A 72,089-nucleotide genomic window follows, 5' to 3' on the forward strand; every position below is an offset into this window, starting at 1 on the left:
AGTGTTTGATAATGCTAAAACAAAGTGCAAGTAAATCAATTCTTCTGAAGAAGTGGATTCATAGTAAAACAGTTCAAAATCATTGATGGCAGCCATATATTTTGCACGGTTTGTAACAAACCGGTAAGTAATATGTTTAATTTAATTATTGTTTTAATTTTTAAATATTTGTCTAAAAATATAAGCTGAATATAATTTTACGTTAAAATGTAATAGGCATGGATCCCGCGTACCAAAAAAAAGTTTATTAATATCAAGCTGAAAATTTGTTATTAGCTTATAGTAGGGGAGGAAAGTACCTATGTAATAGATATTTCAATAAATAAATAAATATTTGTGACTAGCATAAAATAAATTAAACACCTTCAATACAAGGATTACTGCGTTTTTTATTTATATGCATTAATGCATAAAAGCATATTTTAGTGTATATTTCAACTGTTCTTTTGTGCATATTGCATGCATATTTTAGGGTTTTTTAAGTGCGTATTTCCCGAGCTCTACTTATAACTTTTATATGCTTATATGTATAATCTTATAAAGATTGAATATGGCTGAATGCTTCTTTGAAAGTCGACAAATACTTACTAGTTCTGTATTGTTTAAAAACTACTTTTGAAAATATAGGGAAATCCCCGGAGATTCGGAATAAATCGCAATTCAATATTTGTTAAAATTATTTTTGAGTCATCATTACTTACTTCCATAATATTGCCACGAATGCCACATGATATAAACAGTGTAATCATAACAGACATTTACTCACTCTCAAGAATTTCAAGTTCATGCACTTAAGTGTAAAATATTATAACAGCTGATGCTTGGGTTACAGATCACTTATACTTGTATGTAATAAATAATTATGATCTAAATACCTATTCCACAAAATATAATCAAATAACTGGGGCGTTTTATTTTTTTCTTGATATTGATATTTTCAATAATATCGAGGCAAGCGTATCGACAATACAAGAGTATTGTATTGGTTTCAGACAATGAATATCGTATCGACATTAATATTGCTAAGGTATGTATTGTATCGGTATCGTATTAGCTTTCGGTACGATATCAATACAATATCCAGTTGCGTAGCGTAGTGGGTGTGGCTGGGACGGCCCGCCCCGGGCGGCACTTTTTAGGGGGCGGCAAAATTTAACAATAAATAATAATAAAAATATGTATTTTATAAATATTTGAAACATTTTTAAATTTATTGCCATTTTGGGAAATAATGTTCGCTAACATATCATCGGACAAATAAAAAAGACTAGGTATTATTCAATTATATTCGACAGCACTCCAGATCTTTCTCATAAAGATCAAACAAGTCAGGTATTACAGTAAAACCTGTCAGTAACGGCCACTAAAAATGAAAGAACTATTGGCCGATATAGAAAGGTGGCCGTTATTGCCAGTTTTTGTAGTCTACATATAATTGGTTTGGGGAATTTTTAAACTGGCCGTTAGTACAGGTCTCCGGTTTTGACAGGTGGCCGTTAACACAGGTTTTACTGTAATATACGTAGTAATTGAAAATCAGGAAGTAAAATTAATGGAATCCGTTATACATTTCATTGAAACTAAAGACAAAACTGCTGAGGGAATTTCAAAGATGATTTTGGACAAGATTCAAACTGATGGCCTAGATATAAGCAACTGTAGAGGCCAAGCATATGATAATGCTGCTGTTATGGCTAGAAAGTATCCAGGAGTTTAGCAAAGAATTCAAGAAATACACCCTAGAGCTGAATTAGAACCTTGCTCAAATCATTCATTAAACATAGTTTGTTGACACGCTGCCTCAGCTGAGGTGGATTCAGTAAATTTTTTCGGCACTTTAGAACGTTGCTATTATTTATTTTTTTTTTTCCTCATCGACACATCGTTGGGAAGTTCCGATAGCAGCTATAGGCAAAAGAGTTCAAGGCACGCGGTGGAGTGCAAGAGGCGTTGCCGCAAATGTGACATGGCATCATTACAAAGACATTCTCGTCACTTTGGAAAAACTGACACAGGTAGGTGAAAGTTTAAACACTAGGACAAATGCAGGTGCTTTACTAGTTTCGATGCAGTCATTTTCCTTTCTTTGTTTTTTGGGACTGTGGCAACCGGTGCTACATGAAGTGAATAATGCACAAAAATATTTACAAACAAGGGGTCTTGATATAAGATTGTGCGCTCAGAAAGTAAATGCTTTGCAGATGATATTGACAGAGAAAAGAGAGGAGTGGGCAAATGGCGCTGTAGGTTATGCAAAAAATATGTGTGAAGAACTTGGAGTTTCAAGCATAGAGACATAGGGAACAACAAAGCATATTTTTGATGGCGCAATTAGAGATGCTAACTTATCTTGTGAAAATGAGTTGAGAAGAAAGCTGTTTTCTTCATTAGATAGAGTTATTGTAGAAATTCGTGAGCGTTTTTAACAGCTACAGAATTTAACGGATAAGTTTCCTTATCTAAGGCCGGCTATATATTACTACATCCAGATAACACTGAATGTAATCTAGACGAATCTAGACTAATCTACGCATCTGACGAAATTGACGAACAGGATTTCAAGCTGGAAAGACTTCGACTGCGGACTTTCGTTGCTGCTACAGGCTAACGAAAATAGATTGATTAATGCAGACTCACTTGAATTATTTAAATTTATTGTTAAATACAAGCTGGAAGTTACTCTACCCAATATTTTAATAATTTTCCGAATATTTTTCACAGTTGTTATAAGCAATGCCAGCAGTGAGAGAAGTTTTTCAAAATTGAAATTGATTAAAAAATATTTAAGATCGATAATGAGTACTCTAAGATTAGACAATTTGGCTATTTTGTCTATTGAGCAAGTGGTGTGTGATGCGATAGACATTGACGGTGCAATATAGGACCTTAAATTAAAAAAAGTGTGCCGTTAAAAAAAGTAGACGCATAAATTTTTAATTGAAGACGGAAGTTTTGTTTTTAATTCTAACAAATACTCATATATTACTTGTCAATAAAAATAAAAATATAACATTATAATATAGTTCTAAATAGTTCTAATTAAAAATTGATTTTATCTTTTAATTTTGTCGATCGTCAAGGTGTATCTAATCTTAAGTGATAGGTACCTAAGTTATATTAATGTATCTAATTGGTTAAAGTAAGAGAATTTTTGTATTAATAAACGTAATTGTAAAACTTAGATCAACTTTTTTATTTAAAATCTAACCTGTATAATGCAAAGTAATGGTGACTGATCTCGCCGAACAGTTCTCTATAATTAATGTGTGTAATGATAAGAGGGCGCCAAAATTGTCTTCCGCCCGGGCAGCCAACACTCACGCTACGCCACTGACAATATCGATATTTTTATCGAATATCGTGAAACTCTACTTATACCAATAATACCGGAGTAAAGGAAGTCGAAGAACAAGTCACTTACACTCTCAATAAAATCCATATGCAAAACTCAATACACAAACACAAATCCATGTTTCATAACTGCAGTGACACAATCACAGGTATAAGACTATAGGGCAGTCAATGAGGGTATTTGGCTCCGAATTCCATCCTACTACATCGATTTACTTGATATTTTCACAAGTAGGGAATAGTTCAAGAAAAATGTCTACCTATGACGATGTGCGCTTTTATCTTGGGGGGTTGTTCCCACCCCTTCTCGGTGGTGAAAATGTTTTGGTTAAAATAGCCACGGAAAAGGCTAGAGAACCTAATTTTAAGCAAAAACTGTTCTATGATTATATTTTGAAAACTTAATACTTTTTGAGTTATTCGTGGTTAAAAATTGGCCATTTTCATTGAAAAATTACACCTTTCGGGCAGATTTTTGCGAATACCTTAAAAACTATGCATCTAACAAAAAAACTATAAAAGATATTTCTGTAGGTTATAAAAAACAAAGAGATTCGTTCCTTCATAAATCTTCTAGTTAAAATACAAAGGGGGATATGGTAGGTGAGAAAAGTTTGTTCTTTGCTGCACGCTCAAATAGGTGTATTCAACTTGAAATAACAGAGAAACTGTCGATTTTAGGTGTATAATGAGACTACTAACTTTTGTAGTGCTTGGAAAGACCTTTAAAATGAGCAATACTAAATGTCGTTTACATTCAAACTAAGCGAGAAATTCTGCAAAAAAATTAATGACTAATTTATTTTAAGAAGAAATGAGAAGTTTATTTCAAAATCATCCCTCATCCATCAGAATTTAAATACATCGTTTTTCTTCTACAATACTTTTTATTACAGTGTTATTTCTATGTTCAAAAAATGATTTTTGAAAAAAATAAGATCAAATTATAGAGCGCGTTTTTAAATTTCCTTAAAAATCTTCCTTTTCCTCCATGTAACTCGAAAAAAATAAGAGCTACGAAAAAAGATACCACACAAAAATGTAGGGCTTTTTCAGATAAAAATTTCCTTTTTATTTTTCATTACTGTATCTCTTATCATTTTTAAGTTACATGGAGAAAAAGGGGGATTTTTAAGAAAATTTAAAAATGCGCTCTATAATTTGACATTTTTTTTTCAAAAACCATTCATTTTAAACCCATCCAACTTTTTGAAAATATAAATAACACTAATAAAAGGTATTGTAGAAGGAAAACCATGCATTTACATTTTGGTGGATGGGGGTTAAAATTACTTCTAATTTTTTCTTAAAATACATTAGTTATCAGTTTTGTTTGCAGATTAACTCGCTTAGTATGAAACCGTTCGAAAAGGTATTATTTTTCAATGAAAATGGAAAATTTTTAACCACGAATATCTCAAAATGTATTGAGTTTTCAAAAAAAAATTATAGAACAGTTTTTTCTTAGAATTAAGTTCTCTAGCGAATTCCGTGGTAATTTTAACCAAAAAAATTTCCACCACTAATAAGAGGAGGGGGAACCACCCCCAAGATAAAAGCACACATCGGCATAAGGTAGACTTTGAATTAGGAGATAAGTAGAGGCTAGGACCAAAATTTCATTAAGATCCATGCAGTAGGACAGAATTTGGAGGTAATATCCTATACTTGCTCCCATTGGCTGGCGTAATAATAAAAGGTCGTTATTACTAAAATAAGAAGTCAACAAAACGAACAAACCAACTTACTACAGAAACAGGGCTTTTTTAAAAGATTTTCTTTGTATTTTGATGCTTTTGCTTAATAATGGTCTACTTACGCTATATCTACAGTAGGTTAATACGTATGAAGCAATAATCTTCAATGACATAAATGTTAGCAGGTTTATTCCCAGATCCAAATATATTAGCATACCAAAGAAATATTTTGCAAAACATGTGAAGATAAGTTTTCCAGTAGTTCGTTCCAACTGACCAGACATCAAGTGAAGCTGCATGAAACGGCGTTTACAATTGAATACATATAAAACAAAAGATTCATAATTGTTGAATCTTTTAGAGAATCTGTATTTGGTAACTTGTTTAAGAGAAGCATAATTTTCACTAACAACTTCACAAACTGCCCACCACAATAAAGTTATATAAAGGATTTCAAGGTTTTCCACAACTTTTAAAGCAAGTTTAAGGGAAGATTTGAAACCACTATGAAACACCAAAAAATTATCTATGTCCATATATAGAGAAAAAGCATTAATGATCAACAACACACTGGTATAGTAAACTGTATTTGTGCTACTGTTAACTCCACCAAACTTGATAATATTCTTAATCAGAAGCATCCAGGTCTTCTCATCTAGTTTCCCTAGCAAATAAAGAAGATGATTCATGTGAACAATGAAGGAGAAGCAGACAAGAGGTATCTCTATAAAGCCTCTATCGTACAGTACAACGTAGTTTATAAGTTCTTCATCTAGATATAAATATAATGAAAGGATGAAGAATATTAGTACCGCTATAACATAACAAGCGTTTCCAAATTTGCTGGTCTTTATCGGAATCGGTCCAAAAACTTTTCCAATTTTCAAAAGAAATTTTATAAGCTGCATATTTTATGATACACACAAAGATAGCAACTAATGATGGTAGATAAAGTATGTTGAAACCCAGCAGATTATAATCAACGATCATTAAATTTAGATACGGATAGCATATTAGTAAAAAATATTGAATTTAATATAAAACCACAACTAAGCAAATTAAACTTTTATATGCTGCATTTACAATATTTTATAAACTATTTTTAATTTACATTATACTTATTTAAGTACTATAGGTTCGTCACATTTTCTAGATATTATAGGGTAAGAGCCGGTATAGGTGAAATTTGTTAATCATTTTAGGCAAGATACGAGTCTGATGGACGGGATAAATAAATTAAAAGGTACCCACCCTCAATCCCAGAATTAAATTTTTCATTTTTTTAAGTTCTATGTGATTAAAAAATAACACCCAGTGTAATTTTAAACCACCACCGCCTTCCTCCACTATCAAAAACTTCATTTTCCGTTTTTATTTTTTTTTTAGGTGAGATGCAGTCAATTTTAAAATTTCAAAAAATTTTCACATAACCTCAAAAAAATTTTGTATTTTTTTGGAAACAAGTGTAGGTATAATCTTTTTTGAGGGATGGTGGCAGGTATAATATTTTTTAGTCTTGTATATTTTATCAAACACTACATTTCTAATTTTTTTCAGATTTTGCGTAAGGTTCGCCACGTTTAAAAATCCAAAGTAACTGTCTTTTTACGGGATTTTCGGGGGTTTGAACATGTTTCTTCCATTTTTAATTGTTATAAAGAACTCAGTTACTTCAACTTACATAAATATTACCTATGAAAAAACATTGATATGATCTATTTTAAAGTCTATAAAATGGAGAAATCGCCAAAACCCGCTAAAAAACAATTTTTCGGATTTTTGAAGGTGGTGAACCTTACGGAAAAAATCTAAAAAAAAAAATTAGAAATATAGTGTGTGATAATATACACAAAACGCAAAAAAATATACCTGAAGCCTTCTTCAAAAATAGGTTATAGGCTCTTTTCAAACAAAAAATAAATAAAAATGTTTGAGGTTATGTACACTTAACCTACGGGTCTATAAAATATGTTTTGTAAAAGCCTCAACTTCTTCTTCTACGGCACTACAGCCCAAATTGAGCCTTGGCCGCATTTATTTTTTGTCTTTACCCTTGCTTGTCTGTGGCTGCTCTTCTCCATACACGGACTCCTAAAAGGGCTTGTGCGTCGCTGTTTACTTATGTTTTCCCAGCGCTTTCTTGGCTTTCCAACCGGTCCCTTTCCCTGCATTCTAGCATTTAGTGCTCTTTTTGGTAGCCTATCCTCTCCCATTCTTATCACATGTCCGGCCCATTGCAATCTTTGTATTCTAATGAAGTCTGACAGGGGTGCTTCCTTATAAAGTTGATAAAGTTCGTTGTTGTATCGACTTCTGAAAATTCCGTTTTCCCTCACAGGTACTAGTATTCTCCTCAGTACTTTCGTTTCGAATGTGTCGACTTTGTTTTTGGATGTTTCTTTCAGGACCCAGGCTTCACAGCCATAGCATGTTATTGGTCGAATTAAAATTCTCATCTTTGTATTTCGGTGGACACTTTTAGACCGAAATATATGGGAGAGGGCAAAATAAGCTCTGTTTGCCTGCGTTATTCTCTTCCGTATTTCTCCATCTTCTGATCCGTCGGCATATATTTCTACTCCCAGGTATGTAAACTTTCCAACCGTTTCAATGTCATCTTCATGTATAATGTTTTGTGGAACTATATTTCTTCTCGTGTGAGTCATTATTTTTGTTTTTTCTGTGTTAATATCCAGACCTAGCATTTTTGTTATTGTTTTTAACTCTGCGTATGTTTGTTGTGCTCCTGTTGATGTTCTACTCATAATATTAATATCATCGGCATAATCAGCCAGTTGAACCGTTCAGTTGGTAAGTAGGTTTCCTCGTCCAGTTTGCATTTGCCCAACCGCATACTCCAGTGCCAGGTTAAACAATATTGGGGCCAGCCCATCTCCCTGCTTTAGTCCCTGCGAAATTTTGAAAAATCTGTCCGGTGGTTTTGTATTCGTACACATGCCTGAGTTTAATCCATTGTGGCTTTAATGAGTCTTATTAGCTTGTATGGTATTACCAATTCAGCCAATATATAGTTGGTTCCTTTTGACTAAGTCGTATGCCTGTTTGAAGTCTACAAACACGTTGTGAACATCAATATCGTCTTCCCATGATTTGCTTAAGATCTGTTTGACTGTAAATATTTGATCCAGTGTCGATCTTCCCCGTCTGATAATCTCAAATAATATTTTCTGCTAGTGGTTGGAGCCGCTGGTTTATAATATACAATTATAAACAGAAAACATATATTAATAAATATTGTGAATATATTTTTTATTAAAAAGAAAGAGATAAAGTAAAATTCATACAAACAACAATAAAAATTGGCCTAGTTTTATTATTCGCTCACGCTTGCTTAATATTTTTCACTAAAGTGCACTTTCTTCAGAATATTTTTGTCGTGCTCAATTTTGTCATAAAATTCACTGCATAATATGTTCAAGTTGAATTTGCACGTAAGCAAGGCTTCCACAACGCATTGTTCCATCCTACCCTGATCGTCAGACCACATTTTGTTCATCTGAAAAAATGTTTCCACTGGCGCTGAAATACCGGTTAGATACATAGCAAACTCCACATTTTTTTTTAATTTGGCACCTCAATACACTGCTTGTGAAAATGAGTAAATAGTTGGACCCATTTCTCGGAGCAACTAGCTTTATTAGAATTTTGGAAAAGCCTGTTTCCAATAACACCTCATCAAATAGCTTAATGTTAGCCATCAAGGCAGACGTCATGTCTCATTATTTTAGTAAACGTTGTAGCTCACTGAATGTAACGAAATTGTTGGGGTATTTGATGTAGATAATATAATCCCCTACACTTGTATGGGAACAGCTAGATTTTAGACGGTAGTTTTGAGGTCGGTGTCGACTATCTATAAAAATTTTCTCTAATCTCACAGAAAATGTGTTGGAAATCCTCGTCTCTCTAAATAATGATTCCTTCGAAAAAGGTAAATTTCCAGAGTGCCTAAAGACAGCCATTATTATTCCTCTTCCTAAGGGTGGTGAAAAATCTGATGCCTGCAACTATAGACCTATTGCCTTACTACCTAAAATTATTGAGAGACTCATTAAAACTCGAATTATGTCCTTTATCGTTGATAACAACATTTTATCACAAAATCAGTTCGGCTTTTTAACAAATAATTGTACCACTAATGCCATGTTTTCTGTACTACATGAGGTTTACCAAGCACTAAACAATAATCTTTATACTGCCACTGTTTTCTGCGACTATGCCAAAGCTTTTGATTGTGTAAATCACGACATCTTGATTATGGAATTCGAGGTATTTTTTAAATTGGTTCCAATCCTACTTGAATAATAGGAAACAACTAGTTAGAGCAAATGATACTGACTCTAGTCCCAAATCATTGTATGTGGACTACCACAAGATTCAGTATTGGGTCCTCTTCTGTTCCTTATCTTTATAAATGACATCACTAATTTAAAAATCGATGGGAAAATTCTTCTTTTTGCTGATGATACCAGTATCACTTGGAGCAACTCAACTATTGCATCTCTTCATGAAACTATAACTTCGGATCTACTGACGGTAAAGACCTAGTCTGACTCTAATTTACTCTCTCTTAATGTAAATAAAACAGTAGCATTATCCTATAAAGGAGCTCTTCAACCTTTGCCTCTTAATAACAGCCAGATCAGTACCGTTGATTCTGTAAAATTTCTTGGTATTTTTGTACACAGCAACCTCAAATGGTCCCTTCATATCGATTCGTTAAGTAGAAACTCGCCTCAGCTTGCTATGCAATAAGATCTGTCTCAAGGGAACTCATTTTAGCATCTTCTAAAATAACATATTTTTCGTTGTTCGAGTCTCATCTTCGATATGGTCTTCCTTTTTGGGGTTCTAGTACAGCTGCTCAATTTGATGTTATTTTTAAATTGCAAAAAAGAGCAATAAGATATCTGTTTGGTTTCAGAAGATCTACACATTGCAGAAGTTACTTCAGAGATCACGGAATTTTAACACTTCCATCTTTATATATCCTAGAAACGGTTTGTTTAATTCGTAAACACCTTCATGTCTTTCCAGCAAGACCCAATCATCTTTACTCCACCAGAAATTCAATCTTTGACATTTATTTACCGATTCCATTCACTGAATTAATAAAGAAATATATATTATATTCCGCAAAGAAACTGTACAACCATCTCCCGTTACAACTTAAATCTGCAACATATTTCCCAAAGTTCCGTAACATGACAAAAGCCTATCTATCTAAAAGACCATACTATTCAATAGAAGAATTTCTTAATCAATAACTAAGAAAATTGGTTTTCATTCGCATAAACTTGTCAGTTCCTTATAGGTCTGGATCCCGCGTATGAAAAAAAAGTTGATTAATAGCAAGCTGAAAATTCGTTAATAGCTTAAAGATGTCTAGTCGGATAAACTTTGATATATGCGAACACTGGAACAGGGGCAGTTTTAATTGTGGAACAGGTTAACAATTTGGAACGGTCACGGAAAACAGACTTAAACTCTCCGAACAGAGATTAAACTCTCATGCAAAAATCAGACTGCTATTTATCACCTGTCATAATAAATAAATAAATAAATAAATAGTTTATTTACGGCCAAAATACCATTTACAAAAATACCACATATCACAATAGATATAGGTAGTATCACAATCATAAATACATATTAAAATATAGAACAATATCACTATATAAAGACTGAAAAATCAAAAACATATACATATATATACATACATACATATATACACATATACACACATATATACACACATATATACACACATATATACACACATATATTAAATACAATTTAGCATTTTTTTTTCAATTTTTTCTTAAAACTAGGCAATGAACAGTCAAAAAAGTCAATATCGATATTATTGGCCCCCTTAGACATTCTTCCAATTGCTTTGTTCTGTGCATAATTGGTGCAATGGAAGTCTACAAAAAATAGTTCTTTACTACGAGTATTACATTGAGGAACTCTATATTTTATCTTCTCAAGAAGTGTTGAGCAATCATAGGCGTAACCAGGGGGGGGGTTTTGGGAGTTGTAACCCCCCCCCCATTGGGATGTACTTTGAGCTCTATACGCTTAACACCATAGCCCTCAGAGACCTTCCCGTAGTTGTAACCCCCCCCCTTTCAGGTAGTTGTAACCCCCCCCTTAGGATCATCCTGGTTACGCCTATGTGAGCAATCAACCAATCCATTAGCAACCTTATATAAGAAAACTAAATCAAGAAATGATCTTCTATTTTCCAGTGATGATAAATCTAATAAGTTGAGAATTTCACTATAATTGATGTTTTCAGATGGTATATTTAGTTTATATGCAATGAATCTTAGAATTTTTTTTGGACTTTCTCTATATTATCGATGTGGCATCTGTAGTAGGGTGTCCATATGCAGCTTGAATATTCTAATATTGATCTAACTAATGCACAATAGACAGATTTAAGACAATTTATAATATTAAAATCAGAAAGACTACGTTTTACAAAACCAAGCATCTTCAAAGCTCTATTAACAACAAACTCAAAGTGCTTAGTAAAACTCAAAGATGAGTCAAAAATAATGCCTAAATCTTTAATGGATGCTAAAATTTTTAAGTTTCTGTTGTCAATCGAATAGTTAAAGAGTGTAGGTTGTAAGATTCTGTGATATCTCATTATTTTACATTTATCAATATTTAAATTCAGTTTATTGTCACAACACCACCTGAAAAAATTATCAAGTTTCTCTTGTATTAGAAGACAGTCATTTATATCTTTAACTATCCTAAATATCTTTAAATCATCAGCATACACTAATATTTTACAATCGGAAAAACAGTTTAAAACACCGTTGACAAAACAATTAAAAAGCATTGGAGAGAGATGACTTCCTTGAGGAACTCCTAATAAGAATTTAATTTCTGATGATAAGCAATCATGAATTTTGACAAATTGTCTTCTATTTGTTAAGTAACTTTCAAGCCATGATAATAATGATCCATGAATTCCTAATGCAGATAATTTTTTAACTAATATATCCTTATTCACTCTGTCAAATGCCTTGGAGAAATCGGTGTAGATCACATCAACCTGCCACCGGCTCTCCAAGGCCTCTAAAATGAATTCCTCCAATACAAGTAGGTTTGTAGATGTAGATCTACCTGACATAAAACCATGTTGTTCATTTATTAGTATGGATTTTATTTTTGGATATAATTTTTCAGTTATTAACATTTCAAAGATTTTAGCAAAAATAGAGATTTTTGAAACTGCTCTGTAGTTCTCAATAGATTTCTTTTCGTTATTTTTGTGTATCGGGGTAACATAACTATCTTTCCATTTATCAGGAAAAACACCTTGAGACAGCGACAAATTAAAAACTTTACATAAAACCTGAGAAAGGATGAATCTACAATTATAAACAAATATGGGTGAAATATTATCAGGGCCGCATTTTAGATTAAGGTTTATTTTTTCTATGCTATTATATACACCTACTTCACTAATATCACAACTATTAATATCGACATAATTATTATATAGAAATGATTTTGCTGTATCTAAACTAGAATTCGAAATTGTATATGCAGAGGCAAAAAAACTTCCAAAATAGTTACAAATTTGTTGAGGATCATCCGTTGAAATATCGCCATAATTCATAGTACTAGGTAATTCATAATGATTCCGTTTACTATTTACAAATTTCCAAAATTCCTTTTTATTTGACACAATCCCTTCTAGATCCCTAACATATACATTATAGCTATTTACTGATTGAGTTTTACATTCTTTTCTAAGATTTGAAAAAATTTTATAATCTTCAGGTAATTTTGTTAACTTATATTTTTTGTGAGCTTGTTTTTTAGAAAAAATAAGTTCTTTCACTTCGGGCGAGTACCATTTTGGAAATTTGCGGTTTTTACATCTATGTTTTGGTATAAAAACGTCTATAGCATAATGTAATATTTCATATAACATGTGTATAGCTTGATTAATATTATTACTCATAAAAATATCATCCCAATTAAAAGAACCTAAAAATTCATTCACTTGGATATAATTAGCATTTCTAAAATCAGTATAAACATAGTCAAATTTTAGCAAAGATATCTTATCAAGATTTAGATCAAAAATTAAGGCTGGATGATGTCTGTCACATTTAACAATTGGTACGGTCTTGGCTCGTGTTTTTATATTTTCAACTTTTGTGAAAATCAAATCAAGGTAGTTACCGAGATAATTAGGTATAGTATTTACTTGAAAAAAATTTAAGTAAGCAAAAAGGTCAGATATGCATTCAACTTTATCCGTTAACATACCAATAGCTCTAGAACCAAATTCATCACTTTCCCATCTTATCTTTGATAGATTAAAGTCACCAGATAAAAATACTGACGAAAAATTCTGACTTGCCAATATTTCTTCCACTGATCTTGCATAGTCTTCATAAATTTCCAATGACGCATGTGGAGGAATGTAGACACACCCAAAAAGAATTTTCTCAGTAGCACATATGATTTGTACAAAAACATTTTCTATATTTGATATAGTAGATTTTAAAACTGAAGATTGTAGTGTTTTCTTAACTGCAATTAGTGATCCACCCAATCGTTGAGCATTGCTTGTTTCTTTTGAACGATCACATCGATAAATAACGTAATCCTCAATGTTTAGTTCCTTATCATGGATTTCAGAATGTAAAGATGTTTCTGTTAGGAGTATAACATCAAGTTCATCTGATATTATTGATGATGAGAATTCTCTTAGTTAATAATCCCTGTCATTTGACATATTCTACCCGTTCCACTCATTAAAACGCCCATTTGGTGATAAATAGCACTCTGATTTTTGCATAAGAGTTTAATCTCTGTTCTGAGAGTTTAAGTCTGTTCTGTCGGACAAAATACATGTGCCGTTTTCGTGGTCGCACCGTTCCAAATTTTTAACCTGTTCCACAATTAAAACTTCCCCTGTTCCAGTGTTCCCATATATCAAAGTTTTTCCGACTAGACACCCTTAAGCTATTAACAAATTTTCAGCTTGCTATTAATCAACTTTTTTTCCATACGCGGGATCCAGACCTATTATGTATTTTATTTTATTTGTTGTAAGTATGTTCAATTTGCAATTTATATAAATTTTGCAATAAATTGTTTTTGTCTTGGCTTTTATATCTTATATTATAAGATTATACTGTACATACATATATTGACGATTGATCTAATTTTAGTAAATTGTAGTTGTTATTTGTTATTGATATTATGTTTTCTTTTGACTGTATGTAAGCTTTGTCCATAAAATTGTAAAAAATTTCAGTGACAATAAAGCATATTTCTATTCTATTTTCTATTCTATTCTATTCTATAGAATAGCCAGGGACAAGTCACCGTTAGGCAGAAGTATAGGACGCCCAAGGAAAAGATGGAATGACAATTTAGGGATAGAATGAAAGGCACCGTTGAAGAAAAACGGGCAATACTGCCAATATAAAAGAAAAAGAAGAAGAAGAAGAAGAAGAAGAAGGTTTCAGGATGACTATGAGGGTGAGGATTGAGGGACGGGGCATGGTGTGTTTTTTTTGTGTTTAGTGATGATAGTTATTTTAGTGTCGCCTAGATAGTCCCATTTATGAATGGATATGGGGTTGTTAAGTAGGTAATTTGGGTGGGGAGGACCTTTATAGACTATAGCTGTCCCAATATTTCTTTGGTATTGATTTTTTAACTAGCTTGGGTGGCAGTTGGATATGTTTGTAAAGCCCATGTTAAGGTTGGATTCAGGGCCGCCGCCAGAAAAAAATTTAGGGAGGGTCAAAATCTTTAAGTCGCTTTTCTATTCTAGAAATGAATGAAAAAACAAGAAAAATTTATATTTTAATAATCATTATATAATACAAAAAAAGATTAATCGGTAAATAAAAACTGTAATCTCATTCGATCTTGACCAAATTTATTGAGACGGATTTGTTTTATCTTAAGCTGTAATTTTCTGGGGGTCGGCGGACCCTCCCTGACCCCCTTGCCGGCGGGCCTGGTTGGATTTAAGAGAAATAGAAAGCTGACTTTTAGAGTGGGTGTGTTGGTTGAGACCTAGAGGATTGACCTGAGGTAACGGTAGTGTTAGACCTGAACAAAGTTTGGGATGAAGGGTCGCTTATAAAGAAATTAGTGTATTGCCATACAAATGTTTTCGTTGCGTGTACCTTTTGTACCCTACAACATTTTGTGATGTACGTTTGTTCTAATCTGTTTCCACTACAGCTTCTTACACATGGTTTGTGGATATTTTCTGGTTTAATTACTTTCTAAACAAGCGATATTATATTCAAAATATTTAAATAATTTACAGATCATTTCACCTTAAAAAACATATATTAAAAAATCTAAAAAGGTAGACACTTACCATTGTTTTACAATTAAGAACTATCATCGCAAAATTTTTGGTTAACTTCTCATCTGTGTGCTGGAAAAGAGATAATCCTACGTTAAAGCAAGACAAGATGGTCAAAAAGGCTACAGTTAACATCAGCAGTATCGGTTTTGACGTAGCCCTGTTCAACAAACGTGTTTTTCTGTGAAGAAAAAGAGTAAACAAAAAGATTACTTTAAGGTTTCTCCGAAACTTGGGATCCTTTTTGTCCAACACGAACGTCTCGGTCGCGAGGACACCCAGGGATTTGTATCTTCTGGAAAATATATTAAACACTTCCCATATGATAATAGTTAAACTGATTTGTTCAATTTCTGTAATGGCTTGCAGTGTATAAAATGTACCATTGTCAAAGTTTTCCTGCGCTGCCATGGAAAAGAAATAAACAATTTGAAAGACGGCAGCAAGAAAAACAAAGAATACTAAATTAAACAGATGTTTGAATGGATGTATCTTACATCAAAATTGTCGAAGATCACTAATGTTGTGGAAAAAATTGTTCCAGGTGTAAGTGGATGTAAGTTTTCCAGCAATATAAAACAAGTGGAACAGCACATTTACTACAAAAGTTGCACCCAATAAGTAGGTTTCTAATAGATCAAAGTCAAAATATTCTTTTATTTTTGTAAATTCGAAATAAGCTATATACAATACAAATACTGTAAAGAAGAATATCCCGATAATATATACTTTTCGCAAGTTTCTGTTCTCCAGTAATAAAAATGGGCCTGTGAAGTTTCCATACTTAAATATGAAGTTTGGAAAATACATGTCATTTTGTCGACCCAGATATTCTTTTAGGGGTGCCATATTATTATGTGCTTAAAGTTCTACGTTCACTACAGAACTATTTCTAGATATACAAAGCTCTTTAAGCATAAGTGTCATGGAAAATGATTCTAATAAGGTTGAAGTATTTCTATTGAAAGACAATCAATATGTACATTACACTAATAGAACTACAGTCGGAAAAATTAAAGAATACCCATGAACGAACATATAAAACACGCTGTATTTTCCTGTCACCGTGTCACAAAGAATATTGCCCAGAGCTAGTACATGTAAGAATAATTATTACATGTACTTGCGCTGGCAAATTTTTTGTGTGACACGGTGACAGGAAAATACAGCGTGTTTTATATGTTCGTTCATGGGTATTCTTTCATTTTTCCTACTGTAAATGGTATTTAATAAAAAAACAATGTCTTAAACATTTATTGATAAAACAAAATTTAGTATGAAGTAAAAATGTTTTGTATAAAGTGGTAATAACTTTTTAAAAATTTTAAAATATATCCACAATGGATTTATAAAGTTTCAGAACGTTTTCAGCCATATCGGACCATCCTCAGTAAAAAAATCTGTACATCTAGTAATAATTGAAACTAGCATGATGTCAAATGATCCTTTAATTACATAATTAAAGCAATACATTTTATAGTTATTGTAACACTGGGTCGATGTTAAATAATAGTTATTTATGAAACAGTTCGTGAAGTATGCTTTTTGCGAACTCACGCGATATTTATAGCACGAGCGACAGCGGATCGAGTGCTATACTTCGCGTAAGTTCGCAAAAAGTACTTCACGCACAGTTTGATACAATATTTTATCTACGATAAACAAATAAAAAAACTGCAACCCTTCGTCACTGGAATACATAACTCTTCTACAATTTTTAGAATTTTGACATTTAAAAATTAAAACTTCTTTCAAACCAAAAAACTGTCAAAACGTTTGTCGTAATTTATTGCTGACAATGTCATCACCAAGACAACGCGAAAGTTAAGGATATTTGATTATATGAAAGTGTGTTAAAAACAGTGCGAAAAAGTAAATCCCATTTAAAATACATTGTTACTTCACGCACACTTTAAATTCTTCACGCACTTCTATCTATAATGACAGTTTTCACAAACTAAAAACTTATACATAATATGAGATAGAGTAGATAAATGATTTTATCTACTCTATGTATAAGAAACACATGACAACTTTTTCAATGGAAGAAGACCATGAAGTTTTTACCATGGTTATCGGCAACTTCAGACAACTTCGGCAACTAGAAAAGAAGGAGAATGTTCAGGACCTCGACTAACAGCTTGAGATGTGTTTTTATCAATCATTTCGAATTAGCTCAATTTGTAACACTTTTCCATTTTTTTACAATCCAATTATTGTTCGTTTGGAGTATTTATTTTACTTTCTTCCATTTTTAAAAAATGTGAAAACCTTAAATAATCCATGTCTATCTGTTCCAAAGAATTTTTACACTACTGCTCTATCATTAGACCAGCTAGAATGGTAAATTAGGTATCGAATGAAGGCTTAAAACCCAAGAATGGTGTTAAATGTTAGATTTGACCTAGAACTTCCTGTTTTAGAGTTGCAACCAGAAGTTTTGTATTAAAGTCACAGAAATAGTTTAAGCGATGTATTATTCGACGCGCCTTAGCAAGACATGAATCAATGATGGGAAGCGCTACATTATAGTCGCAGAAAAAGTGCATGTTATATGTCAATCATCGCATATTGAAAACTCGAACTCGAATATTTAGTTCCGGTTTCGTTATTTTCATTTAAAAACTTATGACCGGAAGTTTGGCAAAAATGACTCAAAATTAGTGAAGTCGTATTAGACCAGGGCCTCGATTTTTGACCCTTCGCTTCGATATCGCACGTATTCGCTTCGTATACTAAACAGATACGAAGCGAATACGTTCGATAACGAAGCGAAGAGTCAAAAATCGAGGCCCTGGGCGGATCTGTTTTGAGGTGGATGTGAGAGGCGACATTCGGATTTTTGCAGATAAAGTTAGGTGACAACTTCAATAATTATAATTGATTTACGCTCCTTCTCAAATATGCCCGGAACATTAATAAAAAAATTTAAATATTTAAAAATTTCGAAAAATATCGATTTTTTCTATTTTTATTGCTTATAACCTTAAAACGATTCATTTTGGAACAAAGTCGTACAAAAAGGAAATAAAGATAATGGAATGTTGTATAATATACGGCTGGCTTAAAATGTCTTAAGTTATTACCCTTTCTGCAAAATAGCAATAAATAGAAAATAAGGGAGCAAAAAAGGACTGTTTTTATTCGATGTTTTGTAACGATCAGCGTTCTAATCGTTACTAAATGGTATGCAACCAATTATACAGCGGGTCGTATGATAGATTGCGTTGATTTTGAGTAGGGTTTTATGGAATATCTGGTAACATTGAAATTGGTAAGTTGGCAATATGTCAGGGAATGTCCGCGGAACTGGGCCCGGATTACGTACACTCGATACGCATCGTATCCGCCATGTTTTACCGCAGCGCCTTATGGGAAAACATGGCGGATACGATTCGTATCGAGTGTTCATAATCCGGGCCCTGATTTGACAATGTCAAAAATTTTCACTTGGCACTCCCTTCGAAGCCTTCGGTAAATCGGTACTCTCCAATGACCGGTGCTTTTTAGAATTTGATTTTTGTTGGAAATTCGGAAATTTGGAAATAAAGTAATCCTATATTATAATATCCATGTATATTTGTTCCAAATATTTCCTCACATGTTGCTCAAAAAAAAGCCGATTTCAAATCAAAGGTTATCGAAGGTCAACCATATAATTCAATGATTGTCATTCGACTTTACCTTTTTATATCATTTCTTATGACAAGGTTTTATACCTTTTTCTTATATGCCCTTTCCATGTGTACTAAAAAAAAGTAAACCATCTGACCAAGGGTTTTTGTATTATTTTAGTCATTGGAGAAGAAGAAGAATTTTTGTTGGATATGTGTATGGAGTTTATGTTAAGTTGTTGGTACTACTAAGGATCTCCTCGTCGAGACAAGTACATTCCACCCCTAAGGTTGGGAAAACCAGAGGATCTTTCTTGGGTCTCCAATCGTCACCCTCGTAGGAGGTTGGAAACGAATCACACCGTCGCTTGTGAAGAAGCAACAGGTTTTTATAAATAAATTTGCCTTTCAATTTGTTCTAATAATATTTTTCCAATTTTCTATTTTATTTTTTTTGTGTCAATAACATATAAATAATTCTAATAATAATATATCATCATTTTTTTCCCTTAAAACATAATTAACATATATGATATTTCAGATTTTTCAACAACCTTTATATTTCACTATTATATCCCTCATTTACAATAGTCTGGGGATTATAAACTTATTGTGAAGATATTGTGCACATTATCTGAAGCTTGTTTCCCTTATTTAAAACATTTATTTCATGGTCAGGTATTATACTCAGGTTTGTCACCACCGAACAAATACGAGATTGTCAACCAATACTGTAATCTTCATTAATAATAAATTTCGTTAAGTATACCTACCTATTTGAATCAATCAACTGTATGGATATAATAAATTCACTACATAGTTTTTTTCTTACTGTAAAACCTTTGTGATCGACAGGAGTGTACTCGTCTAGTACGTTAGATGGTTAGCTAGTTTGTATAAAATTGTATATAGGGGTTATAGGTATTTTTTTTTCATTAAACTTGTTGGTTGTACATACTTATGTTTTATTATCCTACCATTTAAAAATATTAGTTAGGTGCAGCAATATAGGTCACACGGCGAAGAATTCATTCAATCCTTCCCTGGCGCTCAACACTACTTCTGAATATCTTCTTGGTCAATATTTATTTTCTTTTCATTACTCCTTATATTAATTTATTTTCTTTTCATTCAAGTGTTTCAGTAGGTACCGTCTTACTAGGGCATGCAAATTGGCCTAATCCTCCCCTGAGCCCTACTGTTTAGTCTCTTGAAGAGCCAGCTAATCTAGTTTCAGAAAACTTCCATAACTAAGTAACTTAAAAGCTATATCTATTCTGGACAACAGTATTTCCTAGGTTACAGTTTTTCAACCACTTTGGTTGCATTTAGAACCTTTTTAATTCGCTTAGAAAATTCCTACAGCATACTTAAATCGTCCACCAAATTTCATTAAAATCGACCTAATAGATTTTGCATAATAATTTTGCAATCTAAATTTTTTTAAAAAAGTTCAAATTTTTTAAAAACTTCCTGAACAAAAAGTAGACTATTTAGAAGTTTGCTAATTTTTTTACATATAGAAAGGTTCTCTACCTATCCAATACACTCTACAGAATCGGAATATTTAATCGGCCTCAGCACTGTTTTAAAGTTACAAACAATGTTTTGGCTTATAAACCAATACAGTGAGGACGTTTGAGTTGGAATAAATTCATTTTCTTAAGAATATGCGACTCTGGAGATAAATCCCGAAACAGATCGATTTTTATTTTTCAATTATAATTTTTTGGCATAAATATCATACTAGTGACGTCATCCATCTGGGTGTGATGACGTAATTTAAAAATATTGAAATTAATTTAATTCAAAATATTTTTTTTCATAGCCTGTATAAATAATTATGTTAATGTTTATATTAGTGGATACAAAATTGAATAGCCTTTAGATTGAGCTATCACACGGCACCGATTCTCATTTAAAAAAATCATCGATTACGTCATCACGCCCAGATGGATGACGTCACTAGTATGACATATTATAACAAAAAATTAGAATTTAAAAATAAAAATCGACCTGTTTCGGGATTTATCACCAGAGACGCCTATCCTCGAGAAAATGAATTTATGCTTACTCAAACGTCCTCACTGTATCTGTTTATAAGCCAAAAAATAGTTTATAACTTTAAAATAGTGCTGAGGCCGCTTAAATAATCCGATTTTAATTCTGTAAAGTGTATCAGGTAGGTAGAGAACCTTTTTATATGTAAAAAGTTTAGAAAACTTTAAAATGTCTACTTTTTCTTCAGAAAGTATTTAAAAAATTTGAACTTTTTAATAAAAATTAGATTGCAAAATTATTCTACAAAATATATCATGTCGATTTTAATGAAATTTGGTGAACGATTTAGGTATGTCGTAAGAATTTTCTAAGCGAATTACAAAAGTTCTAATGGCAACCAAAGTGGTTGAAAAACAATGGAATAAAAACAGGCTTATTTTGCCCCCTTATTTTGTATTTATTGCTATTTTGCAGAAAGGGTAATAATTTAAGACAGTTTTAACCAGACTTTTATCATACAAAATTTAATTAACTTTATTTTATTTCTCTACGAATTTGTTCCAAAATGAATCGTTTTAACGTATGTATGTATAAGCAAAAAAGGAGAAAAACATTAATGTTTTTCGAAATTTTTAAATATTTTAATTTTTTTTTATTAATGTTCCGGGTATATTTTAGAAGGAGCATAAGCCAATTATTATTGCTGAAGTTGTCACCATATCTGCAACAATCCGAATGCCACCTCGCACATCCAAACATAGAAGTTTTTTCACAGATCAGCCTTGATCTATTAGTCTAAGAGGTAGTGAACCCTCCGACTAACGGTCGTCCTGTAAGGCTAGAAATTTTTCTAGTGATAATTCATAGCACATCAAGGCTAAAAACCATGACCTGGCAGGCATCAGCGGTCCACATGTATCTACCAGGTGAATCGAAAAGTGCAAATTTAGGTAGTAAAATAAACTTTCTCCTGTAAGGTTTAAATTTAAGTAAGTGTTTGAGTAAGTCATTTAGAAGAAATGTGTACAATGACAGGCGATTTTGAAGATCATACGACCTTGCCAAGCGAGGGGAAAGATTAGGGGTTTTTCCTAAAATTATTGTTTTTTGCATCGAACAATTTTTTTTATGTTTTTTGAATCATTCCAAACAGAATAGGTCTTTAGTTATTTTTCTCTTAAGTTAATAGTTTTTGTTATACAAGCGATTAAAAATTTTGAAAATTGCGAAATCGGCCATTTTTAACCCTAAATCGGACATAAATCTAAAAATTTCAAAGTTGCCAAGGTAGGTAGATATTCTTTAAAAATTGATTGATGAAATCCCAAAGAGTTTTTTGCAATACAATATCGGAAACCCCTTTGATTTTTATTTGCTAATCAAGCGGGCGCGACACTGTAGTATAAGTGAGGACGTTTGAGTTGGCATAAATTCATTATCTCGAGAACGGGCAAATTTCAAGAAAAATCCTCAGACAGGTCGATTTTTATTTTTAAATTAGAACTTTTTGGCATATATATAATACTAGTGACCTCATCCATCTGAGGGTGATGACGTAATCGATGATTTTTTTAAATGAGCGTAGGGGCTGTGTGATAGCTCATTTGAGAGGTTATATAATTCTCTATTCACTAATATAAACATTAACATAATTATTTATACAGGGTGTACAAAAAATTTAACTTTGATTAAATTTGACAAATAGAAGAAAATTTTTTTGTACACCCTGTATAAATAATTATGTTATTGTTTATATTACTGAATAGAGAATTAAATAACCTTTTAAATGAGCTATCACACAACCCCTACTCTTATTTAAAAAAATCATCGATTACGTCATCACGCCCAGATGGATGACGTCACTAGTATTATATATATACCAAAAAGTCCTAATTTAAAAACAAAAATCGACCTGTCTGAGGATTTCTCTTCAAATTTGTCCATTCTCGAGAATAAATTTATGCAAACTCAAACTTCCTCACTTAGACTACAGTGTCGAGTAAAAAAACAAAGGGGTTCTCGATATTTTATTGCAAAAAACTCTACGGGATTTCATCAAACAATGTTTAAATAATATCTACGTACCTTGGCAACATTGAAATTTTTAGATAAATGTCCGATTTAGGGTTAAAAATGGCCGAATTCGAAATTTTCAAAATTTTCAATCGCTTATATAACAAAAATTATCAACTTAAGAGAAAAATCACTAAAGACCTTTTCTGTTTGGAATGATTCAAAAAACTTAAAAAAAAATTGTTCGATGCAAAAAAAAATAATTTTAGGAAAAACCCCTAATCTTTCCCCTCGCCTGGCGAGGTCTTATGCTCTTCAGAATCGCCTGTCATTGTACACATTTCTTCTAAATGACTTACTCAAACACACTTAAATTTAAACCTTACAGGATAAAGTTTATTTTACCCCCTAAATTTTCACTTTTCGATTCACCTGGTAGATACACGTGCACCGCTGATACCTGCCAGGTCAAGGTTTTTAGCCTTGGTGTGCTATGAATTATCAATAGAAAAATTTCTAGCCTTACAGGACGACCGTTAGTCGGAGGGTTCACTAGCTCTTAGACTATATATATCAATCGACGCAAAATTACACGAACAGTTTAAATATCAACTTCCAGTTCTACTTTCGGTCACATTGAATGAAAACCTACGACTTACGAAGTCCAATTGCTTGTTTATATTCAGAAAACTGTAAAGGTTTCTATAAAAATTCGTTAATTATTTTTGACTCCGCTAAAAGATAAGAAAAAACATTATCGTAATGAGTGAGACAACACTAGGTACAGCATGTAAATTACACCCTAATATGTGCATGTTCTGATTGGTATTCGAAATGCAGCAAGTCGATTACTTTAATTGTTTTCTCCGCAGTTTGGGAACGACTGGCAAGCACGTATCCACAACCCGAATATCCTGAATGTTTGTACAATTTCGGGATTATTACACAAATAAACGAACACGACCACTTTCCAGGACTAGATGCTCTCAAGTACCTAAAAACAGGGGAGCTCCTCGGTAAAAAGAACTAATTATCACTTAGTTGGAGATCAAATGGAGAGTCTATTACATAAATGATTGCCTATCATGGCTTTTTATTCTACGTTTATTTTTATTTTAATCGAGTAGCATGGAAATATTTTTAGACAGATTTGTAATCTGCCTAGTAGACAATTAGTGCAGTCACTGAAGGTGGATATGAGCTATTACCTCCGATTTCGTTGAATCTCCATCGATTTGCATGAAAATTTGTAAGTGGTTAGAGGATATCTCAAGGAACAAAGGTGACATGGAGCCAACTTGCGCTTTTACCGTGGGGGTGGATGCCACCCCTCCTCGGGGGTGAAAATTATTTTATTAAAAATAACCCCACAATTCGATAGAGGGACAAATTATAAGCAAAATTTGTTATATAAAGTTATTAAAATAAATCAAAAGTTTTTGAGTTATTAAAGATCAAAGATTTTAATTTTTCGTGAGAAAAATACATGTTTTCAACCGATTTTTCATAATTAACGCAAAAACTATAAGTTTTTACAAAACAGTTATCAAAATTGAGGCTAATAAAAATCAAATAAACTCCTTACTAGAAAAACCTTTCTATGTTAACTAAAAGTATATTTCTTTCGTCGAGTACCCAAATCTATGTATTCAAGCTTAAATACCGGCAAAATGATGCATTTTATAACATAAACTTATTAAAAATTTGTCAAAGTTCATAGAAATATCTTTCAAATAAGCCTTCGAACAAGTTGATAGCATTAAAATTTATGCACCAAAAATGTTTCAAAATGCATCTTTTAAAAATTTTCCCAAAAAATGTTATTGTTTATTTGTAAATAACTCCGTTAATTTTTAAGGTATCAGGTTTACCTAAAATTAATTAAAGTTGATTTCAAGAGCTATTAAAAAATGTCGAAATTAGTGTTTTAAACCAGTGGTTCCCAACCGGGGGCGATCGCCCCCTTGGGGTAAATTTGAGATTTTCAGGGGGCGATAGAGCGAAGGGGGCGATATGGGGGGCAATAGAGAAAAGGGGGCGATAAGGTGGGCGATTAGCATCTGGGAAAAGAGAAATGGGTAATAGAGAAGAAAAAACAATACTCTCGATCGGATGTCCATAGGATAATAAAAAGTAATTAAATGTACACCAATGCAGGTAATAATAACACAAACATCTCGTCTAGTAACAGAGGGCTATGAATCATGATACAATTTAATTCTATAGCGGTAAGTAATACATTATAATTAATTCTGCATTTTCCTTTTATCGAGCTTTCGTATTGGGCTAACATCCGCACAAAAGAGAAAGGGATAGAAGTGGGATAAGAATGATGAGAGTAGGTACCGACCCTGCCGATCTGACTCCAACAAAAAGTGTACGGCCAAAATTGTGGTCGTTTTGTCATCTATCTATCTTTTGCCCTTCATTTGTCCAAAGTTGAACGTAGACCTCCCCCTTATTTTTCCACTCTTCTTCGTTCAGTGCTAATCTTGTCCATCTGGTCCCAGCATATCTTTTTGGGTCATTCGACCATCTCATCTGTGGTCTGCAATTTCCTCTTTTACGGCCCCAAGGTCTCCAGTGGATTATCGCTTCATTCCATCTTCCGTCTTTTTGTCTGTTGTTTTATTATGTTTTTAACTAGAGAGTAGCTGCATGTTTGTTTAGATCTTTCACTTTGATTTTATTTCTGATCCATGTATTCTTATTTTTGTCACTTATCTTAATATATATATATCTTGATACCCAGCATCTTTCTTTCCATTGCCCTTTGAGTATTGGCCATTCTTTCCATATTTTCCTTCGTGAAGGTCCATGTCTGTGCTTCATATGTAAATATTGGTCTTGTCATAGATGAGGTAAATAAAATTAACGCAAAAACCAATGAATGATGGAATATTTCATACAGTCTGACACTCTGTAAAGAAAATGATGAGATATTTAATACATTGCTACTACAGTACTACATTCGGAAGTCCGCTGGTTTTCGAAAGGGAATTGCTTACGGCGGTTCTGCAGTCTCATGGATACTATTATCGAATTTCTGATAACTACTGACCATACACTGAGTACAGCACTACGAAAGCACACTGAGAAGCGAAATGACATCGCTTAACTATCAGATATTTCTGAAAAAATAAATGGAACGAATTTGGAATTACAAAGGAAGAACATAAATATGGCCAAAGCGAAGGGAGTAGTCGGAGCATTCATTGACAAACTATCTATTTTTGAAGAAAATATACAGAGAGGAGGTCTGACCAAATTCCCCAGAAATCATCATGTGGTTATTCTGAGGATCTTCAAATATATTGCCTCCACCTTGGAGGGGATTTGAGGTACGTCCAGCAGTGGACAAGCGAAGATTGAATGATGACTTACCATGTATCATTTTACGAAATGTAAAAATAAATCAATATTGTACTGAATAATTTTTTGTTTCAATTTAATTGGGGAGGGGGCGATTATAGTATTCGCAACCGGTGAAACCTGTCTAAGGGGGCGATCATGGGAAAAAGGTTGAACCACTGTTTTAAACCTCTCACTTTTTTAACAATAAAAGGTTAAATGGCCCCGGTTACGTGGTTCTCGCAGCAAAATTGAAATTTTAAACGTTTCTATCTCGGTTATTTTTTACTCTACGGAAATAGTAAAATGGGTAAAGTATTTGGAACAGAAAAACTAAAATTTAGTTATATATTATTTTTACGTATATTGAGTATTTTTGGAGTTATTATCAAAACAAAATGAAAAGTACGATAATTTTAAAAATTCTGATTTTTTTAAATTATATTTTTTTTTTTAAATATGCATTCCAAACCGGTGAAAATTGTTGAAATCATTAACTATGTTAACCTTAAGAAATTTTTGTGAGGATTACTACAAATTTTAATTTTTGTGGAAATGGCGTATGTTTTATTTTTCAATTTTTCATAAAAAAATCGAAAGGTTTCTCTTATTTTCATCATAACTTGCTTAATTTTGATGCTATTAACTTCTACTTGAGCTCATTTGATAGGTACTCCGAAGTACTTTGACAAGTTTTTAACAAGTATGTTCTATAAAATGCATCGTTTTCCCGTTATGTAAGCTTGAATACTTAGATTTGAGTACTTGTCGAAAAAAATATACATTCAATTACCCATAACTCACTTTGAAATGACATTAGTTTAGTTCTTAAGTGGGGAGTTTATTCAATTTTGTATTATCTTTAATTTTGGTAATAACAGGTTTTTTAAAAAAGCTTACAGTTTTTGATTAATACATAAAAAACAGCTTTAAAACATGCATTTTTTTTAAGAAAAAATAAAATGTTTGATATTTAATAACTCAAAAAGTATTGATTTATGTTAATAACTTTATATAACAAATTTTGCTTAGAAGTTGCCCCTCTACCGATTTCTAGTATTTTTTTATTAAAAAAAATTTCACCCCGAGAAGGGGTGGCATCCACCCCCAGGGTAAAAGCGCAAGTTGGCATCATGTCACCTTTGTTTCTTGAAGTATCTTCTAACTACTCACCAATTTCCATGAAAATCGATGAAGGTTCAACGAAATCGGAGGTGAAAACCTTCAGTGACTCCACTAAATAGGTAAGCGTTTTTTTTTCTGAAAATGAACTAATGACATATATTGTATCATTCTAATGCATAATCTCTTTTAAAGTTATCCAAACCTAAGTTAAACATCATTTTTGTTAATTTATAAACATTTGCCTTAAAATCCAAACTAAAGTCTGTGTGTTGTAGATAGGTCTGATGGCAATAGATGTTTTAGCCCACGATTTTATTGGCAACGCGCACGTTTAGTTGGGTATTTCTTTGATGGATTTTAAAAGGATATCATGCTAGACGATTTCGTTATTTACGATTTATCAACAATAGCTCGCAATACTTTATTTTGTAACCTCTGCAAAATGGATATGCTGGAGTTGCTAGCAGTTCGCTTCAGCTGGATGCCGGAGGTCCACACAGGTTTCGAGATTGTTTGTATAATAATATTTTGTTGTTTAATGAGAGTTTTGATGGATGAGCTAATACATGTATCTTAGTATGAGGCCAAGTTGCTTGCGGTTAGTGAATATCTGTTTTGTCTAAGTCGGTTGCCGATCCAGGTGCATGCCGAGGTATTTGGCCCTGTCAGATTGTGGAAGTTTATAGTTAACAAACTGAACAGGATGGCACATTTTCCCTCCGAGGGTAAAGGTCACGTGTGTTGATTTCAATTAATTTGCTTTAATACACCATCTTTTCAGCAAGTTTTGGACCTTCTTCAGACTGGTTGCAGGTTCCTAGAGGCTGAGGTTGGATCAGAGTGGGACGCAAAAATGACTGTTACCTCAGCAAATGTCACAACAGTGGTAAGTCGAGTTGATGGGCTGTCTGAGGTATACAATACGTACAGGATCGGTCCAAGCACTCTACCTTGTGGAACTCCTAAATTTATTGGATGCACCTCTACTCTGTATATTCAGTTTCATGTTTTATTTATTCATGTGTTATATATTCATCTTTTAAGAGCAGGTGTAAAATTACTCTCAAAATAGGCGTCTTTTCAAACTTGTTATAGAATAATAGTATATTAAGTATGGAGAACGGTAAGGGTTTTATACCGATCGAAGACAATTGTTTGGAGGAGAAGCGGAGCGACGACTCCAATTATTGTCTGAGATCGGTTACCCTTACCGTTCGACATGCTTATAACGTTTTTTGCACGATTGATACCATTATAAATTATAAAATTAAACATTTTCGTCATATTGTCTAGTTTCATTCATTTTATCAAGATAGATACTTTGGTTGTTAGGTAGTAACTAGGGTGCATAACAACAATGGAAAATTGAGTTTTTATTATTAAAATATGAGCGAAAGTGAATTTGAAGAAATTGAACGGGCTTGGGAAGAAGGGTGTTCCGCAATTATTCCCGAAAAATCCAAAATCCGTTATCAAAATACCTACCAAAGTTTTAAAAAATGGTGCGAAGGCAAGAATTTTTAGAATTGAAGAAAACACTCTATTGGCATATTTCGTTCAAAGACATATGCAGTTGAAAGCTCCTGGAAGCCTCTGGTCAGAATATTGAATGATTAAATCCACCGTTTTTCTTTATGATGGCATTGATATTTCCAAGTTTTCAACTTTGATCGCGTATTTGAAGAGAAAAAATGTTGGATACTACTAATGTATGCGATTCTGCAGGAGTTTCTGTAAGAAGTGAAACCACAGCCCAAACAAGTGGGATTTCATTAAATAATTTAACAAATTGTACCATAAATTTCAATATTAATAAATAATTCGTTAGTTTTCTTTATTCTTTCAAAAAATAAATTAAAATTAAGAGATTTTTTAACTCGACGGTAAGTGAATTACTTACCGTCGAGTTGGAGTACTTACCGTCGAGTTGGATTACTTACCGTCGAGTTGCTAGCAAATGTCACCTACTGACGTAAAATCTGTCACGGTAAACAGTCAAAAATGATCAATCGTGCAAAATAATATAAAAAAGGTATCCTTTTAAAGGTTGACTTATTAATTTTAAGTCTCAGGCATTAAATCTCGTTGGAATTAAAAAAAATTTTTACAGAAATGGAGAAAAGTATCTCTCAAATTAAAATGTGTCTTTTGCAATGCGTTTTCTGCAGTGGTGAAAAACAACTAAAAGTGCCAAAAATTTTTTTGTATACCTCGAAACTTTTTTAAAAATGTATAAAAAAATTATATCCATAAATATATTTAGGAGGCCGGCGTAGCTCAGGCGGTAGTATGCTTGGCTCGAGTGCTGGTAGGCCGGGGTTCAAATCCAAGCGCCGGCAAGAACAACTAGACATTTTTAAAATGTCGCTAGGCCCCAAGTCGACTGAATAAAATGAGTACTTTGGGTAAAACCAGGGGTAATATTAGGCGGTTGAAACGTAGCACTGGCCCTGTTACCTCCCTTGTATACCGTAGGCCATAGATATAGCAGACTACCCTGCTATAATCCCAAAGCCGCGTCAGCGGTTTAAAACGGGAGACTATTATTATTATTAAAATTTGTCTTTTTTTTTCTTTTTAGAAATTAAAAGTTCTCTTGAGTAGCTTTATTGAACAGTGTATAATCATTTCAATAAGTAAAATTGGTTTTTGATTTTTCATAATGAAACATTGGTTGTGTAATCAGTTATCTGTGGATTATTCCGCTGAATAATTGAATCCATAATATCAAATGTGTCGTGATAAAATGTTTTAAAATCCTTAAAATTTATCTAACGGCAATATCTGACCGGATAGTTTCCCTGAGCATTTCGAGGCAATATTATAAAGCAGAAGGCACTAGCTTAAACTCAGGTCCGTTGGAGAGAAACGTGTCGTCTCAGTAAGAGCGCCCTAAATTTTATCAAAGGTGTCAAGAAAGGGCCAATAGGTGTCTAGATATGGCCAAGCAATTGAGCCTGTATTTATAACAGTACTTACCTGAACTAAAACTCATTTGTATACAACGACGCGTGCGACGGCTGACCTGTGCAACTGCAACTCGACAGTTGGGTTCTAAAACTCATAACGCGAGCACATGTTCTATATAATTAAAATTTTTTGAAAATTGTTGTTTTGAAAATCGGAAAAAATGCCTGGATGTGATGGTCATTTCAAAGGCAGCCCAAATAACCGTAAAATTAAAAGACAATTTAAAGGTAAAGTGTTTACTGCAAAAACCCATTCTTAATTACCAAGTTCCTCGGCTAGAAAAAACTTACAATCTAGTGATGCACTGCAAGCTCTTTAAGAATAAAAATTGGAAAAATATTGAATAAGCTGGTATTGGTGAAGCCAATAGAAGGAGCAGCGAGACATCAAAAGAGGTCAGAATTATGACAAAACATTAACCGACCATTTACAGCTTTTACTGGCCAGTGGGGGCACCCGATATGCACCAGACATCGCCGATTAGAAGAAAAAAAATAGTAAATATGAACATTTCATTCAATAGAAAAAATACTTTAAACGTGATTTTCTCGAAATCAAATTTTTCAAAACTGAGAGACGTTTTTCTGAAAATTTACTACACTAATCTCAATAAACCAACTTTTTTTGATACTTTATATAAACGACTAGATACTTTATATAAACTTTTGCGTTTAATGTCCTCTCTCAAAGATGCTTAGATATGAACCTGGATATTTATTCCTGTTTCATCGACTTCGAAAAAGCTTTCGACAGGGTCCGACATGAAAAACTAATAGAATTATTGAAAAACAGAGATATAGACAGACGAGATTTACGAATTATCATCAATCTGTATTGGAATCAAAAGGCCAATATAAAGATAGAAGAACAAGAAACCGAGGAGAGGGAGAGGAGTAAGACAGGGTTGTGTTCTGTCGCCGCTACTGTTTAACCTGTACGGTGAAGCCATATTTCAGTAAGCGGTAGCGGAGCTAAGTGATGGAATCTCTATAAACGGAAGAATAGTAAATAACATAAGATTCGCTGATGACACCGTTATAATGGCAGACACCCTGGAATCGCTACAAGAATTGCTAAATAGAATTAACGATTATTGCATTCGCTACGGACTAAAAATAAACAAGAAAAAAACTAAATTTATGATTGTCTCAAAAACAGAACATGAAAATGAAAGGTTAATGATAGAACAAACCCAAATAGAAAAAGTTAAGAGATACAAAAATCTGGGAACCTGGGTTGATGACAAAAATGACCAAAGCAAAGAAATTAAAGTCCGAATTGAAACTGCAAGGCAAGCATTTATAAAAATGAAGACACTGCTTACAAACAAAAACCTTCAGTTGCCTCTCAGATTGAAGGCTCTAAGATGCTACAGATTTTGCTGTACGGAATGGAAGCTTGGACATTGAAGAGACAACACATAAGAAGAATAGAAGCGTTCGAAATGTGGTGTTACAGAAAAATATTGAAAATTCAGTGGGTTCAAAGGATTACCAAAGTTGAAGTGCTACGACGTTTAAATAAGAAGTTAGAAATTATGAAAAGTATAAAAACTAGAAAACTGGAATATTTGGGTCACATTACCAGAGGAGAAACATATGAGTTGCTGAGAATTAGTTGCAAGGAAAAATCCAAAGAAGAAGAAGCATAGGAAGAAGACGCATCTCATGACTGAGGAACCTTAGAGAATGGTTTAACTGTAATTAATTACAACTATTCAGAGTAGCAGCCAACAAAGTGACCATAGCCATTATGATATCCAACCTCCGATAGGAGAGGGATCTTTAAGAAGAAGAATAAACGACTAATAAATAAACCTATGAAAAGTTAAAAAATGCCCCTTTCCTGTACAGGGGCAAATCCACCCCCAAGACACACCTTTGTTCGAGCTCCTTATAAAATCGTGTATAAAGGTTATAACTATATGAAAAAAATAACTTCTAAGGATTTATTAATTACCTTTAAGTCTGACGAACTGAATGCCGTTAAAATTAAAAGAAAATTGTTACAGGGCAGCAGAAAAGTGAAACAAGCAGAAGCAGAAAGAAGTGAAAGCAAAAAACGAAGACTTCTTCTGCAATGGTGAAAAACAAAAAAGATGTGGAAAACAAATAAAAAATAAAAATCCACAAGGAAGAATTTCCTGTAGCTGGCTGTATACCATTAATTACAAGTAAAATTTAATAAAAAATTTTGGTCCTGGTAAAAGGTATATTATTTTAAAAAGCCCTAGTGGGCTACCAACATCGAACAAAACGTTTTCGCTCTAAAAAGAGCATCATCAGTGTTGCAAGAACATGGTGAGCCAACCAAAAAGTACGAAGGTCAAAGCCTTTCAAAAATGGACTAAAAGTCACATCAAAATGCTAACATAGCAAATTCCAAAGGATGGATATAATCCCTAAGGATACGGCCCTAGGATAACATATGACTCCCACACGTTGTCAGTGGGTCAAAGGTAACAAATTAGGTCATTATGTTACAAGAGCTGACAGGCAATAAAAAATAGTTAAAAATTGTTTTTTTCCCATTTAAAAATAAAAGTCACCTTAAATAATTATATTGGGCAGTGTATAATCAATTTAGTAAATAAAATCGGTTTGTAATTTTTCATAATGTAAAATATGCGCTTATTGTTTGTTATCTGCGGATTATTCCCTTGAATAATTGAATCCATAATATCAAATGTGTCGGGATAAAATGTATTCAAATCCTTAAAATTTATCTAACGGCAATATCTGGCCGGATAGTTTCCCTGAGCATTTCGAGGCAATATTATAAAGCAGAAGGCATTAGCTTAAACTCAGGTCCGTCCGAGAGAAACGTGTCGTCTCAGTAAGAGCGCCCTAAATTGTAGTAAAGGTGTCAAGATAGGGCCAATTTAGTGGGCAATTGGACGCGAGTAATGCGCCCTTTAAAGGATTGACCAAGTTTGAAACGACTTTCGTGACATTATCCTGCGACTGGCCAGGCCATCACCGTCCTGGTCAGAAGATACGCCGGCATCCCCATTTTCTGAGGAAATGACTCGTACTGGACCAAAGGGCTAATTAAATACGATATAACTAACCCAGAATGTATTGGACGAGATAAGATTTTGCCGGCAATTTATTGCTTGATCAAAGTTTCGGGTCCTGAAATAGGATGTGGACCTATTCGAGAAGGGATTAATGACTACCTCTAATAATAATTAACTCTATCTCATTTCCGAGACATGCAAATATCTCTACAAGCCTAATCACACTTAAGACAAAAACTTATCGGATAAAGGAATCCATTAAATCGAAACTGGGCATAAAATTGACTGCTCGTCAAATGATACAAACTTGCTGCTAATACTATAAAATATTTATTATAAAAATTGCAAAACTGTTGCAAAAAATTATTAAGCCATAGCTTAATAGTTAATAATGAGCTAATGAGTTTGTTTTATTGATTACAATAAGGCGTTCGATAAAGTCCGACGCAACCATCTTATACAGTTGCTTAAAGATAAACACATTGATAATAAATACTTAAGAATAATAACTCATCTCTACTTTAACCAAACAGCAACGGTCAGAGTAGGTAAAGAACTTTCGGAGGAAGTAGAGATAAAAAAAGGCGTAAGACAAGCTTGCATACTCTCCCCCTTATTGTTCAATGTATACTCGGAAAAAATAATTTAAAAAATCACTCGAAAATGTAATAATTGGAATAAAAGTCAACGGCACACCCATCAACAATATCAAATATGCCGATGATACAATTAGTCGAGGCATTGAAGCACAAAAATAGGCCTTACTGTCGATTTTTGGCGCAGTAAGACAGATTTTAATGCAGTTTGGTGCGTTGGATTCGTGAGAATATCAGGAAACTTTGTGAACTAATGTAATGAATAAGAAATTTGTTATTGTTATTGTTAAATATTATTTATTTATTTTTTCTGACTTTAATTAAGCTTTGTCCATAAAATTTGTATTTTCAGTGACAATAAAGCATACTTCTATTCTATTCTATTCTATTCTATTCTATTCTAAATCTCAAATTGCATTTGTGCATTTCGGTAAATAGTGGGAAAAATTGACTCAATTTTCTTACTCGGGGGTTTTTGGGGTCGCTGAAAACGAATATGAAGTCGGCGAGAGTGTGCAAACTACCTGGTGCCTGCAGCGGGTGTAATAAACGTCTTCCTCTGGAGTATTATGGTAATTTATCATATAATTGGCTTAAACTCATTACTCGGGGGTTTTTGGGGTCGCTGAAAACGAATATGAGGTCGGCGAGAGAGTACAAACTACCTTGTGCCTACAGCGGGTGTAATAAACGTCTTCCTCTGGAGTATTGTGGTAATTTATCATATAATTGGCTTAAACTCATTACTCGGTGGTTTTTTGGTCGCTGAAAATGAATATGAGGTCGGCGAGAGTGTGCAAACTACCTGGTGCCTGCAGCGGGTGTAATAAACGTCTTCCTCTGGAGTATTGTGGTAATTTATCATATAATTGGCCTAAAATCATTACTCGGGGTTTCTTGGGGTCGCTAAAAATGAATATGAGGTCGGCGAGAGTGTGCAAACTACCTGGTGCCTGCAGCAGGTGTAATAAACGTCTTCCTCTGGACTATTACGGTAATTTGTTAAATAATTGGTCCAAACTTGTTACTCGGGGGTCTTTGGGGTCGCTGAAAATAAATATCGCAACGACTAAATTCTAATTTCATATCATTTAAAACAGTTTGAATTAAAGCGCAAGTGAATGATGTGGTTTTGCCTTGAGAGAAAATTACTAGATACAGAATGTACTTAATGGCTATTGCCAAAAATAAAAAGATTGTCATTGAAAAAATTCTTTCATCTGTTGATGCATTTACCCAGCATTTAAAAAGGCTATATTTACAAACACAAATTTGGCTGCATGGAGAGGACAGTGACATGAACCCAACCGATTGGGGATGGGAATTACAAAATAATGTACTAATTCCAGTTAGAATGACTCAGCCACCTGGTCCTCCATACATTTTAAATTTAATATTTTGTAGTTGTAAGTCAGACTGCGGCAACTTATGCGGGTGCAGGAAGCATGGGTTAGTTTGTAATTTAGCCTGCAAAAATTATGCAGGCTCTGATTGCACAAATATTGCATTGGACTCGACAGAGGAAGGCAATAATGAAGAAGAAGATGATAATGATGGAGAAAATGAATTTTAAAGATAAATTACGGTAAATTTTGAATAATGAACTTTTTTAACCATAAATACTTATATTATAATAATAAAAACTTATGTTTATTTATAATAAAAATACCACCCTTTTCGATCACTATAGTTACATCGAAGAAAATAGATTACCCCAAAAACCCCCGAGTAACGAGTTTAAACTAATTATATGATAAATTACCATAATACTCCAGAGGAAGACGTTTATTACAACCGCAGGCACCAGGTAGTTTGCACACTCTCGTCGACCTCATATTCGCTTTCAGCGACCCCAAAAACCCCCGAGTAAGAAAATTGAGTCAGTTTTTCCCACTATTTACCGAAATGCATTTTTGAAATGCATTTTTCTTATGCACAAATGCAATTTGAGATTTCTTATTCATTACATTAGTTCACAAAATTTCCTGACATTCTCATGAATCCAAAGCACCAATCCGCATTAAAATCCGTCTTACTGCAAAAAAATCGACACTTCAATCCTTCAATGCCTCGACTATATACTAATTGCAGAGAATATACAAGACCTACAGGCACTCTTAGATAATGTAGTAAATGCTAGTGAGGAAAGCGGACTAAGGCTTAACGCAAATAAAACAAAATTTATGACCATTTCCAAAACACAACAACAACACAGTTTTAACATAAGAGGGGTGCCAACAGAAAAAGTAAAAAATACAGATATCTTGGTACAATTATTAATGAGAATAACAAGTATACAGAAGAAATAAAAATGAGAATTGGACAAGCTACAGCAACATTTAACGAGATGAAAAGAGTATTATGCAGTAGAGACCTTAGTTTGCAACTCAAAATACGAATACTACGTTCATATATGTTTTCTGTGCTGCTGTATGGGGTGGAGGCCTGGACCTTAAAGAAAGAAATAAGCGATCGACTTGAAGCATCCGAGATGTGGACCGACCGAAGAATAATAAAAATAAGTTGGGTAGATAGAATAACAAATGTTGAGGTCCTCTGAAAGATGAAAAAGGATAAGAAAATTATGAATACGATTAAGATAAGAAAGTTACAATATCTCGGCCATGTTATGAGAGCGAATAAATATGTGTTGCAACAAACTATAATCCAGGGAAAAATACAGGAAAAACGAAGTATTGGAAGAAGATGCATCTCCTGGCTCAACAATCTGAGAAAGTGGTAAAATTGCAGTTCCGTCGACTTGTTCAGAGCTGCAATCTCAAAAGTGAAAATAGCTGTGATGATTACCAATCTCCATAGAGGAGATTGGTAATCATGTACCTAAAGAACTAAAGAGCTAATGAGCTTGTCTAGCCCAAAGAGAGCGTCAATTACTCCACATAAGCATAGCATAAATCATAAATGCAATAATACAAGCTCTGGTTATAGATACTGAAAGAAGTATATCGCGTGTATGCTGAAAAAAACTGTGACTTAATTATGATGTTAAATAATTGTTATTTATGCACCACGTCAGTAAAGACTCTTTATCGAACTCGTCTGTTACTCGCCTCGCTCGCTTCGCTCGGTCTGCTCGTAATATCATACTTGTTCTATTGTCACTTTACTGACTTGGTACATATATAAATAACTATTATTTAATGTCATAATGAAGTCGCAGTCTTTTTCAGCATACACACGGTATACTCCTTTGAGTATCGATAACCTGAACTTGTTGCATTTATATATATATATATATATATATATATATATATATATATATATATATATATATATATATATATATATTGTCATGATTTTAAATAGTTATTATGATTTTGTAAGATACTCAAACCATAGAATAGTTAAAATAATAGATAATTTAGTAATTTTAATAAAGCCCAAAGTATATGGATAATTTTTTTATTATTGCCACTTTTGAGGGGTATCGTTGATTGGAAGGTTGAGAAGAATGAGAATTAAAAAAAGAACTAAAGTTAGGAGAGCACTTAGTAATAATTAAATAGTTATAAGATGGTTTTATTTAAGTGTATAAAGGTAGAATTACATAAGAAATCAAAATAGGTAATCCTATATCAAAGATGATATTTCAATGACATATAAATTAGAAATTAGTAAATAGAATATATAATAATTTGAATTTTGAGTTTTACCAGAGAATTACTTCTATTTGTATCATACAATAGCCTTATTTGTTCGTAAGAATCATCAAAAGGTTCCATGTTTCCAAAAGTCACTTCGAAAGGAACTTCGTTAAGGTGATACGTCTTGCATCATTTAGCTGCATGTATAGATTTGTGAAATTATGTTGAAATAGACATTAATCTAAAATTTGAGAACAATAGTTAGTTCAATATTAATAGTATTAGTATAAATTTTAAAGAAAAATGTGGAAAATAGTTCAATAGAATCATAGCTTTGACAAGTGTCGAAACTATAGGTCAAATTAATGTATAAGAATGATATTTTGAGGAAATGGCTTATGCATATTCAATTGCTGATTTATTTTGTGTAAATTGAAAGTTATTTCAATCCTTTGTATGTAGTAATTGTGTAAATATTTGAATTTTAATATGTGAGTGTAAGTGATAAAGAAACTAAAAATGAAGTGTCGGACGTTGAAATGAACCCTAATAGAACTTTAATAAGGGCACCTAGCAAGAAGGAAATTATATCAAAATGAACTAGAAAGTTTAATCTATTCAAATCCCAGATTAGATTATACCCAAAGATTAGGATAGAATCACAATTTGGGTTCATATTTCCAAAATTTTCATCAAAATTATTATTTTGATGAAATGTCAAATTTATTGGAATTTTTTGATTGGTGAATTCAAATTTTCATAGCAAGGATTGTTATTAATAATTAATTTCCATTGGCTGTGAAGGGACGCCAAGCCAAAAGGAATCCATTTTAGAGAGACTTCTGCAGGCTTTTGAACAAGCAACACCTGTTTATAAGGAGCTCCGCAATTTTTTGAGAAAAATGCGGTAAATCGTAAAAATTTTAAATTAAAAACTTTTATTCTACTAACCTGTATAAATAATCTTCATGGTGAAGAAAAAATTTTCAAAAATGACCCTCAACTTTATAAGAAAAGTGAAAAAGTATTCCGATGCGGGTATCTACCATGTTTAGAACATTGTTCCAGTGAAAGAGGAGTTGATTTCTTCTTGGATCCGAAGAGACTTCATAGCAGTTTGGTTTATCTTCATATTACATCGTGAAAGGTTGTACTGAACAGTTTATATTTTTAATTGATCATGATCTAAAGTCAATGTTTTTCATTTTCTAGCTTTAGTATAACAAATTTTGAATATTCAAGATAATTTTGGGTTATCTTCGACTTAATTTTTTGTCAAATACTTTTATTTTTTTTTTATATAGTTAAATTCATTGCATCGTATTTCTTCCTTCAGACTTTCGACTAGATAACCTAAAATAAATAATTTAGCGTTAGATAGATCAGCAAATATTTCAAGTTGATATCATATTGATCTGATCTATATTATTGTATAATTACCTTGTATTTTTTTTGATGTTGCATAACAAAGCCTTTATTTTCAATATATTTCCAAATTCGTGTACAATATTCGACAGTCTTTTGTTATTTATCAATCATTTCATATAGCTGTATTTTTGTGTCGTTTGTTTAGTTGATATTTCAGAAATCTTTTCTCACACCTCCACAGATAGGAGATCTCATGCAGAATTCACTTTATAACTGAGCTAGTAAGGTAAGTGATTAATAGATGGCGCCGGGCAAAATCAATATTAAAATCAATTATTAAATCAGTATATTTAAAAATATAATTAAATAAAATAATAAATAATTAAATTAAAATAAAAATAAATAAAAAAATAATTCTATAATAAATAAATAAAATAATTAAATTAAATAAAAATAATAAAATAATAATAAAAATAAATTAAATAAATAAAATAAATAAATCCGCGTATATATAAAAATATATAATAATTGGCACAACCAACAAAAAATAAAATAAATTATTATATATAAAGAAATATATAATAATTGGCGCCCAACGTGGGGCGATAAGATAAATATAGGGCAAAATTGTCACATATTAAATAATCAATATTAAAATTTTGAGTCTGATATATTCTACAAAATGGCAGATGGACGTAGATCTGTTTCGAAGACGACAAAGGAAGAAGAGGAACAGAAACAAGAAAAGTCTGACCTTGAAAAATTCATGGAGTTAATATTGACAAAGATAGAAGAAAATAATAATAAAATAGAAAGAAAATTAATTCACTTAGATGAAAATAACAAGAAAATGGGAGCTAAATTAGAGGGAAATAGTAAATCAATAGAACAAAAATTAGAAGAAAATAGTCGAAAAACAGAAGAAAATAATAAATCAATAGAACAAAAATTAGAAGAAAATAGTCGAAAAACAGAAGAAAATAATAAATCAATAGAACAAAAATTAGAAGAAAATAGTCAAAGGGTAGAAGAAAAATTAGAAGAAAATAGTCAAAAGATGGAAGACAAGTTAGAAGAAAATAACAGAAAAGCAGAAGAAAATAGTCAGAGGTTGGAAAAGAAACTTGAAGAGAACATTAAAAGAATAGAAGAACAGATGGAACAGAGAATAAATAAGAGTATTGGAGAAGTGAAAATGTTGTACGGAGAGATCATGAATAAACATGAAAATTTAGAAACTAAATTAACTGTTGAAAATCAAGAGATTAAAACACAAATACAACAGCATAAAGAAAGAATAAATATAGTAGAAGAAGATATAGAAAAGGAAGCAGAGTGGACGAACAGAAGATTCATCATGGTAGATGAAAACATAAATCAAATCAAGAAAGATCAGAAAACATCCAAGGAAAAGGAGGATCAATTGGAGAATAAATTAAAGTTTGAAGTAAAAGAAGTTAAACAAGAGATAGAAAAGATGGAGAAGAAGATTAGGAATACAACAAAAGGAACAATAGTCCATACTATAGAAACATCGGAGAACAGAATTTATTTTAATGGGGACTATAAATCTCAACATCCAGTACCATTTATTCGTATACTCACAACCAAATATTTGCAATACAATGACTTCGACGAATTTCGTGAAGTCATTAGAAATCAGCTGAAGGGTGAAGCGTTGATTTGGTATACGAATGTGGAGAATGAGATCCAAGATTTTGATGGTTTTAAAGTGAAGTTTTTGGAATTTTTCTGGGGACAGTCCAGACAACAAGTTGTGAGAGCAGAATTGTTTGGAGGAAGATATAACTCCAACTCTAGAACAAGCATGCATCTGTATGCTATGAGATTATATAGTGCTGCCCAGTATCTGGATGGAAAACTCACAGAGAAGGAACTGGTGAACCACATAATAGTCCATTTTGAAAGTCAGATAGAGAATATCCGACTAAATTTCCATTTTACTGACTTCAACATGCTCTGCAATTTTCTTATTGAAAAGGAAAAAGCTTTTCAAAGTTATAGAAGCAGAAATAATAATAATGGCAATTTTCAAAATTTTATTGATAGTAATAATTACAATGACAACAGATATGATAATAATAATAACAATAATCAAACTTGGAATAATAAAAATAACAATAATAATAACAATAACTATAACAATCAAAACAGAAGTCAAAATAATAGATCAAATTATAATTATAATAATAATAGAAATAACAATGGACGTGGAGGTTATAATAATTATAACCAAAATAATAATAATAATAGGGGATATAATAATTACAGAGATAATAATTATAGAAATAATGGTGATAGAAATAACTCTAATGGTAATAATAATTTTTACAATAATAATGACAATAATGGTGATAGCAGACGATCACCAAGACGAGATATGGGTAATTCGAGTTCGAATCAGCCTTCCAACCAAAATAGTAGAAATAGTGATAATAGGGCACAATTTAGTGTAAATAATATAGTCATGGATGGTGAAATTTCTGATCAACCATCAACGTCATCAGGTGTTCAAATGGAGTCATTTGAACAGAATTTTGTAGATCGCACCTGCTAGGCAATATAGCAACCAAACTGTACGAGCATCATAGGGAATTTTTGGACATGGGAGCTAATGTTGTATTGAAAAAGTTCAGGGGATTAATTTTTATTAAAGTTCAATTTTGTGGTAAATATTTTAAAGTTTTATTGGATACAGGGTCAGAGATTTCCTTAATTAGTGAAGATGTCATTAAAAATTTGAATTTAGAAGATTCATGTTTTAAAATTCCTAAGTTAAGTTTAGTAGGTGCAAATAATAAAACGATTACACATGTTAATAAAAGTATTGTTGGTCATATTAAATTAATTAAAAAAGATTATATTCTACAACTGATTGTCATTGATAAGATGAAATATGATATTATGATTGGATCGGATATGTTAGATAAAATGGGTATGGTAATCAATTATGAGAAAGGTTTGGTACAAGTAGAGGAGGAGTATGTGAAATTTGAGGAAGAATTATGTCCAGAAAAGGGCAAGGAATTGATGAATATGAGGAGAATGTATATGGAGGATAATGAAATATTTAATGAATTAAGTCCAGAAAAGGGCAATGAATTGATAAATAATGATTATATAGATATTAATAATGTATTATATGAAGATGTTGATGATGAGGTGTGGAAAAGTAGTATGGATATAATGGAGGAGGAAGTGATATGTAAGAAAGAGTGGATAGGAGAAGTGAAGAAAATATTATTAAAGTATGAAGGACTCATAAATGAGGAAAATAGATTTGCTAGTGATTATGTTCACAAAATAGAAGTTAGAAATATCCAAGATTTTAGACCGAAAACATATCCGATACCATATAGATACCGAAGTGAGGTAAATAGAGAAGTAGAAAAGATGTTAGAAAATGGAATAATAGAAAAATGTAATACAAGAATAATAAATCCAATTGTTGTAGTCAAAAAGAACAGTGGAGAATTAAGACTTTGTCTAGATGCAAGAAATTTAAATAATCACACCATACCGCAATACGAAGCACCTGCTACAACGGAAACTATTTTCGGGAGAATAACGGGGGCAAAATATTATAGCAAAGTAGATTTGAGACATAGTTTTTGGTTAATTCCTTTAGCCCATGAATCCAGAGATTATACAGCTTTCATGATAGATGGTGTTCTGTACAGATTTTGTGTTGTGCCTTATGGTTTGCAAAGTTCATGTAGTGCTTTAGTTCGTGCTCTTCATAATATTTTAGATAAATATGATGATTTTATTCTTCATTATATAGACGATATCCTTATACTTTCAAAAGACGAATTTTCACACCTAAAACATATTGAAATATTATTAAGAGAATTAGATTTAGCGGGTCTTAAAATAAATATAAAGAAATGCCAATTTTTTCAAGATAGTGTTACATTTTTGGGATATAAAATAGATAATTTGGGAGTTTCAATGGACGAGGAGAGAGTAGAAAGAATAAAGGAGTACCCTACTCCTAAAAATATTAAAAATTTGCGTGGTTTTCTTGGTTTGATCAACTATTTTAAAAGGCTTGTGCCTGATTTGAGCCAAAAGATAGTTCCTTTAAATCATTTACTCAAGAAGGGAGTGAAATGGTATTGGGGTAAAGAGCAACAATTAGCGTTTGAAAATATTAAAAATCAGTTTTGTCAAAATTTGAAGATATATCATCCTGATTATAGCTTGCCATTTATTTTACGAACAGATGCATCTATGCATAAGTTATCAGGAGTATTATTGCAATGTCAGAATGAGATAGAAGTACCTATCAGTTTTGTATCTCGTTTAACTAGATCATATGAGCAAGGATATAGTGTTGGAGAATTGGAATTTGCTAGTATTGTATTTTGTGTTAATAAGTTAAGATTTTATTTATTAGGTGGCAAATTCTTTATAGAAACAGATCATTTATCATTGATTAATGTTATGAATAATCGTTTATTGAACAATCGCATACATAGGGGAGCTTTGTTACTCCAAGAATATGATTTCAAAATAAAATATATATCAGGTAAACTTAATATAGTAGCCGATGCATTGTCAAGAGACAATGAAATCAGAAATGTCAGTGAAAACAAGGTATATATTGGAATAAACATTATGAATGAAATGGAAGGATTGTTTTCACTCGATACCATTAGACAGGATCAATTGACTTTGAGGGAAAGTGACAAACGACGAACTATAATAATAAATGACTTTTACATCAAGAGAGTAAAACAACAGGAATGTTATGTTGTATCACAAGATTTGGCACAGGAGATTTTGTTGAATCTACATGTCAATAATGGGCATGCAGGTAGTAGGAAAATTTGGTTAATGTTCAGAGAAAATTATATAAGTAAACAGGACAAAACAATAATTAAAAACATTACTAAGCAGTGTGACATATGTCAAAGGAATAAACATCGAAATATTGTGAACTTTAATACACCTAAAAACATTTTAGCTAGGGAACCATTGGAAATTGTTGCTGTAGATTTTTTAACAGATTTAATACCAACAGAAACAGATGAGAAGCATATTTTTATTATTGTAGATATTTTTTCAAAATTTATTAAATTATATCCAACCAGCAGAACTAATGTAGAGTCAATAAAATCAGCATTTTTTAATTATTTTGAAAATGTAGGTAAACCCAAAACATGCATTGCAGACAATGCAACTTATTTTCAGAGCCACAGATTTAAACAATTTTGCCAACAGAATAATATCCAACTTCAATTTACAAGTATTAGACATCCACAATCAAATCCATCAGAAAGATACATACAAGAAATTATTAAATTTTTAAGAATCTATGTACAAGAACAGATAAATTGGTCACAACATTTGACAGTTATTGAAAACAACATGAACTTCTTACCAAATACGGTTACTGAACAAATTCCTTATTATCTGATGACTGGACAACAACCTGATAGACCATGGACTATACAAAATGATGTCACGTATAGACAAGCTATGGACCAAGCCAATAGAAATATACAGCGCAGTGGGGAAAAATATTTAAATAGAATGTCTAAGAAAATGAAGGGTAGGAAAGTTAATTTTGAGCAAGGGGATTTAGTTTTGTTAAGAGCACATAGAATAACCAACTTTAGGGAAAATTTGTGTGCGAAGCTTATGTCAATTTTTGAAGGTCCATATAGGATTCGAAATAATGACGGACAGAATTCCTATGAATTGGAATATATTGATGGAGGAGGATTTAGAGGCATTTTTAATATAAACGATTTGTATAAATATTACCAAGGATAGATTAAAGTTTATAGGATAAGTAATTTTTTTTTAAATAAATATAATTTATATAATAGTTAAAATTTTAAATGAAAAATTTAAATTTTACTTAAGAAAAATTATCAATTTTTCATTTAGGGCAATTGTCATGATTTTAAATAGTTATTATGATTTTGTAAGATACTCAAACCATAGAATAGTTAAAATAATAGATAATTTAGTAATTTTAATAAAGCCCAAAGTATATGGATAATTTTTTTATTATTGCCACTTTTGAGGGGTATCGTTGATTGGAAGGTTGAGAAGAATGAGAATTAAAAAAAGAACTAAAGTTAGGAGAGCACTTAGTAATAATTAAATAGTTATAAGATGGTTTTATTTAAGTGTATAAAGGTAGAATTACATAAGAAATCAAAATAGGTAATCCTATATCAAAGATGATATTTCAATGACATATAAATTAGAAATTAGTAAATAGAATATATAATAATTTGAATTTTGAGTTTTACCAGAGAATTACTTCTATTTGTATCATACAATAGCCTTATTTGTTCGTAAGAATCATCAAAAGGTTCCATGTTTCCAAAAGTCACTTCGAAAGGAACTTCGTTAAGGTGATACGTCTTGCATCATTTAGCTGCATGTATAGATTTGTGAAATTATGTTGAAATAGACATTAATCTAAAATTTGAGAACAATAGTTAGTTCAATATTAATAGTATTAGTATAAATTTTAAAGAAAAATGTGGAAAATAGTTCAATAGAATCATAGCTTTGACAAGTGTCGAAACTATAGGTCAAATTAATGTATAAGAATGATATTTTGAGGAAATGGCTTATGCATATTCAATTGCTGATTTATTTTGTGTAAATTGAAAGTTATTTCAATCCTTTGTATGTAGTAGTTGTGTAAATATTTGAATTTTAATATGTGAGTGTAAGTGATAAAGAAACTAAAAATGAAGTGTCGGACGTTGAAATGAACCCTAATAGAACTTTAATAAGGGCACCTAGCAAGAAGGAAATTATATCAAAATGAACTAGAAAGTTTAATCTATTCAAATCCCAGATTAGATTATACCCAAAGATTAGGATAGAATCACAATTTGGGTTCATATTTCCAAAATTTTCATCAAAATTATTATTTTGATGAAATGTCAAATTTATTGGAATTTTTTGATTGGTGAATTCAAATTTTCATAGCAAGGATTGTTATTAATAATTAATTTCCATTGGCTGTGAAGGGACGCCAAGCCAAAAGGAATCCATTTTAGAGAGACTTCTGCAGGCTTTTGAACAAGCAACACCTGTTTATAAGGAGCTCCGCAATTTTTTGAGAAAAATGCGGTAAATCGTAAAAATTTTAAATTAAAAACTTTTATTCTACTAACCTGTATAAATAATCTTCATGGTGAAGAAAAAATTTTCAAAAATGACCCTCAACTTTATAAGAAAAGTGAAAAAGTATTCCGATGCGGGTATCTACCATGTTTAGAACATTGTTCCAGTGAAAGAGGAGTTGATTTCTTCTTGGATCCGAAGAGACTTCATAGCAGTTTGGTTTATCTTCATATTACATCGTGAAAGGTTGTACTGAACAGTTTATATTTTTAATTGATCATGATCTAAAGTCAATGTTTTTCATTTTCTAGCTTTAGTATAACAAATTTTGAATATTCAAGATAATTTTGGGTTATCTTCGACTTAATTTTTTGTCAAATACTTTTATTTTTTTTTATATAGTTAAATTCATTGCATCGTATTTCTTCCTTCAGACTTTCGACTAGATAACCTAAAATAAATAATTTAGCGTTAGATAGATCAGCAAATATTTCAAGTTGATATCATATTGATCTGATCTATATTATTGTATAATTACCTTGTATTTTTTTTGATGTTGCATAACAAAGCCTTTATTTTCAATATATTTCCAAATTCGTGTACAATATTCGACAGTCTTTTGTTATTTATCAATCATTTCATATAGCTGTATTTTTGTGTCGTTTGTTTAGTTGATATTTCAGAAATCTTTTCTCACACCTCCACAGATAGGAGATCTCATGCAGAATTCACTTTATAACTGAGCTAGTAAGGTAAGTGATTAATAGATGGCGCCGGGCAAAATCAATATTAAAATCAATTATTAAATCAGTATATTTAAAAATATAATTAAATAAAATAATAAATAATTAAATTAAAATAAAAATAAATAAAAAAATAATTCTATAATAAATAAATAAAATAATTAAATTAAATAAAAATAATAAAATAATAATAAAAATAAATTAAATAAATAAAATAAATAAATCCGCGTATATATAAAAATATATAATAATTGGCACAACCAACAAAAAATAAAATAAATTATTATATATAAAGAAATATATAAGAATATATATATATATATATATATATATATATATATATATATATATATATATATATATATATATATATATATATATATATATATATATATATATATCAATCGGTTTTAAAACGTCTTGCGACGTTGTCCGATGCCTAATTTCCATGACACTCTATCATCCCATTGGCCCTCTCTAAGATCTCTTGCGCTCATCGCCTTCGTTATTCCCTCTCTCCAAGATTTCTTGGGTCTTCCTCTCTTTCTGCGGTTTGGTGGTACCCATTGCATAATTATTTTAGGGAGTCTTGAGTTATCCATCCTCTGGACGTGTCCGTACCATATCAGCTGTATATATATATATATATATATATATATATATATATATATATATATATATATATATATAGCATAGGCGGTTCATATGGTATAAAAAGGGGTTTTTTAAAATGTAACACCCTGTAATTAAAAAATGGGCAATTGCCCTTAAATAAAACTTATACCAGAAAATTAGTCACTTACTTGTGATTAATTTCCCTTGGGTTTCTTCTTAATTTTCATTACAGTTAGGAAAAAATATATTTTTTTAAAACATCTTTTTTAAAAACTTGTCAACTTTGGGGCGCCACCCCCGCTAAACGGTGGGTGATAGACATATGCTGTAGGAAAATAAATAGTAGGAAATATAGTCCTCTTCATTTTACTATTAAGTAAATTTTTTGCAAAACGTACAGGAAGGGCTTCGTTTCGCAAAAACCACAAATTATCCCATTTAAGGGGATGAAAAGGGGGGTTCCGGGGCTAATTTTTTTAAGAAAAAGTTGGTCCCATAATAAACACCCCTTGATTTACTAGAAAAAAAAATAAAACCGGACTTGTGTCCATTTTGCGAGGTTTAACCTCTGTTTCCTACACTACAACCTTTTTCTCTGTTCTTTGTTTCAGTGGCCAAACGACATTGTCATATGTGATTACACTTTTAAGTATGATATTGTATATATGATATGTTTGTTCGTTTTAGATATTGTTTGGAAAAGTGTGACCTTTGTCCTTGTTTTCTAATATTAATTTAAAAAAATCACTATGAAAAAAAAATGTTTATTATGTTCTTAGCCTAAAAGGTCGGTCAGGATTAGATAACTTTAACTAAGAGAACTAATTAGATAACTTAGATAATATATATTAGGTTTATGTATGTACTACTTACTTTATTTTTGGCCGCATAGGCCAATATTAATCCTAAAGCCAATAAGAAAAAGATATTGTTTGGTCTATTAAAAGTACAATTAGTTAATGAGGCATTTTCAAAATTGAAACCGTGCAAAAATGTTCCCGACTCTTGATACGCATTGGTAATTGTTGATGATACTGATATTCGAGCACAATTTTCAGCAGTCATTCCCGATGTTGGCGAATCATGAGGGTTTAAAATTTTTTGAGCATTATCGTTCTTATTTCTTATTGAATCCTCTATATATCCTTCGGCAACCGTGCTTGATTTCCAGCCCCCATGTCGTTTGAGGCATTCTAGATTTTGCTACGTTTGAAGAAAAAATAGTATACTTTATTCGGCAAAGAAGCGACTTTTCTTGACTTGCCCTCTCAAGATATCGGGTGCGTCAAGAAAAATCATGCTTCTCCGCCTCATAAAGTAATATACTATTGTAGAAGAAGGCATTATTTTTATTTTCAATTCAGAGACCATTACCCCCTTTCTATGGCCATTTCGAACCCTTTAGTTCTCATCAGGAAAGTTATCTTTTGGTTTCGACAATTTGTTAATATACTATTATTATCAGTGTGTATTTTATTGTGGTAATACTTGAAATTATATCTACATCCCTAAAAATAGCAGATGATGTTGAAATTTACCGTTTAACATCAATGGAAATCAGTAGGTATGTATATTCTTACAGAAGTTTGGAATAATGTGTTTACAATTTTATGTTTTTATAATATATTTGCGCACAAAAGTACATGGAAGATATTTTTCATAAATATTCAAACCATTTATTGGCTTAGAACAAAGGAAAAGTCACATATTAAATATTTTACAGCTTCAACGATATTTATTATGGGACCAATTTTTTACAAAATATACCATACATTGGTACTTAAGGATTTAAAATGGTACAGATTTGCAAAATACTTATTTTTGGTTAAAATCACCTGTGGAATCTATTTTTTTATTTTGTTTATTTTGGAAGCTTGTACAATTCTGGCATCAAAGTATGAAGCACTGAAAGAATATATACAATCTGCCATGTTTGTTAATAAAAATAATCTATTGTATAAAAAACGAAGAGATGAGATCCAGAAATGTATCTTATTAATAAAAACTATTGTAAATGTCGTTAATGAAACCACAGGAAAACTGATAACTGTTGTATTGTTGCTATCATTTTTAAATGCGTTATCTATATTTAATTTCTTTTTGTTTATTTACGAACGTTATGGATACAACGGAATAATTTCTAGTGCTCCGTTTTTTGGAAACACTTTTGTATATTTGGTAAGTATATGTTGTCATTCCATCAGGGGCGTAGCTACCGCCGTATCAGCCGTATCAGCCGTATCAATTATACGGGGCCCCCGGCATTCAGGGGCCCCAGCGCGCCATTTTAAAACAAAATTCCATTCAAAAAATTGAACAAAATATTTTACAATTATTTCACTAATAAAACGCATTGAAATAGTGTAAATTGTTTGGATATCGACATTTTCGTGTAATGGATTCTTGATCTATATTATAAACTATAGTGTACAGATATCTATCTATTTCCTGCCTCTCGCCGTTCTATATCAACAGAGCTTTTTTGTTTTTAAGCTACTTTTTATTGTCTATTCACCGTTGGCTGTGTGTGAGACATTGTATATTGTAGAATGGCAAAGTGCAATATATTTAATCGCTTTACCTTTGAATATTTGAAACATTGAAACACTGTTTGTTGCTTGCATTTATTTTCATGTTATCTGTTCTTTATCTAAATGTTATTGTATTTAGGTACATATTTTGCAGTCGCTCGTCATTAAAGAACAGAGCTTATTTGTTTACGCTTATTTTCAATTTATATTCACCCTTGGCTTGAAAAAACTAAATCTGTTTTAAAGCAATGAGTTTCAACAATTCAAGTCTATTTTTCGACTTTGATTTATTAGAGTTTATTAGATTTATTATTATTATCTATATTTGGGTGTTATACGCAGCACTTATTAGTTCCTAAGGTTGTAGCAAGTTACAATTTATTTAAATTTTGCAATATACAGGATGTTTCAAAATATTAAGATTTAATTCAAATAACCTTGTCCGAAAATGCTTCCTAAAGGAGCTGGAGCTCTTTGAAGAAGGTGTCTTGTAATTATTTTTTTAAATACCCCCAGAACACTACTTCTATGTAGAGAAACGAAAACTGGTACACCTATTTATCTTCCAGAGATAAATCGACTCCATAAATTACAAATTTCTAGTACCGGTCATAGGCGTCCGTTGTGGGTAGGGTAATGGTTATTATTTTATAGCATAACATTTTTTTCTTTTTAACTTTTAAGCCCCTTTGACACTGGATTATTAAAATGTGAAGTATCTAGTAATAAAAGTACTCTTGTTTTAAATCGGCAGGATTCACCGTTTTCTAGAGATGTCGTTTTGAAAATTTTGTGTTTTTTAATTTGAGAAAAATTTTCAAAAAAAAACTATGAAAACATAAAACAAAAACTGGTAGATTTATTCCAGAGATGAATCGATTTCATCATTTGCGAATTTCTCGTACCGGTCATATTTGTTCGTTTTGGGTAGGTCAACGGATATTTTATCGCATTATTTTTTTTGTCTTTAATTTTGAAGCATTTTTGACACTAGATTATTAAATTATGAGGTATTCTAGTACTAAAAGTTACTCTTGCTTTAGGTCGGTAAAACACACCGTTTCTTTGAAATTTTTTTCAAATTTTGTTCAAATTCAAAAAACGGAAAATTTTCAAATCAATTTTTCTAGAAAACGATATATTCTACCGACTTCAATTAATAGTAATTTTAAGTAGTAGAATACCTCATAATTTAATAATTCAGTGTCAAAAATACTTAAAAGTTAAAGACAAAATAGTTATGCGATGAAATAACTGTTGCCCTACCCAAAGAGGACGCATATGACCGGTACTAGAAATTCGCAATTTAGAAATCGATTTATCTCTAGAAGGTAAATAGACGTACCAGTTTTCGTTTTTCTAAATAGAAGTGTTCTAGAGATATTAATAAAAACTAGTTAAAAGACACCATCTTCAAAGAACTCCAACTTCCTTAGGAAGCATTTTCGTAGTAGGTAATTTGGGTTAAACCTTAATATTTTGAGCCCAGGAATCTACAGTTGTTAAAATATTTTCAATTACTAATGAAACATCTTGTATAGTTTTGTTTAATTTTATTGTCAAATTATTTTGTAATAATATTGACGATTTATGTAATTTTAGTAAACTGTATTTGTTATTGATTTTTTTTTCTTACTCTTTGTAAGCTTTGTCCATAAAATTGTAAAATTTCCAGTGACAATAAAGCATATTTCTATTTTATTCTATAGAAGCGGTTTTGATTCTTTTGTTGAACATTCTTTTAGCACTACGCCATATCAGTAGTGGAAAAGGGCCTCGCGAAAAACTTTGATATGGGGCCCCTGCTGGGCTAGCTACGCCACTGCATTCCATCGTTTTCACGGTCTTGATCCATGGTCCAGGATCCAATGATCGCCTTCCTATTGGGGAACTCCATCTCTTTCTTATTCTATTGGTTGTCATTTGGCTTATGTGATCATTTCATTTTGCTTTTCTATTTCTTATTTAGTTCTTGATGTTCTCCACTATAGCGATACGCTTTAATTACTATTTTTGCTAATTCTATTTTCTTAATATAATTTTACATCTAATGTAATGATAGTTGCCTACCCTAAAGTAAGTATTAATTCCCTTCTGTTTGATTCTATAATTTTTAATTTTAATCCATCATACTTATTTAGGTTAAATTATTTTCAATCCCAACAAATATTTTTCACTACTGTTATTATTTAAATACATATTAACATAAAATTTATACTCTTTTGGCTGAATTAACTACACATATTAGATTCTGTTAAGGTGCGGTGTCAGTCTGGTAATGACATCCTTCCGGGGGTCATTCCGATCAGTTGTCACCTAAACTCTGCCATGTAAGGTTCCACCTACAATTTTCCAACCAATATAGTTGATGTCATGTGATGCCAGGGGTAATTCTGAAATATTTTTAACATCCTTCAAAATAAGATAACATAATGTAACCCCAACTGTTTAAAATCAATTTAAGGGTTTTTACCCGTACATTTTGGTGGCTTAAAACATGTAAACCTGTAAGTATAACTATCTATTCACTATTTTTATCTTTGTCAAAATTTAACCTCACGTTTGTTTTACTTATAGAGTTATACTTATTTTAAGTGATAACACTGATGATGGAATATTGATTCCGAAAACGTTTTGTTGTGATATAGGCCTTTTTAGGGATGTTAAATACACATATCTTTTACAAAATAAGGTTTTTATTTTTTTTTTCTATTTTCTTAATGTTTAATTACTTTTCTCAAAACGAAACGGCATTGGTCATTTAAAATCCACATGTGATATACGAACCATATGCCGTTGATTTCGAGAACGAAATATTATCCCTTAAACAAATTGTGTAAGGTTAATGTTTCTTTCAAAGAAACACCAATGGATTACTATGCCCCCAGAGGCCACACTCGTTATTATGTCAATTTCTTAAAATCCAAAAAGGTTTTTAATCCTTAAAAGGCAGATGCAGGATTTATGGCCCTTTCTGGTCATTATCTGAAAACCGCAAAATGAGTTGACATAATAAGGGTGCTACGGAGTACAGTCTCTTCACAGCATGCGAACCATGCAGACACGCCCGCACTCTCGCTAACAATCAACCCTCTTCCGAGATATAAGCAAACACCTTTTTTGTTAGCAAAATAAATAAATATTTTACTGTTCGTTTGTTACACTTATTTTCATTATTTCAAATAATTGTTTCCGTCAACACACACCAACGGAACATTATACCACTTTGCATCTCCGTCGTACTTCTAGCTGTGTTCCATAGTGTTTAGGGTAGAGGTGTAATTAGGATGATCCTAAGGGGGGGGGTTACAACTACTTGATGGTCTCTAGGGGGTATGGAATAGTAATGGTGTTAAGCGTATAGAGCTCAAAGTAAATCCAAATGGGGGGTTATAACCCCCAAAACTCCCCTGGTTACACCTATGGTTTAGGGAATATCTCTTAACAACCTATTATTTAGTTTGTTTTAATACAATTAATCAATTTAATTTAAGATCTAAATGACCGTTTCATATCACAACACCAGATTTATTTTTTCTATTTTCATACTATAATAGGTTTGTTCTAGCAAACAGTCAAACTAGTCAGAAACCGTCAGCAAACAGTTGGTCAGTGAGAGAACATAATACGGTCACCAGTGCTATCTCCTCTACTCGCGCTCGCGCTGGTTCACTATTTGCTGATGGTTTCAAACCGTTTGAAACTTATGCTAGAACAAACCTAATATATCAATTATGATTTCAATACCTGTATCATAATGAACTTATCGTGAACTTTATCGCATTCGCGATAAAGGTGGCGCACGTGCAGTGACCAATGGCGAGTTAAATACATACGCTTTGACAATTCTCAACAGTAAACAAACTGTCAAACTGACAAACTACTTGCGTTACAAAATTTATTAATTTGAATATATTTTTTGTTGTGAATGATCTTAGAAAAAATCGTGTTTAGGACTTGCATTTAATTATCATTATAAAGCTCGTACTCTATACGTTTCGGCTCATTTCGTATCCCTCATACTCACTTCATAATGACCATCATTAAATGCTCGTTGCATAATATACTATTATTCATTAATCCATTAAGCTACAATTAGGTCTTAATGGAAACAGTAATTATTTAATACAAGTACAGATACATGTTTTACATACCCCTTTTTACATACCCTTGGTCAAGTTTGGACAATCACTGGCCTAAATAAATAATATTAAATTCCAATTAAATTAGTTTCACAGTAAATAAGAGACTGAAACAGGGTGACCCTCTATCCACAGTCTTATTTGACTTGGTACTAGAACACGTAGTAAGAAAAATAAGAATTAATACAAGCGGTACCATATTTAATAACAGACAGCAGTTTATAGCTTACGCTGGTGATCTAGTCATCCTAACAACAACAAAGCAACACCTCCAAGAAATCTTCCCAAAGTTCGAAGTGGAAGCAAAAAGGTATGGATGAAGAATCAACCAACGAAAAACCCAATACATGGTGATGAAAGGAGATATAAAGAAAGGAGATAACTATATAAAAATGAAAGGAGGAGATGATAAATATAAATTTAAGGACGTATCAGAATTCGATTACCTGGGAGTGACGGTAACTAATACTGGAATGGAAGGAAAAAAATAGATAAAAGATAATTGAAGGGAAGTGCGAGCCTACAGTGTTGTATGCGAGCGAAACGTGGGTAGTGAATCAACAAGAAGAGAAAAAGATACAGATAATATTGGAAAGGAAGGTGTTGAGAGAGATTTTTGGAGGTATATAAATAGCAGAGAAAACCTGGAGGAGACGAACAAATGAAGAAGTAATGAGGAGGTATGGGTAAAAATATGAGCCCAAAGAGCTAGATGGCTGGGACCGATTACTCGAATGCCAGAAATTTGAAACGTCAAACGAATATTGAATGACAGAGGATTAAGGAAAAGGACGCCCAATGAGGAGATGGTTAGAGGCTGTGAAGTATGTATTTAGAAGAAATCGGGTTGAAGGACTGGAGAAAGAGTGCAGAGGACCGAAAAGAATGGAGAAAAATTATCCAGAATTTGGAAGTTGTAGGCCTAAAAGGCCTATAGCGCTGTCATATACATATATATTTTTATTTAAATTAAAATTGTGTTTTAGAGCTACCCGTTAAAAATTTGAAGTCAAAACAGCAAATAAAATAATTGTAAGTGCATTTGTGCATAGCTAAACTTCCATTTATAATGAGTTCTTGATGAATAATAGTGTATTTACTTATTTTTCATGTCATCATTAACCATTGACTGTAATAGATTTTTTTACAATATTTACCGATACATTTGCTCACTGTTAAATAAATAATATATGAAAGAATAAAGCAACACCGTTTCAATATACTTTAGATACAGGTCAAATTTACTCCACACGATGAAAGTTAGTGCCCAGAACGAATATTTCTTAAAGGGGATTCTAAATATTGGAAAGTACTTAGGTTTGGTACCGTTCAAAGCAAGTACCTTCGAAATTATATGCTATTGTATTATACAACTATCCTTGACTTCGTTGATGATCATAACTTCATATTATTCTTTACTGGATGTAAGAGATGATTTCCTTTTGGAGAACACCGAGTTCTTCATCTTCTCTGCTATCGCTCTCGTAACCTGCATATTCCACCTTCTCTTTAACGCTGTCAAGTTCATTTACAGAAAAAATTGGAATTCCTTTCTAGAAAACTCCGAAAATATCTTTGAGAAGTTTAATTCTCAGATCAATTTAACTGTACGAGCAATTTGGTTGGTTTTCTTGTTTATAGTGTCTATGCTGCCTACTTTTGCGTCTGGGGGACCTAAGAAGACACACTACTGGTATAATATTACGGATTGGATGCTAAGAGTCTTGACCGACCTCGAAATTTACTGGGTGACTATTCTGATCTGGGAATTTGCGAAGTTTTGTTGTACAAAGTACGATTTTTTGAAGAATTGTTTGAAACACTCTTTATTTCCGAGAAGAATGGGAGATGCTAAGTTTTACGAGGATGTGAAAGTGTTGCAAATGCATATATCGACGCTGCATAAAGCCATTTTCCACTTCAATATCGCTGTTGGGATTTTGGCTTTATTCTTACTGGCCATTACTTTTCTGAGCATGCTTTCGTGCATGGATTTCAGTTTGTTTATTTTGAAAAATGTGGATATGAATCCGTATGAGACCTATGGGGTTATAGCTGTTGGTGTCAAAAACGTGGTAAGTAGTCATTCGAATTATTTTTAAAATGTAAATACTATATGTGTTTTTTCTCTACATACGTGGCAGTGCCATTTTCGTCTTCTCTCGTTCAGAGGATCAGAGGTTTTCTAGAGGCTTTAAACAGCTATGTCTGGCTAACTATTCACTGTTATGAAAATATATGCACAGGATAGTTTTAGCCATTAAAAAAGATACAATTATATTTTAAAATTTTTTTCATATCTTCAGTATTTTCGGAGATTTTTTGAAGTAAATGGTGAAAATACCAAATTGCAATAAACTCCAATTTTTCCAAAATTGGGCATTTTAAATAGGTTAAACTCCTTGAGTGTATTGATAATATAAATATAAAAGGAAGGTAGTAAGGGGGTGGTTTTAACTGATTTTTTCGTGGAGAAAAGCAGGTACCGACATTTTTTTTATTATAAGTCGCTTAATTTTCAAGCTAGAAACTTTTTATTATTTTTTTTAAGGTCTAATTGTATACTTGAAAAAAGATTATTCAAGTTTTCCTCGAAAAATGCAAATTTTTCCCATTATTTGGCTTTGAATATTTCAAATTGTGCATTTGACGAACCAGATGACATTCAGTCGGACCAGATGACATTCCTGGGAAAGTATGGAGAGCATTGAGAGAGACATGAATAAGTTGGCTAGCAGGTCTATTTAATAGAATTATGGAAGTTGGACAATTGCCAGACGAATGGAGAAGCAGTATATTAGTACCTTTCTACAAAAACAAGGGAGACATACAACAATGTACAGTTACGGTCACTGAATAGTTTACACTTTAATTTTTATATTGTAATACTGTAAAATTGCAGTGTCGTACGGATTTGATAAATGTCAAAGTAAAAAAATCTCAAAAAGTCAATGCTTGTCAAAAATTTCGTGAGTGTTGAAAAATAAAATAAGAAACTAAACCATATTAAGACCATAATCCATTTTATTCAAAAAAACTTCTTTCTATATTTTCCATTATGATAAATTTTGTAAAATTTATTTTTATTATTTTGATTTTTTAAATTTAATGAACCTATTCTAGGTACACTACTGGCAACGTCACTTTGACGCAACTGGTGCGTTTAAACGAGGTAAAAATTTAAAAAATCGGCTCCTAGATAAGCCAGCCTGTAGACTATTCACTGGCCGTAGCTGTACAAACTACAGGGCTATAAAACTACTTAACCACACCATGAAAATATGGGAGAGAGTAATATTGATAGACGGATACGTGAAGAAACCGAAATATCCGATAATCAATTTGGCTTTATGCAGGGCAGATCAACCACAGATGCAATTTTCATTGTAAATCAATACTGATGGTATGCATTGATCTTGAGAAAGCATATGATAGAGTTCCTCGAGAGATTCTGTGGTGGGAACTCAATAGGAAATGATTTCCTGGCGAATACGTAAAGATTGTGAGAGATATGTATGAGGGAGTAACGACTAATGTTAGGACAGGTGTGGGATGCATTGATCTTGAGAAAGCATATGATAGAGTTCCTCGAGAGATTCTGTGGTGGGAACTCAATAGGAAATGATTTCCTGGCGAATACGTAAAGATTGTGAGAGGTATGTATGAGGGAGTAACGACTAATGTTAGGACAGGTGTGGGAGAGACTGATAAATTTCAGGTGAAAGTAGGATTGTACCAAGGTTCGGTGCTTAGTGCTTATTGATTCTCATTAGTTTTGGACCAGATAACAGCGAAACTACAGGGTAGCATTCCATGGTGTCTAATGTATGCTGATGATGTAGTGTTAATAGGACATAGTGAAAGAGACTTAGAACAAAAACTGGAACAGTGGAGACAAGCTCTGGATGAAAAAGGTTTAAAACTTAGTAGGGCAAAAACAGAGTATTTGGAATGTTGTGAAAACATAAGGAAATCGGAAACAATAAGATATGGGACTACTGATTAGGGGGAAAAGACCTCCGAAACCGGTATAGACTCTTCCTACACTCTCCGATGTAACCAGAGCATTATGCAGCTGCTGCGTTTTCGTGTTGCAAAGAAATTGAAAATGTTTATACATTTGTGTATTTCTTATTCTTGTTACCAGTATTCTGATTTTTGGCTTACTGCATGATTTGATGAGCATGTGCTAGTGGAATTTAGAGATGTATTTTCTGTATTATTACTTATCAAAGCTGTTGTACCACGTAGAACTCAGAAACTTAAGAAGAGTTTAGTCTTCTTCTTAAAGTTCCATCTCCTAGCGGAGGTTGGATAGCATAATGGCTATGGTCACTTTGTTGGCTGCTGCTCTGAACAGTTGTAATGAACTACAGTTAAACCATTCTCTAAGGTTCCTCAGCCAGGAGATGCGTCTTCTTCCTATGCTTCTTTTTCCTTGGATCCTTCCTTGCATAATAACTCTCAGCAGCTCATATTTCTCTCCTCTGGTAATGTGACCCAAATATTCTAGTTTTCTTGTTTTTATACTGTTCATAATTTCTAACTCCTTATTCAAACGTCGTAGCACTTCAACATTGGTAATCCTTCAACATTGGTAAATAGCCGATGAGCTTTTACACAACATCGATACAGCTAGACGCCAAAAATGGATAAAGACTGTCGAAAACCTTGACTTCAAAAAATCAAGCCGGCAGGCATGGTCCTTGTTGCGGAAAATTGGAGGAGCTAACCAGCTGGAATCCAGAGAGTCTAAAATGTCTCCTAACAAGGTTGCCTCCCATATAGTATCTCTATCCAGAGCTCCACGAGATCGAACACATACTACCAACGTGAAAAGAGACTTAAGGGCATTAAAACAAATGAACAGAACGAACTCCGAATATTCAGCAAGAATACTTATTTCTGAAATCACACATGCGCTGAAAGAAATGAAATCAGGTAAAGCACCTGGGTTTGATGGTATCCATCCAGAGTTCTTAATACACAGTGGTGCATACACGAAACAGTGGCTTGCAATGTTCTTTAATGATATACTTCAGTCAGGTAACATTCCTTTCTCACTTAAGCGAACAAAGATAATTGCAATTCCGAAATTGGGCAAATCAAACGATAAGCCAGAAAACTACCGCCCCATAGCTCTACTCAGCATGGTATATAAACTATTAGAAAAGCTTCTCCTCAACAGAATTAGTCACAGGAGACTAGAAAATGTCCCCATTGAACAAGCTGGCTTCCGCCCTCATCGAAGCTGTACGGACCAAGTGCTGTCATTAACAACTTTTATAGAAGCTAGTTTTCAAAAGAAACAAAAGACAGCAACAGTATTTATAGATCTAACAGCAGCATATGATACTGTTTGGAGACAGGGATTAATATATAAACTGGCCCGCATTATCCCCTGCAGAAAGATAATTAACCTCATTGACAACATGCTGACCAACAGAGCCTTCCAGGTTATAATGGGAAAGGAGACGAGTAGACAGATGAAACTTAACAATGGTCTTCCACAGGGTTCTGTCCTTGCCCCTTTACTTTTCAGCCTCTATATTGCTGACATGCCTGAAACCGAATCTCGGAAGTTTGGATATGCTGACGACTGGACCCTTGCAACAAGCCACCAATCTTTAGAAACTACAGAAATCACTCTCACGAATGACTTATCCATCCTCAGCGAATACCTTAAGAAATGGAGACTACAGCCAAGTACTACAAAAACTGAAGTATCAGCTTTTCATCTAAACAACAAGTTGGCAAACAGAGAATTGCGAGTGTATTTTAATAACAAGCTGTTAAAACACAATAAATACCCGAAATACCTTGGGGTTACTCTAGACAGAACGCTCACATTCAGAGAACACCTGACGAAAACAGCAGCAAAATTGAAAACACGCAACAATATAATACAGAAACTCTGCGGCACTACATGGGGGTCCACAGCATCAACATTAAGATCCTCTGCTCTTGGCCTGATATATCCGGTGGCAGAATACTGTGCTCCAGTGTGGCTAAATAGCAGGCATACCCACCTGGTCGACACCCAACTAAACCGTACTATGCGTATGATAACAGGCACAATTAAGCCCACCCCTACAATGTGGCTACCTACCCTTAGTAATATAGCACCACCCAACCTACGCCGCGAACATGCATTGGTTAAAGAATATAACAAAATAATGGACAGTCGCCAGCTTCTAGTCCACAACGACATCCCCGATATTCTTGGAAACCGTCTACGATCCAGGTTACCCCCTCTACAATCTGCTCAAGCGCTGCAGCAATCCAAGTTTGACTTAAATACCCGATGGAGAGAAGATTGGGAAAGTAGGACAGATCCGCATTACCATAGTCTACCGGACATCATAGGGAAACCTGGCGAATTTGAACGTCCCCGTAAGATTTGGGCAGCCCTTAATCGAATTCGAACAAACTGTGGAAGATGCGCCGACTCCCTCCACAGATGGGGTAAACTCCCTTCGCCTTCTTGTGACTGCGGCGCTGCAAGACAGACGATCAGTCACATTGTTCAGGACTGCCCACGCAGAGCATACACAGGCGACCCTATAGACTTTGTAATGGCAACCGAAGGGTCAATCGAATATATAAAAAAATTGGACATCTGTTTTTGATGCATTGTATAATGCATAAATCTAAATATATTCTGTGATATACTTAAGCCATACGCTAAATAAATAAAATTGGTAATCCTTTGAACCCACTGAATTTTCAACATTCTTCTGTAACACCACATTTCGAACGCTACTATTTTTCTTATATGTTGACTATATAAGAGTTTAGTAGATCACAGATAAGTAGACATTTAGCTTGAGCAAGGAGAATCCAGGTATTTATGAAACTGTAATTACGTAATCAGTCGATGCAGATCTACACTGAGGGACACTGTCGGTGATGTGTTTAAGATTATATAGACATACTTATATTATTATTTACGATTAAAAATACTTAAAATAAGGTAAGGTCGCCAATTAAGGCCACCTTAAGGTTTAAATGTCTGTAATATTTTATTCAGGAACAATACGGGGGAAAACTCTTGTATACGTATTGCCTAACATTTTAGCTATCTAATTTCAGGATAAAATACTTACTAAATAAATAAAGAAATATAAAATTTCAACATTAATAAATCTGGAATATTTGACCTTATTAGGAACTGGTAGCTTAGTAAGCCCAGTTTCATTTTTTACGCAAATTGAGGTGGATAATAAATTTTAAACCTAAAAATTAAAGAACAAATACAAAATTTAGTGAAAGAAACTTTTACTCATATTAAAAACAAAAATATGTCAATACATTAAGCACACATATCGCACATTTACACACATCTAGGACCATTGGCTTTACTAGGACACTGTCTACTTTTTTTATTTAATACAAAAAAAAATAATAAAAAGCAATATAGAGAAAAAACAGCTCCAGTTCCTTAAAAAGTATTAATTTACTATCGCTTTACAAAGAAAAAATAATTGACTTATATTCATTCAACTTCCGCACCGTAATAAACACGTGGCTAGTCTACTTGGCGCTGCTATGTTGTACTACTGACTGAATGGTGTAGACGATTTTGACTGAGAAAAACATTTACGGTGACCTCTAACATATAATATCTATATTTAAGAAAATATTTGCAATTGGCCTAATTAAGACACTGGCCTTATTTAGCGACACTACCTTAATTTAACTAATTAATAAAATTTTACATATGTTAATGTTTCTTTTACTTAAAGTATATTGAATTAAATTATACCTTGTGCGCTCCTAGATATGCATATGTTGGGGTATTTCTTTTGCTACTTAGTCAAATTTTATAAATACATTTATACATAATAGTAACCAAGTCAGAACTGATAATATTTTATTTAACTTTCAAGGAATACCTTGGTTTCTGATAAATATCTAGCTACAGTAAATATGGTTTCGGGAAGTAAATATTAGTGTCTAATATCGAACATTCATTATTCATATCCGATATTGAACAGTATATTTTTATCACCCCGTACATCACACGAGCCAATTTGTTATCATATTTAAACATGTGCGAATTATTTAATTTGTTTAATTGTAGCAATTTATAAACAATATTTTGACAATGGACATTAATTAGCTGACTAAGTATAAACCTTTGTTCTCTTGTGTGACCCAATTCATGTTGCCAAGAAGAAATAATACATTTTATAATCATTCTCAAGAATCACTTCAACCAGGCCAGAGGTGCCTTTAACTTCACTCACTAGAATCAATATGTAGCTAATAGTCACAAGTCATTACTCAAAGTTCTCCCGGGGTAACTACCCCTTAGTGTCGGTCGTATAAATAAAATCTCGCATTACTATTTGGTGTTTTCATTATCTGAAGAGCAGCCTCCACTGAGCCTAGAATCGTACAATTAGTGATACTATTTTTTATATTTTCTTAATTTGTGTTAATTAGAAATATTATTAGCGTGTAAAAATTCATGTTTTTTTTTTCTTGATTTCTCAAGATGTGTATATATGTATATTTAGTTTGTAATAAAGGTCCAAATAAGATTAGTTTTGCTTGTTATTTCTCCTTCATTTGGTAGATTAGTGTGAGGAAGAATAACTTAGCATTTGGCCCTAGAATTCACCTGGCGCCTTAGAATTATATCAAAAGTGTAAAAAATCGTTTAATATTAATCCACTCCCACCTCCACTGAGTGAGCCGGTGCCAAACGCCTTCTGCCAACTGACCAGCATAACCATTTGAATTGATACCTTACCATCAATTTTATGAGGTAACAAGGTATATAGGTAAAAATTAATGTAAGATTACAAATTAAAGTTGTTCTGAAGCTATTTTCTTGTGGAATTTTTACAATTTTAACTATTTATAATAGGAAATAAGCCACAATATTATTTAAAAAATTATTTTTATTAACGTTTCGACGCCCAAATCGGGTGCCGTTGTCAAAATACAAAATACTACTAACATAAACAAAAATGTTGTTGCTTAGTAAAAAAATTCTTCTAATAATTTATTTATTTTGACTCATTTATATTGGCAATTCAGATACATATGATACATTTTAAAGTAGAAGACTTTAAAATGATATTGCCAATATTTATAAGTAGCGTTCCTGGGACGACTTTACTGAAAGATAGTTCATTCGATTACATGAAATCAACCCTAACTCAAGAATATCCGTCACAAAAAAAATCATAGCATGTGATCTGTCTTTAAAAAGACAACCACATGCAACGGTGACATTAAAATTCTCGCGTTAGAGATCTCATAGTAAATCACGAGGGAAACTAGGAAAAACCTCGTGATACTATCCCAACATCGTAAGTATTTGGTCTTACATTTAATTTACTCTCAAAATTAATACCAAATTCTGACTTTACTACAATTTTGTTTAAATTATAAATAATATCAATAATACATGGATATATAAGTAATACTAAAATATAAAATATGTACTAACTCGACTATTGACTTACTAATTGTGGTATTTTCTTTCTATTGACTTCCTCTTTCAGTGTGGGTATCCACAATTGGTTTCGTTTAGCATAATTAGAGCCGCTTCTTTGATTTTTCTCTTTTTACTATCTGTTTCTTTCAGGACTATACTTGAATCTCTCCACTGAACTCTATGTTCATTATCCCATGCGTGTTGACATATTTGAGATCTATCAAATTCTCTATTTTTAATATAAGATTGATGTTCACTTATTCTAACCTTTAATGGTATTGATGTTTCACCTATATAAAACTGTTCGCATTCACAATCTATTTTATAAATACAATTCTTTGTCCTTTCTTGTTCATTGTTAGGTTTAGTTTTAGATAGAATAGATCTCAATGTGTTGGTTGTTTTGAATGTTGTTGAAATGTTGAATTTATTTATGTTAGTAGTATTTTGTATTTTGACAACGGCACCCGATTTGGGCGTCGAAACGCTAATAAAAATCATTGTTTAATAATATTGTGGCTTATTTGTTATTATAAATAGTTAAAATTACAAATTAAAGGTTTAATTTATAATTGAGCAATATAAAAATACATAAAAAATTGTTTTGATGAATATAGTCACATAAAAATTATTTAATGTCATATTCACATTAAAAACCTTTTAGAAAAATAAACGTCTACACACTAATACATAAATCATATTAATTTAATTGTGAAAAATTTACTATATAATTAGATACATGCAGTATAAGGATAAAACAGTTTGAAAATCAACATGTACCCAACTGTAACTAAAAGTAATAATATTTTTTGCACGATTGATCATTTTTGACTGTTTACCGTGACAGATTTTACGTCAGTAGGTGACATTTACTAGCAACTCGACGGTAAGTAATCCAACTCGACGGTAAGTACTCCAACTCGACGGTAAGTAATTCACTTACCGTCGAGTTAAAAAATCTCTTAATTTTAATGTTTAATTTTATAATTTATGATGGTATCAATCGTGCAAAAAAAGTTATAAGCATGTCGAACGTTAAGGGTAACCGATCTCAGACAATTGTCTTCGATCGGTATAAAACCCTTACCGTTCTCCATACTTAATATACTATTTACTCCAATTCTTAAACTTTGTACATATTTGGGACCATGCAAGATCAATTATTCATTTGATTTCTGGTTTTACCACGTGACTAATCTTCTTGTTTTTTTGTCACCATTTATTTACAGTGTTATATTCCACGATGCTAATCCCATTTCTTGCTCAAACAGTGTACATGAATTCTTCTGCTCTTCAAGCGAAATGCTTGCATATGTTTTGCATTACACGATATTGTATAAAAAAGTATTTTATAAAAGACGGTGGCACGTATTTTTTCGGCAGCTTTGGACAAAACCCAATAATGTGCAAGGTGTCAGTAACATACTTGCAACTATTATAATATCTGTTCTAGTTGTTATAAATATTATCCCCATGATCGTAATTTTATTAAGGTACTGTTATGTAAAATGGTATACAATGTTTATATAATTGGAAGAAATATTTTTGAAGTAGAAAAATTGGTAGTGACGATGTTTTTTTGGAACATTTCCATTATATTCTCCTTTCAATACGATAAGTTGTTACACTTTACAAAAGAAACATTCTCTATAGATAAAACTCAAAATACTTTATACCTGGTAAACTTGAGAATCTTGAAAAAGAGATTGAGTTACGTTCATCTAATAATATCAAACTTTAAATCTATTACTGGATTGATGTTCTTTGTTTTTTTCCTAAATATGTTTGTTTCTATAATGGAAACACATGCCTACATGATTTATGAAAATGATATTTGGTCACCTACAATTATTATAATAATGAACATAAAAAACTTGGTAAGTAATATACATTAATATATATCCCCTGTATTTTGTTCATCATGTCATCACACATATATGAACCGCTAGTAGGAGAACGACAAAAACACTGTTGGGTAGTATAAATCCAGTCTGTTGTAAATTTACATGATTCGTCCACCATCTCGGCGGTCTACTTCTATTCCATCTAATAGCTCAAACCTATGGACCTACAACTAATAGGTCAATCTTACCATCAAATCAAACCTATGACACGAATATAATCATTATCTAGCTATCTATATATCTATGTAGCCCATGTTATCCATTTTAGGGCATAGGCCTGCCCTTCTTGTCTCCATTTGTAACTATCCTAAGCTAAGTTCATCCATCTGGGACCGACCTTCCTCTTTAAATCATCAACCCATCTCATTTGTGATCTTCAGCAAATTCACCTTTAACAAAAACAGATATGACCTGGGCCCGCACAAACGAAGAAAAAACCACAGTATTCGTAGAGCATCTTGCAACTGTATTCTCAGCACCAGAAAGCAATGACGATGAGAATGACGATATAAGGTACCTCGAAACTCCATGTCAACTATCTCTTCCTCTGACAGCATTTACTCCGACAGAGGTTAGGAGAATTACTTCAGAAGCTACCGAGAAAAGCAGTGGTGTTATTAACAGTAATATACAAGAGCATTACGTCTTCGCTACTTTCCAATACAATGGAAATTAGCTTAAGTTACTATGATTCTGAAACCTTGTAAACCCACAACACAAACAAATTCATATCGCCCTATAAGCCTACTCCCAATAATGTCGAAAGTATTAGAAAGGCTGGTATTACATAAAATCGAGCAAGTTTTCCCCATAAACGAAATTATACCACAACACCAATTCGGATTTAGACGTGAACACTCAACCATCCAACAATGCCACAGAATAATAAATATAATTAAAACAACTCTTGAAGAGAAAAAGTTTTGCGCTGGAGTGTTTCTCGATATACAACAGGCATTTGATAGGGTATGGCATCATCTCCTCTATAAACTGAAATTACACCTAACAGACCAACTATACTTTATTCTTAAATCGTATCTTACTGAGCGATACTTCCAAGTCAAAATTGAAGATAACTTCTCAAATTACCACATCATCCAATCTGGATAGCACAGGGTAGCGTTCTCGGCCCTTTTCTGTATCTGATATTTACAGCCGACGTTCCAACCAGAAATGATACCTTCTTAGCTACTTGACGTGGATGACGACCCTAATGTAGCATCACAAAAAGTACAAAATCATTTAGACTAATTATAAAACTGGCTCAAGCGATGGAAAATAAATGTTAATGCCAGCAAATCAGTACAAATTACTTTTAAAACCAGAAAATCTGCATGTTCTCAAGTTTCTATAAATAATACTCCGATTCCTATCAAACCAGTTGTCAAATACTTGGGATTGTATCTGGATAAAGAACTCATGGAAAACGCACATTAAAACTAAACGTAAACAATTAGATCTTAAACTAAAAAATATGAACTGGCTATTTAACAAGAGGTCTCAGTTATCTCTTGAAAATAAACTGCTTCTGTACAAATCTATACTTATACCAGTTTGGTCGTACGGAATAGAACCATGGGGCTGCAGTAAACCTTCCAATACGAAGATACTCCAAACATTCCAATCCAAAATACTACATATGATAAGTAAAACTCCATGGTGCGTATCCAACCAGACACTTCACAATTATATGGACATCCCACTAATCAAGGACTTAATAAACAATCATTCAATAAAATATAAAAACCGCACCACTGACCACACCAACGAATTGATAAATAATTTATTCACCCAACCACTTGCTGAAAGAAGACTGAAGAGAATATGGCCAGAAAATCTACCACAATAATGCTTAGAGAACCGTCACTGGACGGTACCTAACTCATGTTAATTGGCTTACATACCATTCACTTATTACTTTGTATATAGAGTAGATTGTAAAAATGGAGTGTATCAAAGAAAAAATTTCTTTTCCGATATTTTTATTTCTCCATAGTATGCCATTCAGGCAACCTACGGCTCTGTTTGCTCTATTCACTTGATCTTCCACTTCGAGCCTTCCGTAGCTAGATAGTATGATTCCTAGATATTTAAACTCCGTCACTTGTTCTATTATCTAACCCTCCAGCTCAAATTTACATCTTATTGAATTTGCTGTTATAACCATACATTTTTGTCTTTTTTGGGGAAATTAACATTTTTAATTTTGTTAAAACTCTTGTAAGCAATTTTGCAGAAAAATATATGGGGATGAAAAGGTATGTTCTTCGCATCGCATTATTGATTTCAAGGATAGATATTTATTTATTTATCATAATAGATAATACACAAAACAGAAACATTGCACTCCACACCTGTACAAATTACATAAGAATTGTCAAGGCAAGGAGCGCTGTATAATTATCATAAAGTATTACAAAAATTAAAAACATGAGACTAAACAAATAAAGAAATAAGCATTGTCAAATTAAATTAATCAGAAACATTCAATATATAAATAAAAAAAGAAAAAATAAAAATAAAAACACTGGAAGTACAACAAACATTGCCAATTGGTTTCTAGGTCTTAGTTTTAATATAATGGACTAATAATCTCTTAAAAATAGTTGCATTATGGCTATTTTTAATGTGATAAGGTATATTATTGAACTGTACAATTCCTTTATGAAACAAGCTTTTCATTGAACTGGACTTGTTGGTTGTTCTAACATAAAAATTTATTGAATTTGCAGCTCTAGTGCTATGCTCATGAACATTTGCTATCGGGACCAACTGACTGTTCAAATACTCAGGCAATAAATGGTTTACTATCTTAAATAAGAATGTCATAGATTGGACATACATAAAATGTTCAACTTTTAACCAATTTAAAGTTTTCAGCATATCTTGAATTCGAGTATATCGATTGCATCTCAATATTACTCGTCTAGCCTTATTTTGGAGAATTTGAAGCCTGTCATAATTAGAACATCCTGTATAAATCAATGAACAACAATATAAAAAGTGAGGTAATATTAACGAATTATAAATTGTTAATTTAGTTTGAAATGTCAAAAATGGTGATACTCTTCGAAAAAAACCTATTTTTTTCCCTATCTTTGTGCAAATGTAATCAACATGTTTACTAAAAGTTAGTTCCCTATCCAATATGAATCCCAAATACTTTATTTCCTGAACCATTTCAATTTTTTCATTATTTAATTTAATGTGAACATCCAAACTTAAGAATTTCCTGAAAAGAGTATTATTACCAATAAACATGTATTTGGATTTTAACTCATTGACTTTCAATTTGTTTAACTTAAATCTTTCAGTTAATAAATGCAATTCACGATTCATCGTGTCCACTACATCAACAAAATCTTCCCCATAAAAATATATTAATGTGTCATCAGCAAAAAGATGAATTTTACCTTTGCTTAATACGTTTCCCAAATCATTAATGTATAATATGAAAAGTAGAGGTCCAAGTACACTGCCTTGCGGCACACCAATATCATTTAACTGTGGATTTGACATTTCACTATTTAATTTAGTCCTTTGGTACCTATTTGACAGATAATTTTCCAGCCAATTAAAAACTGTCCCGTTAAAACCATATTTCTTTAATTTCAAAAGAAGTATATGACGATCTATTGTTTCAAATGCTCTTTTGAGATCTATAAAAACTGCGCATATACCGACCCCTGTCGTATCTAAAATACTTTTCATATCTGAGACAACTAACTGTAATGCGGTCTCACATGAATGAGAATTTCTAAATCCAGACTGGTAATGATACAGGATATTATTTGAAGTAATAAATTTAATCAGCTGATTGTACACCACAATTTCTAAAACTTTTTCACAAAATGGGAGCATATTTATTGGACGTAATTGATCAAGTTTATTAGTATTAGGAACTTTTGGAACAGGAACTATAGTTGATATTTTAAATTGCTTGGGCACCAGGCCCTTCTCTAAACTCATATTAATTAAATTTAATAAAGGATAACCTAACACATGAAATAGATTTTTGATAATATCAAGACCTACTTCATCCGTACTATTTTTTTTATATTGTAATTTGATTATATCATATAGTTGGTTTAGTGATATGCTCTCAAAAGTTTCAAAATTTACATCAGATGAAACAACTGTCTGCAAATTTAAATTAATATCATTATTTTGGTCAAAACTTACAATAATATCTTTAATACTATCAACATAATATTGATTTAATATGTTTGCCAAATTTACACTATATGTTACACCTTCATGTTCAAGACTTTGAAATTGTGATATAGTTTTATTAGTTCCTACTAACTGTTTGAGATGTTTCCACATTTGTTTAGAATTACCCCTATTTCTATCAATATTTGACTCATAAAATCTAATTTTAACTTGTTTTAAAATTCTAACACAGTTATTTCTTTCAATTTTATAGTTATTCCAATCTACGCAATCGTTTGTAAACAAAAATCTTTTATAAGCAATATTTTTATTCTTAACTGCCAATTTACAAGTGTTGTCAAACCAGTTATTACCAAAGTTCTTAACTTCCACAGTTTTAACTGGTGACACTCTATTCAAAACATCTACGATATTATTGACGAAAGTATCAGTAACTTCATCGATGTTTACCGAAGAATATGCCCAATCTTTTCCAATCAACATGTTTACCATATTATCATATATTATTTTAGAACGAATTTGTTTTGTTTCAATGACTTCACTTTTAGTTACTTTATGATTGAGCACATGGACAATACAGTGATCAGATATTATGTAATTTTTTTCTACATGAGCAGTTAACGTATAGTCATTACTTATGACAAGATCAATCATAGATTTTGAATCTTTAAAAATTCTTGTATATTCATTTAGAAGTTGCTGCATTCCATTATTTTCTATATATTCTTTCAATTTACTTTTACCCTGACAATTTTTATCATAATGTATGTTGAAATCTCCAGCAATGACTATACTACAACTACTATGTGATTCATAATAATCATCCATCCACTTGAAAAATACATCAATGAATTCACTTATACTACCACTTGGCGATCTATAAATACCCACTATTCCATAATATGATCCATTAATTACAACATCCAAAGACAAAACCCACAAACTCTTGTCAATAATAAATGTTTTGATATTATTGACTTTTATGTATTCTTTCGTATAAATTAGAACTCCTCCTGTATGACGACTACTAGAATTACAACGCGCCATTACATATTCAGGGATCTGTAGCTCAGAATCTGAAAAATCGCTAGTGATACAAGTTTCCGTTAAACATAAAATGTGTGGGTCATATACCTGAACATAAAGTTTGATTTCATCGCAATGTTTATAGTAACTTTCAGCATTAATACAAGAAAGAAGAAGATTATCTATACACTTTTTATTTGTGCGTGTAATATTTGAAGGCGTCTTTGATGGCTAGATATTATACCCTATTCTTTCTTTGGCTTTTAATAACTGTCTTTGATAACTACTACAATTTCTATCAAATACATTATGGTTATAATTAACATGTTTAAGTTTAAGAATTTCATTTGCATATTTACAGTTAACACAAGTAAAATTATCGTTAGTAATTCTGCACTCATCTTTTTTGTGTTGACCTCCACATAATGGACAAACATCCTGTGAAGTACATTTATCTGCAAAATGCCCAAACTTCCAGCACCGAAAACAACGAATAATATTTACGTGTTCAAAAAATCTGTAGCTATTCCATCCTATATGTATTTTTTCCTTTTCATTAACTAGATAATTAAATATATCTGCTGAAATTTCCACTATTACAAAGTGCATTACGGTTATTAGTTTTCGATTTATATTTACGTAATATTTTAATGTAAGTTTCTATACCGTCAATCAAATTTTGTTTTTTAAAACTATCAACAAAGCTGTCAATATCTTCAATGTCTTTTTCGTGGACATTTATGATCTTGATCTTAGGTTTAGATATACTTGCAATTTTTATCTCATAATCTGCTCCAAGAACTTTTTCAGCATTAATTTTCAAATTATCCAAAGACTCCTTATTATTACAATGAATTGCAATCGACCCTTTAGCACAAGATTTAACATTTTCAACCGACACATTTATATCGACTGGACTAAATTTTTGTGCTAATACAGTTTTTGTTGTTAAACAATTTTGATTTTGATTTTTTGGTTTTATAATAAGTGGTTCGGTTTTTTTCGTTTTTACAACATCGCTCCAATGACGCTGACTGTTTGTTAGTGTACCATTATTTTCAATAAGATTAATTAACTTACAAGTTTTTTCCAATACTTCTTTTGTTTTCTTTTCATTAATTTGATATTCAGACTCGTTTTTGTTAAGTCTATTTTCAGCTACCGTAAAACAATTGCCACAAAACCACTTTAAATTAACACAATCTTGTTTAATTTTTAACACTTGATCTTTCACTTTAGCACAATGCAAATGATATGGTTTAATACATAAATCGCAAAC

At 32.2% G+C, this 72,089-nt stretch overlaps 2 long non-coding RNA genes across 2 annotated transcripts; both read right to left on the reverse strand.

The window, feature by feature from the left end:
* Positions 1 to 37,654: 37,654 nt before the first annotated feature.
* LOC126884129 (uncharacterized) lies at positions 37,655 to 39,180 on the reverse strand. The gene is made up of 2 exons (XR_007697868.1): positions 38,687 to 39,180; positions 37,655 to 37,976 (listed from the first exon to the last, which is right to left on the reverse strand). It is a non-coding gene; the product is annotated as an uncharacterized LOC126884129 (long non-coding RNA).
* A 6,063-nt stretch (positions 39,181 to 45,243) lies between these two features.
* On the reverse strand, positions 45,244 to 46,768 carry LOC126884128 (uncharacterized). Its single transcript, XR_007697867.1, has 2 exons — positions 46,276 to 46,768; positions 45,244 to 45,565 (listed from the first exon to the last, which is right to left on the reverse strand). It is a non-coding gene; the product is annotated as an uncharacterized LOC126884128 (long non-coding RNA).
* Between the last annotated feature and the right edge of the window lie 25,321 nt (positions 46,769 to 72,089).

Source organism: Diabrotica virgifera, chromosome 4, assembly GCF_917563875.1.
Source record: "Diabrotica virgifera virgifera chromosome 4, PGI_DIABVI_V3a".
In the NCBI taxonomy this organism is placed as follows: Eukaryota; Metazoa; Arthropoda; class Insecta; order Coleoptera; family Chrysomelidae; genus Diabrotica; species Diabrotica virgifera.